Source organism: Camellia sinensis, chromosome 14 (assembly GCF_055761805.1).
Source record: "Camellia sinensis isolate YWXY chromosome 14, ASM5576180v1, whole genome shotgun sequence".
Taxonomy (NCBI): Eukaryota; Viridiplantae; Streptophyta; class Magnoliopsida; order Ericales; family Theaceae; genus Camellia; species Camellia sinensis.
Genome location: NC_138974.1, coordinates 55,422,083 through 55,494,171, shown reverse-complemented (window position 1 = coordinate 55,494,171; position 72,089 = coordinate 55,422,083). Strand labels below are relative to the sequence as shown.

General features: G+C 32.8%; 1 protein-coding gene, 1 non-coding gene and 1 pseudogene across 4 annotated transcripts; 1 reads left to right on the top strand and 2 right to left on the bottom strand.

Moving 5' to 3' along the window:
- Positions 1-21,146: 21,146 nt before the first annotated feature.
- On the top strand, positions 21,147-22,713 carry LOC114268763 (LOB domain-containing protein 25). The gene is made up of 2 exons (XR_014350282.1): positions 21,147-21,499; positions 22,273-22,713. It is a non-coding gene; the product is annotated as an LOB domain-containing protein 25 (transcript).
- Positions 22,121-26,005, bottom strand: LOC114268765 (calcium uniporter protein 1, mitochondrial). 2 transcript variants are annotated; one of them, XR_014350778.1, is made up of 3 exons: positions 25,484-25,997; positions 23,642-24,286; positions 22,121-22,520 (listed from the first exon to the last, which is right to left on the bottom strand). XR_014350778.1 is itself a non-coding variant. In XM_028209985.2 (2 exons), the coding sequence occupies exons 1-2, from the start codon at positions 25,871-25,873 to the stop codon at positions 23,807-23,809; spliced, it is 870 nt and encodes a 289-aa protein (XP_028065786.2). In that variant the 5' UTR covers positions 25,874-26,005; the 3' UTR covers positions 23,543-23,806. The 2 variants fall into 2 exon arrangements, 1 of the variants encoding a protein (XP_028065786.2); XM_028209985.2 differs by lacking the exon at positions 22,121-22,520 and having other exon boundaries at positions 23,543-24,286; positions 25,484-26,005.
- A 6,355-nt stretch (positions 26,006-32,360) lies between these two features.
- LOC114268776 (uncharacterized) lies at positions 32,361-56,537 on the bottom strand (annotated as a pseudogene). The gene is made up of 8 exons (XR_014350281.1): positions 56,427-56,537; positions 47,907-47,995; positions 47,663-47,801; positions 42,533-42,607; positions 42,218-42,339; positions 42,061-42,136; positions 33,274-33,333; positions 32,361-32,614 (listed from the first exon to the last, which is right to left on the bottom strand). The product of XR_014350281.1 is annotated as an uncharacterized LOC114268776 (transcript).
- Between the last annotated feature and the right edge of the window lie 15,552 nt (positions 56,538-72,089).

Here is a 72,089-nt window from a genome sequence, read left to right as displayed (position 1 = left end):
AATTCAATACCCATTTTTTTACTTCAATTTTATGTTTTTCATTAAAAAAACAAAATTTGATCAAAATCCTTGGCACGAAATGGGCATAGATAAATCTCACTAATAATTATTTTCCACCATGTAAACTTGTAAACAAACACATAAATCTCACTAAAACCAAAACCAAAACCAAACCAATAACAGAGAAAGAGAATCACACAGGAAAAAAATAAAATTAAAAATAAATAAATTTATGGAGTGATAGGATATTATCTTCCAACAATTTAGACCTCGCATTGCCTAACCCGTTAACTTCTCCGCCAGTGCCTGCGAAGTTTAGGAGTTGGGATAATTAATCAAATTATCCTTTAAATAAAACTTAAAAATTGATTAAAAAAATTGATTACAAATTGATAGATAAATATAAAAAAATAGATAATTATATTATTAAATCATAATTCAAATTCAGATATTGTCATATTTTTTTGATATCTATATCAAAATTCTTATCTTATTTATTTTTGTATGGTTTCTATTAATTTTTTTTTCAAGTTATTTAAGATGGAGTTGTGGATTTCTATTTTTTTTAATTTAATTTATCTATAGTTTTTATTTGTTTTTAATTATTATTATTTAAGTAAGTTATTATGTGAGTTAGATATGTGATAGACATGTGAGTTTTATTTATTTAAAGTATAATGGCGTGAGATATTTTCAAATTAGATTTGTTTAAATAGATTTTAAAGATTTTTAAAATTTAAAATTGGATATTGAGAGGCAAAAGAAAGATTTTAACTGAATAAATAAAAATCATATTTATTAATTTTATCTATTTGTATATCTGATTTTTAATTTTTTTTTTAGGTTATGTTATAATATAATATATAAGATATAGATAAATACCCACAATTCTCATGAAAAATATTATCTGATTTTTTGAGGGAGAGAAAATGAAGGCAAGTTTTAATATTTTCTTTTGGAAATCGATGAGAAAAATTACAATTGAGAGATTATGAAACATTTTTGTTATTTTTCCATTTGAAATCCATAAATTAAGGGATAATTATTATTTCTAAAATAATTAAATAGGCATAGGAGAAGTTGAAAAGGAAGGATAATTATTATTTCCAAAATAATTAAATAGGTATGGGAGAAGTTGAAAATGGTGTGTATGGAAGAAGTCAAAAAGGGTTGGGAGAAGTTAATAAGTGCTTAGTTTTTTTTTTTTTTTTTAAATCAAAAAATTAGGAAATTAAGATTGAGGTATTGGAGCTCCCACAAGGCTTGTGAGTTAGAAACTCATTTTTCCTTATATAATACGAGCATATCACCTGTTCTATGTACGGATTGTGTTTACAATTATCTATTTATGTGAATTGCGATTTTTAAATGTCTTTTTTTTTTAAAATGTCTTTGTTTTTTCCTTTTTTATATTATATTAAAGTTTATTATTTTGATAATAATCATGTGTTAGACTTTTCAAGAAATTAAATGTCTTTTTTTTATTTATTATATTATATTAAAGTTTAATATTTTGATAATAATTATATGTGTTGGATTTTTCAAGAATTTTTTTTATGCTTGTTTTTAATGCATTAAAGTGTTATTATGAAGGATAATAATCATATGTGTTGGGACTTTTCAAGGAATTCATATGTGTTGGGTTTCAAAAAAAAAAATTTATACTTGTTCTTAATGCATTAAATTGTTATTATGAGGGTAAAACTTGGGGGTTGGGAGAAGTTAATAAATGCTAAGGTTTTTTTGTTTTTTTAAATCAAAAAATTAGAAAATTTAGATTGGAAGATTGGAGCTCCCACAAGGCTTGGGGTTAAAAACCCCTTTTGATTAATATATAGTATAGATAGATAGATAGATAGATATAGATATTTATGTATGTTTTAGATATGTGTTGGAACTTTTCAAGGAATACATATATGTTGGATTTCAAAGAATTTTTTTTATACTTGTTCTTAATGTATTAAAGTGTTATTATGAGGGTAAGACTTGGGAGTTGAGAGAAGTTAATAAATGCTAAGTTTTTTTTTTTAAATCAAAAAATCAGGAAATTTAGATTGGGAGAATGGAGCTCCCACAAAATTTGGGGTTAAAAACCCCTTTTGCTTAATATATAGTATAGACTAGTAGTAACCCGTGCTACGCACGGCATGTAAAAAGTTAATAATATATTTTTATACAAAATAATATAAATAGTTAGATTTTTGTATGCAAATTATGAAAACAAAGAAGATTGAAATTTATAATTTAAGTCTCACAATTTTATCACAATTTATTTATTATTTTTTAATTTGTCACAAATTTAATCGTGTAACTTTCAACCTCCCTTTCTAGAATTGCAAATTTAAGTGGGCTCAACCCAAGCAACTTGAGTCGAGTTTAAATTTTTATAAAGATTGAACTATATAGTTTTTAATTAAGTGAGAATCTATGCAGAAATTCAAAATTTTAAATTAAATTTGAGTAGACTTGGGCAGAAATACCAAATAATAACCTAAGCAACCAAAACAAAATTATATAAATATATAAATTATTTTCTAATTTATTTTTTAAAATAAAAAATAAAATTAATTAAAAATCTAATATTAATGAACAAAAGAAAAAGCAATATACTTAAGATTTCCAATAGAATTTTTCTTGAAAATATTTAAAAAATACACCTTTTAGAAAGAGATCATCACTTTTGGGAAGTTCCATATTAGCTCACTTTTCGTTTCTTTTTTTTAAATCTTTTTATCCTTTTTGGGTCACATTATATTTCTACTTTTCTACATATTTTTTCGTAAAAAGTACAAAAATATACTAAATTATCTTTTTTTGGTCATATTAGATCTCCATTTTTCTATACATATTTTTGAAAAAAGTAAAAAAGTATACTTATTTAGAACTTCCCAAACTACCACTAAGTTGATATTAAAAAAATTTACTTTTTATAATGGCATAAATAATTTAAATATGATTTTTTCGAAATTATTTTTAATTTAAAAATTACAATAAAATATTAAATAGAATAAAACAAATTTCTTACAACATAAAAGTATTTGAATAAAAAAAGGTAAGAAATTAAAAATTTAAATATGATATTTTCACTTAATCTAAAAATAATTCTAGATAAATAATAAATTGTCACCTATAACTCTCTTTCTTTCTTTTTTTAAATAAAAAAGTTTAACGAACGATCACTTTTAATAAATAAATAAATAAAAAAATTCAATGTTTCTTCCTAATTTATTTTAGCAAAACTAACTTTTTAACAATTTGAGTAAAAAATATCTTAATTCTTTATTTAATTTTCTTTAATTGACAATTGAAATTAAAAAAAAAAAATCTAACAAAATCCACCATGTTTGGTAAATACTAAAAAAGTTATGTTTTGTTCTTTTGTGAAAAAAAAAAATTATATTAAAAATATTATTGTTCAATTCCTTATAGTTTAGAAAGATATAATTTTTTTTTATAAAATTTAAAAGAAAAAAAAGAAAAAAAATAGTGTGTTTGGTTTGAGTTTTTTGGATTAAGTTTTTTGGTTTTTCTGTTTTTTCTTTTTTGTTTTTAGTGAATATGTTTAAAATTTTAAACATTTTTTTTACTTTTTTAGATGCACCTTACTTAGATGTATCTAAAAAGTAAAAAATTTGTGAAAAAATATTTTAAAAAATTAATAAATACATAAAAATATAAAAAATGTACTGAATTTTTTTTTTTTGTATTTTTGGTATTTAGTGAATTTTTAAAAGGTTTTTTTCAAAATTTTTTTTTTTAGGTATATTTATGTTAGGTATGTCTAAAAAGTAAACAAAAAAATTGCTTAAAATATTAAAAAAAATCAGTAAAAACAAAAAAATACGAAAGACAAAAAAGTAGAATTTTCTGAAAAGTGTTTTTGAAAAAATGGAGCCAAGCAAAGTGTAGCGATTAATAATTTGAACACATGTATTTAAAAAAAATTATATTTAGACCAATAATATTATAACATATGTGAATATTGATTTCATTCTAATTTTAGTAATATATTATGAAGAAGAATTTAAATTTGAAATTTTATTTAATAATTTAACAAAGGATGCAAAATTTAAAGAATGAATATTGATCTCATTCCAATTATAGTAACATAATTTAAGTAGGAATCCAAATTTGAAATTTTCTTTTAAGAATATAAAATTAATTTATAAACCAATCATATTGTGACACGTATACACAAAAAATTAAACAAAATAAAAAAAAATGAGAAAAAAAAATTACAACTTTCAACCTTAACGACATGATAATATTTTGCAACTATAATAGTATATAGAATGTTTTCCATATTTACTTCCCCTCAAATTTGAATTTTGAAATGAATCGGTATACTTTCTATTTTTTATTTTATATATTTATTTTAATTAATTAATTAATTTATTATTATTATTATTTATTTATTTATTTGCTTAAATGAGAGCTATAGAGGATTTTTTTTAATTATTTAAAATCAAAAAATTAGAAATTTTATTTTGAGATATTGAAATTCTTACAAAAATTGTTACTAGAAATCCCCTTTTACTTATATAATAGATAGATAGATAGATTTAATAAGAATTTATATTTGTTTTAGATATTTTTTTAATATGTAAATTATTTTTTTAAAGATTTTTTTATAAAAATAATTTAACATTCCCATCACTAACTATAGTGTATGTGAGAAGTTGAAAAGGGTATAGGAGTAGGTATGAGAGAAGTCAAAAAGGTTTGCGGGTTGGAAGAAGTCGATAAATGCTGAGATTTTTTTTTTAAATAAAAAATTTAAAAAATTAAGATTGGGATATTAGAGCTCCCACAAGGTTTGTAGGTTAAAAGCCTCATTTTCCTTATATAATACTAGCATATTACCCGTGCTATGCACGGATTGTGTTTACAATCAATACTATATATTAAGCAAAATGGGGTTTTTAACCCCAAGGCCTGTGGGAGCTCCAATCTCCAATCTCCTAATCTTAATTTTCTAATTTTTTGATTTAAAAAAAAAAATTCAGCATTTATTGACTTCTCCCAACCCAACCTCAACATTTATTGACTTCTCCCAACCCACAATCTCTTTTGACTTCTCTCATAAATATTGCAACACTCTTTTCAATTTCTCCCATATACTATGGTTACACACAAAATTAAAAAAAAAAGAAAAGAATTTAACTATAGATCTCAAAAAGATATAACATCTAAATTTGAATTATGATTTAATAATATAATTATGTATTTTTTATGTATATTTATCAAAATTTTAAATCACTTAATGAGAAAAATTAATCAATTTTTCAAAATTATTGATTTTTAATTTACAAAATAAATTAAAAAAAACTATTGACTAATTTATTTGTTTAATAACAAAAATATTTCATAATCTCTCCCTTCTAATCTCTCTCACAAATTTTCAAAAAAAAATATTAAAACTTGTATTCATTTTCTGTTCTCAAAAAAATCAGATAATATTTTTTATTAAAGTTGTAGATATCTACCTATATTTTATATATTATATTATAACATAATAAAAAAACTATAAAACTAAAAAAAAATCTTTAAAGTTTATCTAAATAAACTTTAAATCAATAAAACTCACATGTCTATCACATATCTAACTCACATCATAACTTACCTAAATAATAATAATTAAAAACAAATGAAAAACACAGATAAATTAAATTTTAAAAAAAAGATACCCACAACTCCATCTTAAATAGATTGAAAAAAAAAAATACCCTATAGAAACCACACAAAAATAAAAATAAAAAAAAAAAAAGATATATCTATCTATCTATCTATACTATATATTAAGCAAAATGGGATTTTTAACCCCAAGCCTTGTGGGAGCTCCAATCTCTCAATCTAAATTTTCAGATGTTTTGATTTAAAAAAAAAAACCTTAGCATTTATTAACTTCTCCCAACCCCCAAGTCTTATCCTCATAATAACACTTTAATGTATTAAGAACAAGCATAAAAAAAAATTCTTTAAAATTCAACACATATGAATTCCTTAAAAAGTCTCACCATATATGATTATTATCCCTCATAATAACACTTTAATGCATTAAGAACAAACACAAAAAAAATTTCTTGAAAAGTCCAACACATATGATTATTATCAAAATATTAAAATTTAATATAATATAATAAAAAAAAGAAGATATTTAATTCTTTGAAAAGTCCAACACATATGATTATTGTCAAAATATTAAATTTTAATATAATATATGATTATTATCAAAATATTAAACTTTAATATAATATAATAAAAAAAAGAAGACATTTAATTCCTTGAAAAGTCCAACACATATGATTATTGTCAAAATATTAAATTTTAATATAATATATGATTATTATCAAAATATTAAACTTTAATATAATATAATAAAAAAAAAGAAGTTATTTAATTCCTTGAAAAGTCGAACACATCTATACTATATATTAAGCAAAAGAGGATTTTTAAACCCCAAGGCTTGTAAGATCTCTAACATCCCAATTAAATTTTTTATTTTTAAAAAAAACTTAGCATTTATTGATTTGGTCAAAATCTCCTGATCAACATTTATTAACTTATTTCAATCCACATGTCTTTCCACTTGCCTACATTTGTTGATTTGGTTAAAATTCCCTGACCAGCATTTAAAATCCCTTCATACAAATAATTATAGATATAACTTGTGCATAGTTATTGCAAAACATTTTTTAACTTCTCTCATACACTATGGTTAGTGATAAAAAAAGTTAAATTATTTTTATAAAAAATCTTTAAAACATAATTTATATATTAAAAAAATCTAAAACAAAAATAAATATCTATAATTATCCCATCTATCTATCTATATCTATACTATATATTAAGCAAAAGGGGGTTTTTAACCCCAAGGCCTGTGGGAGCTCCAATCTCCTAATCCTAATTTTCTAATTTTTTGATTTTAAAAAAAAAAAACCTCAGTATTTATTGACTTCTCCTAACCCACAATCTCTTTTGACTTCTCTCATAATTATTGCAACACCCTTTTAAATTTCTCCCATATACTATGGTTACACATAAAAATAAAAAATAAAAAGATAAGAATTTAGCTATAGATCTCAAAAAGATATAACATCTAAATTTGAATTATGATTTAATAATATAATTATGTATTTTTTTTATGTATATATATCAAAATTTTAAATAACTTAATAGGACAAATTAATCAAAATTTTAAAATTATTGATTTTTAATTTACAAAATAGATTAAAAAAAACTATTGACTGATTTGTTTATTTAATAACAAAAATATTTCATAATTTCTCCCTCCTAATCCTTCTCACAAATTTTCAAAAAAAAATATTAAAACTTGCATTCATTTTTTCTTCCCCAAAAAATCAGATAATATTTTCTATTAAAGTTGTAGATATCTACCTATATTTTATATATTATATTATAACATAACCAAAAAAATTAAAAAACTAAAAAAAAAATCAATAAAACTCACATGTCTATCACATGTCTAACTCACATCATAACTTACCTAAATAATAATAATTAAAAACAAATGGAAATCGCAGATAAATTAAATTTAAAAAAAAAAAGATACCCACAACTCCATCTTAAATAAATTGAAAAAAAAAATACCCGAATAGAAACCACACAAAAATAAAAATAAAAAGAAAAAGATATATCTATCTATCTATCTATCTATATGTTAAGTAAAATGGAGTTTTTAACCCCCAAGACCTATGGGAGCTTCAATATCCCAATCTGAATTTTTTAAATTTTTTATTTTAAAAAAAAAAACTCAGCATTTATTGATTTGGTCAAAATTCGCTGATTGGTATTTATTAACTTTTTTCAATTCACATATCTTTCCACATGCCTGCAATTATTGATTTGGTCAAAATCTCCTGATCAGTATTTAAAATCCCCTCATGCAAATAATTATAGATACAATTCGTGTGTAGTTACTGCAATGTGCCTGTTTGGTGCAGCTTAAAAGCTGCTTATTTCAACTTTCAGCTTAATTTAAGCTATTTTGATGTGTTTGGTTTAGCTTATAGCTTATAACTTTTTGGAAGTCAGAAATCAACTTATTCTTTAAGTGGGGTAGAAGATGCTTAATTTATAAGTCAGAAATATGCTTATGTTCATAGTTATAAGCTATAACCTGTTTAGGCATAAGCTATAAGTACTTTCCCACAGCTCTACCAAACAGGGCCAATATCTTTTTCAACTTTTCCCATACATTATGGTTAGTGATAAGAAAAAAATCTTAAAAAACATAATTTATATATTAAAAAAAATCTTAAAAAAATATAAATATCTATAATTATCCCGTGCATAGCATGGGTGATAGGCTAGTTATATATTAAACAAAAAGGGATTTTTAACCTCCAAGGCCTGTAGGAGCTCTAATATCCCAATCTGAATTTTCTAAATTTTTTATTTAAAAAAAAACTCAGTATTTATTGATTTGGTCAAAATCTCCTGATCAGTATTCATTAACTTTTTTCAATCCACATGCTTACAATTATTGATTTGGTTAAAATCTCTTGATCAGTATTTAAAATCTCCTCATACAAATAATTATAGATACAATCCGTGTATAGTTACTACAGTACCATTTTCAACTTCTCCCATACACTATGGTTAGTAATAAGATTGTTAAATTATTTTTAATTTTTTTTTTAAAAAACATAATTTATATATTAAAAAAAATCTAAAAAAAATATCAATATCTATCCTCTGATTAGCATTTATTAACTTTGTTCAATTCACATGTCTTTCCACATGCATGCAATTATTGATTTGGTTAAAATCTCTTGATCAGTATTTAAAATCCCCTCATACAAATAATTATAGATACAATCCGTGTATAGTTACTGCAGTATCCTTTTCAACTTCTCCGATACACTATGGTTAGTGATAAAATTGTTAAATTATTTTTATAAAAAATCTTAAAAAACATAATTTATATATTAAAAAAAATCTAAAACAAATATAAATATCTATAATTATCCCGTGCATAGCATGGGTGATAGGCTAGTTATCTATATATGTGAATTGTGATTTTTAAATGTTTTTTTTTTAAATGTCTTCTTTTTTTCCTTTGTTATATTATATTAAAGTTTAATATTTTGATAATAATCATATGTGTTGGACTTTTCAAGGAATCAAATGTCTTTTTTTTTTATTATATTATATTAAAGTTTAACATTTTGATAATAATCATATGTGTTGAACTTTTCAAGAATTTTTTTTTATACTTGTTCTTAATACATTAAAATATTATTATGAGGGATAATAATCATATGTGTTGAGACCTTTCAGGGAAGTCATATGTATTGGATTTCAAAGAATTTTTTTTTATGCTTGTTCTTAATGTATTAAAGTGTTATTATGAGAGTAAGACTTGGGAGTTGGGAGAAGTTAATAAATGTTAAGATTTTTTTTTTTAAAATCAAAAAATCAAAAAATTTAGATTAGGAGATTGGAGCTCCCACAAGCCTTGGGGTTAAAAACCCCTTTTGCTTAATATATAGTACTAGCCTATCACCCGTGCTATGCACATGATAATTATAGATATTTATATTTGTTTTAGATTTTTTTTTAATATATAAATTATGTTTTTTAAGATTTTTTATAAAAATAATTTAACAATCTTATCACTAACCATAGTGTATGAGAGAAGTTGAAAATGGTGTTGTAGTAACTATACACAGTTTGTATCTATACTTATTTGTTTGAGAGGATTTTAAATATTGATCAAGGGATTTTGACCAAATCAATAAATGTAGGCATGTGGAAAGACATGTGGATTGAAAAAAGTTAATAAATGTTGATCAGGAAATTTTGAAAAAATCAATAAATGCTGTGTTTTTTTTTTTAATAAAAAATTTAAGAAATTCGGATTGGGATTATTTAGATCCATTAAACAAATTACAATCATATTTTTCTTTTTGTAAGTTAACTTCAATCATATTAAAAAATCAAATTATAAACAAAAGAAGATAACTTCAATCATACAAATCGCAATTTTTTAATGCTATCCAACTATAATGACATTTTTCTCATAATAAAAAAAATTATTGAAAAAAATAACCATTAAAATAGTAAATAAAAAAGATTATTTAGAACTATTGAAAAAACTACAATCACATTTTTCTTTTTGTGAGTGTTTATATTTATCAAACTTCAATCATATTAAAAAATAAAATTATAAACAAAAGGAGATAACTTCAATCATACAAATCACAATTTTTTTAATGCTATCTAATCATCATCAATAATTAAAAAAACACAATAATTTATTTTTCAAAAAACATAGTGAGTTAAAAAAGATCAATTATAATTTTTTTGGGTCAAAATACAATCTAATTATCATCAATAATTGGTACATTATGCGATCCTAATGAGTACAATCCATTTTTTTTTTAAAAAACACAGTGAGTTAAAAATCAAATCACAAATTAAGTGAATTGAGGGTTAAAAAAACACAATATTTTTTTTCAAAAAACACGGTGAGTTAAAAATATCAATTACAATTTTTTTTTCAAAATACAATATAATCATTATCAATAATTGGTACTTTAAAAATCAAATCAGAAAAAAATCAAATCAAATCACAAATATTTTTATGCTATCTAACTACAATCATATTTTTTTTCATAAATAATTGTAAAGAAAAACTATTAAAACAGTAAATAAAAGATTAAATCACATTAAAAAAAAAAAGAACCATTGAACAAATTACAATCACATCACATTTTTCCCATAATAAAAAAAATAAATAAATGAAAAAAAGAATCATTGACTAACTACAATTACAGTAAAAAAAAAAGAACCATTAAACTAACTACAATCACATTTTTTTCTTTGTGAGTGTTTATGTTTATCTAACTTCAATCATATTAAAAATAAAATTAAAATAGTAAATAAAAAGGTTAAATAACATTAAAAAAAATATCATTGAACTAACTACAACAATCATATTAAAGAAAAGAGCCATTGAACAAACTACAATCACATCACATTACAATCACATTTTTTTCTTTGTGAGTGTTTATGTTTATTCAACTTCAATCATATTAAAAATAAAATTAAAATAGTAAATAAAAAGATTAAATAACATTAAAAAAAAACCATTGAACTAACTACAACAATCATATTAAAAAAAAAGAGCCATTGAACAAACTACAATCACATCACATTTTTCCTATAATAAAATAAATAAATGAAAAAAAAGAACTATTAAACTAACTACAATCACATTAAAAAAAAAGAATCATTTAACTAATTATAATCACATTTTTCTCTTTGTGAGGGTTTATATTTATCTAACTTCAATCATATTAAAAAATCAAATTATAATTTTTTATTCACTAGACAAATCACAAATATTTTTATGCGCTATCTAACTACAATATTAAAACAGTAAACAAAAGGAAAAGTCAAGAAGGAGAAAACAAAAAGAAGACTTATTGTTCGCATACGTGGTCACTGCAGTTGGAAGTGTAAAAGTGAGAAATCAAGCAAGAGAAAACAAAAAGGAGACTCATTGTTTGAAATAGGTATGTGAAAAGTTAAAAAGAGTGTGTGAATTGGAGAAATTAAAAAGACTTGGAAGAATTTAATAAGTTCTAAGTTTTTTTTTTCAAAAAAAATCAAAAAAATTAAGAAATTAAGGTTCAGATATTGTAACTCCCACAAAACTTGTGGGTTAGACATAGATATAAATAAATAGATAGATATAGATATAGATATTTATATTTGTTTTAAATTTTTTTTAATATACAAATTATTTGTTTTGGAAAAGGTACTTCAGTAATTATGAGAGAAATCAAAAAATTTTGTGGGTTGAGAGAAGTTAATAAATGCTGTGGTTAATTTAAAAAAAAAACAAAAAATTAGAAAATTAGGATTGGCATATTGGAGCTCCCACATGCCTTGGGAGCTATAAACCCCCTTTTGCTTAATATATAGTATAAATAGATATAGATATAGATATTTATATTTGTTTTAAATTTTTTTTAATATACAAATTATTTGTTTTGGAAAAGGTACTGCAGCAATTATGAGAGAAATCAAAAAGTCTTGTGGGTTGAGAGAAGTTAATAAATGTTGTGGTTAATTTTTTTTAAAAAAAAACAAAAAATTAGAAAATTAGGATTGGCATATTGGAGCTCCCACAGGCCTTGGGAGCTGGAAACCCCCTTTTGCTTAATATATAGTACTAGCCTATCACCCGTTCTATGCACGGGATAATTATAGATATTTATATTTGTTTTAGATTTTTTTTAATATATAAATTATGTTTTTTAAGATTTTTTATAAAAATAATTTAACAATGTTATCACTAATCATAGTGTATGGGAAAAGTTGAAAATGGTGTTGTAGTAACTATACACAATTTGTATCTATACTTATTTGTTTGAGAGGATTTTAAATGTTGATTAAGGGATTTTGACCAAATCAATAAATGCAGGCATGTGGAAAGACATGTAGATTGAAAAAAATTAATAAATGTTGATCAAGAAATTTTGACAAAATCAATAAATGCTGTGTTTTTTTTTTTAATAAAAAATTTAAAAAATTCAGATTGGGATTATTTAGAGCCATTGAACAAATTACAATCACATTTTTCTTTTTGTGAGTTAACTTCAATTATATTAAAAAATCAAATTATAAACAAAAGGAGATAACTTCAATCATACAAATCACAATTTTTTTAATACTATCTAACTACAATGACATTTTTCTCATAATAAAAAAAATAATTGAAAAAAATAACCATTAAAATAGTAAATAAAAAAAATTATTTAGAACTATTGAAAAAACTACAATCACATTTTTCTTTTTGTGAGTGTTTATATTTATCTAACTTTCATCATATTAAAAAATAAAATTATAAACAAAAGGAGATAACTTCAATCATATAAATCACAATTTTTTTAATGCTATCTAATCATCATCAATAATTAAAAAACACAATAATTTATTTTTCAAAAAACATAGTGAGTTAAAAAGATCAATTACAATTTTTTTTGGGTCAAAATACAATCTAATTATCATCAATAATTGGTACATTATGTGACCTTAATGAGTACAATCTATTTTGTTTTTCAAAAAATACAGTGAGTTAAAAATCAAATCACAAATTAAGTGAATTGATGGTTAAAAAAACACAATATTTTTTTTCAAAAAACACGGTGAGTTAAAAATATCAATTACAATTTTTTTTTTCAAAATACAATATAATCATTATCAATAATTGGTACTTTAAAAATCAAATCAGAAAAAAATCAAATCAAATCACAAATATTTTTATGCTATCTAACTACAATCATATTTTTTTCATAAATAATTGTAAATAAAAACTATTAAAACAGTAAATAAAAGATTAAATCACATTAAAAAAAAAGAACCATTGAACAAACTACAATCACATCACATTTTTTTCATAATAAAAAAAATAAATAAATGAAAAAAAGAACCATTGACTACAATCACATTAAAAAAAAAAAAAACTATTGAACTAACTACAATCACATTTTTCTCTTTGTGAGTGTTTATGTTTATCTAATTTCAATCATATTAAAAATAAAATTAAAATAGTAAATAAAAAGATTAAATAACATTAAAAAAATACCATTGAACTAACTATAACAATCATATTAAAAAAAAGAGCCATTGAACAAATTACAATCACATCACATTACAATCACATTTTTTTCTTTGTGAGTATTTATGTTTATTTAACTTCAATCATATTAAAAATAAAATTAAAATAGTAAATAAAAAGATTAAATAACATTAAAAAAAAACCATTGAACTAACTACAACAATCATATTTAAAAAAAAAAGAGCCATTGAACAAATTACAATCACATCACATTTTTCTCATAATAAAATAAATAAACGAAAAAAAAGAACTATTAAACTAAGTACAATCACATTATAAAAAAAAAAGAATCATTTAACTAATTATAATTACATTTTTCTCTTTGTGAGAGATTATATTTATCTAACTTCAATCATATTAAAAAATCAAATTATAATTTTTTATTCGCTAGACAAATCACAAATATTTTTATGCGCTATCTAACTACAATATTAAAACAGTAAACAAAAGGAAAAGCCAAGAAGGAGAAAACAAAAAGAAGACTTACTGTTCGCATACGTGGTCACTGCAGTTGGAAGTGTAAAAGTGAGAAATCAAGCAGGAGAAAACAAAAAGGAGACTCACTGTTTGCAATAGGTATGTGAAAAGTTAAAAAGAGTATGTGAATTAGAGAAATAAAAAAGATTTGGAAGAATTTAATAAGTTCTAAGTTTTTTTAAAAAAAAAATTAAAAAAATTAAGAAATTAAGGTTCAGATATTAGAACTCCCACAAAACTTGTGGGTTGGACATAGATATAAATAAATAGATAGATATAGATATAGATATTTATATTTGTTTTAAATTTTTTTAATATACAAATTATTTGTTTTGGAAAAGGTACTGCAGTAATTATGAGAGAAATCAAAAAATTTTGTGGGTTGAGAGAAGCTAATAAATGCTGTGGTTAATTTTAAAAAAATAAAACAAAAAATTAGAAAATTAGGATTGGCATATTGGAGCTCCCACAGGCCTTGGGGGCTAGAAACCCCCTTTTGCTTAATATATAGTACTAGCATATTATCCGTGCTATGCACGGATTGTGTTTATAATTATCTATATATGTGAATTGTGATTTTTAAATATTTTTTTTAAATGTCTTCTTTTTTTTCTTTTTTATATTATATTAAAGGTTAATATTTTGATAATAATCATATGTGTTGGACTTTTCAAAGAATTAAATGTCTTTTTTTTTAATTATATTATATTAAAGTTTAACATTATGATAATAATAATATGTGTTTAACTTTTCAAGAATTTTTTTTATACTTGTTCTTAATACATTAAAGTGTTATTATGAGGGATAATAATTATATGTGTTGGGACTTTTTAAGAAATTCATATGTATTAGATTTCAAATAATTTTTTTTTATACTTGTTCTTAATGCATTAAAGTGTTATTATGAGAATAATACTTGGGAGTTGGGAGAAGTTAATAAATGTTAAGATTTTTTTTTTTAAATCAAAAAATCAAAAAATTTAGATTAGGAGATTGGAGCTCCCACAAGGCTTGCGGTTAAAATCTCCCTTTTGCTTAATATATAGTAAGTATAGATAGATAGATAGATAGATATATCTTTTTATTTTTATTTTTATTTTTGTGTGGTTTCTATTCGGGTATTTTTTTTTTCAATTTATTTAAGATGGAGTTGTGGGTATCTTTTTTTTATTTGTGGTTTCCATTTGTTTTTAATTATTATTATTTAGGTAAGTTATGATGTGAGTTAAATATGTGATAGACATGTGAGTTTTATTGATTTAAAATTTATTTAGATAAACTTTAAAGATTTTTTTTTTTTTAGTTTTTTAGTTTTTTTTGTTATGTTATAATATAATATATAAAATATAGGTAGATATCTACAACTTTTATAAAAAAATTATCTGATTTTTTGGGAAAGAAAAAAGAAATGCAAGTTTTAATATTTTTTTTGGAAAATTTGTGAGAGAGATTAGGAGGGAGATATTATGAAATATTTTTGTTATTAAATAAATAAATCAGTCAATAGTTTTTTTTAATCTATTTTGTAAATTAAAAATCAATAATTTTGGAAAATTGATTAATTTGTAAAATTTTGATAGATATACATAAAAAAAATACATAATTATATTATTAAATCATAATTCAAATTTAGATGTTATATCTTTTTGAGGTCTGTAGCTAAATTCTTATCTTTTTATTTATATTTTTGTGTGTAACCATAGTATATGCGAGAAATTGAAAAGGGTGTTGTAATAATTATGAGATAAGTCAAAAGGGATTGTGGGTTGGGAGAAGTCAATAAATACTGAGGTTGGGTTGGAGAAGTCAATAAATGCTGAGGTTTTTTTTTTAAATCAAAAAATTAAAAAATTAGGATTAGAAGATTGGAGCTCCCACATGCGTTGGGGTTAAAAACTTCCTTTTGCTTAATATATAGTACTAGCATATCACCCGTCCTATGCACGGATTGTGTTTACAATTATCTATATATGCGAATTGTGATTTTAAAATTTTTTTTTAAATGTCTTCTTTTTTTTTCATTTTTTATATTATATTAAAGTTTAATATTTTGATAATAATAATATGTGTTGGAATTTTCAAGAAATTAAATGTCTTTTTTTTATTATATTATATTAAAGTTTAATATTTTGATAATAATCATATGTGTTGGACTTTTCAAGAAATTTTTTTATACTTGTTCTTAATGCATTAAAGTGTTGTTATGAGAGATAATAATCATATGTGTTGGAACTTTTCAAGGAATTCATATGTGTTGGATTTCAAAGAATTTTTTTTTATACTTGTTCTTAATGCATTAAAGTATTATTATGAGGGTAAGACTTGGGAGTTGGGAGAAGTTAATAAATGCTAAGATTTTTTTTTTAAAATCAAAAAATCAGGAAATTTAGATTGGGAGATTGGAGCTCCCACAAGGCTTGGGGTTAAAAATTCCATTTTGTTTAATATATAGTATAGATAGATGTGTTGAACTTTTCAAAGAATTAAATGTTTTTTTTATTATATTATATTAAAGTTTAATATTTTGATAATAATCATATGTGTTGGACCATTGAAGAAATTTTTTTTATACTTGTTGTTAATGCATTAAAGTGTTATTATGAGGGATGATAATCATATGTGTTGGGACTTTTCAAGGAATTCATATGTATTAGATTTCAAATTTTTTTTTTATACTTGTTCTTAATGCATTAAAGTGTTATTATGAGAGTAAGACTTGGGAGTTGGGAGAAGTTAATAAATGATAAGATTTTTTTTTTAAAATCAAAAAATCAGGAAATTTAGATTAGGAGATTGGAGCTCTCACAAGACTTGGGGTTAAAAACCCCCTTTTGCTTAATATATAGTATAGATAGATACTAGCCTATCACCCGTGCTATGCATGGGATAATTATAGATATTTATATTTGTTTTAATTTTTTTTAATGTATAATTTATGTTTTTTAAGATTTTTTATAAAAATAATTTAACAATCTTATCACTAATCATGGTGTACATGAGAAATTAAAAAGGCTACTGCAGTAACTTTGCACGGACAGTATCTATAATTATTTGTATGAGGGGATTTTAAATGCTAATCAGAGATTTTGACCAAATCAATAAAGGCAGGTATATGGATTGGAAAAAGTTAATAGATGCTGATCAGAGAATTTTAACCAAATTAATAAATGCTGAAGTTTTTTTTTTTAAATTAAAAATTTAGAAAATTAAGATTGAGATATTGGAGCTTGCTTGGGGTTTAGAAACCCCATTTTCCTTAATATATTTACAATTATCAATATATGTGAATTGCGATTTTTAAATGTCTTCTTTTTTTCTTTTTTTATATTATATTAAAGTTTAATATTTTGATGATAATCATATGTGTTGGACTTTTCAAGGAATTAAATGTCTTTTTTTTTATTATATTATATTAAAGTTTAATATTTTGATAATAATCATGTGTTTAATTTTTCAAGAATTTTTTTTTATGCTTGTTCGTAATGCATTAAAGTGTTATTATGAGAGATAATAATCATATGTGTTGGGACTTTTCAAGAAATTCATATGTGTTGGATTTCAAAGAATTTTTTTTATGCTTGTTCTTAATGCATTAAAGCGTTATTATGAGGGTAAGACTTGAGGGTTGGGAGAAATTAATAAATGCTAAGGTTTTTTTTTTTAAAATCAAAAAATCAAGAAATTTAGATTGAAAGATTGGAGTTTCTACAAGGCTTGGGGTTAAAAAACCCCTTTTGCTTAATATATAGTATAGATAGATAGATATAGATATAGATAAATAGATAGATATAGATTTAATCTTTTTGATTATTTCAAAATTTTTTTAAAAAATTTGTTTATTTTAGTAAGATTGTTTTAGTCACGAGAGTCTCGTACATTGAATCACGTTCAAACTTTGAAATAACGAGAGTCTCGTACGTTGAATTATCTCCGTAATTTTTTATAAAATTGAGAAGAATTGAATAGATTTGAAATAAAATATATATTTTTTAATGAATAGTGTAGTACAAATTCAAAGAGGTTGGAAAATATTTTGATGCTGGGAAAGAAATTGAGAGAGACGACATTTCTAGAGCATATCTTTAGTTGCCAATAAATACCAAGGAATTGTAAGTAAGAGGAATAAGACTCATAATCAGTAGTGTTGTTGAACAATGGCAATATCTATAACAACAATGATTTATCCCACTAAAAATATCACCACTAATAGCACTAATGCATTAAAAAAGTAAAAAAAAAAAAAAAAAACACAACTCCAAGACCAAAACATCACATCATTAATGACGGGACCCACTGCCACCTAATTAGTGGGAGCACTAATTAGTGCTCCCAAGCATTTTTCTTTCACGCCTTGTGCTGCTGGCAAGTTTCTTCGAAGAAGATGCACAAACAGCTGATCAGATATTTTGGCCAAATCAATAAATGTTGAGATTTTTTTTAAAAACAAAAAATAAAAAATAAAAAATATAGAAAATTTAGATTGAAATATTGAAGTTCCCACAGGCCTTGAGAGTTAAAAACTCTCTTTTGCTTAATATATAATATAGATAGATATATAGATATAGATAGATAGGGGTCCTTTGGGAAGTAAGTCAACTTTTAACTTTTTACTCATTTTGGGTCATATCACCTCTTACATTTTTTATCTATAAAAAGATAAAATAAACTAAAAAAATAAAAAAAAATTAATTTTTTACCAACTTTTCAAAATACCACATATTATTGTTGGAGAAGTAATCATCATGATCAAGATTTGCGCTGATTGAATCTTTAAAATGGACGCTTTTAGAGGTCTTGGAAAAAGTATGCATTTGAAGCATCATAATGAAAGTGTCTCTATTCTTCATTCAACAACGCTGCATATCCCCAGTGGGGGTCGCGCCCCCAGTGACGTGGCGCGCCCCCACTGACTGAAAACTTAAAAAAAAAAAAAAAATAGTTTTTTTTTTTTTTGCACCAATCCGGGGCCGACACCTCACTGGGGGTCGACCCCCAGTGGGGGTATGAAGCATAAATCATTGTTCATTTTAGGTTTATATAGCTTAAAGTTGTGAAATATTTTAATAGTAGAAAAATATCTAAGATCCTTTTTTTTTCGACCTCCTTTGACCCCCTCCCTCTCTCTCATTGGTTGAATTTTCTTTTCCTTTTTTTTTTGTTTCCCTTGTCTTCCAATCACCACCTGCCACATGTGTGTGGGGTGGTGGGGGTGGTGATTGGAGGGGTCTCCATCACTTCTCTTAATAGTATACATTTTATTGGAGGTGAGAGAGTTTTTTTTTTATTAGATTTATTTTAGGAGAGAGAAGATTGTATAAGATTTATATATATTTTAAAAATTTAGATTTAAGGTTTTGAAACATTTAAGACCTCTAAGATGAAAAGTCACTTTGATATAATATATAGCATGGATAGATTATGAGATTTAGGGAAGATATAAATATTAGGACAGAGATTTTAGAAACTTGTAATTTTGATTTTTTTTTTTAAATCTATAGTTACTTTGTTAGCCAATAATATTATTTTTAAATATTTTTAAAATTACAAAAATTAGTCATTTTAGTTTTTTTTAATCTATAATTATTTTGTTAGCCAATAGTACTATTTTTAAAATTACAAAAATTAACAATTGTGGTTTTACATTCTTTTGTAATCTATAATATTTTTCTTAAAATATATAATTACTTTGTTATGCGATGAGATTTGTGATTTTTTTTTTTTTAATGTATAGTTACTTTATTATGAGATGGCATTTAGGAAAGAGGGGAGAGATATTTTAGGAACTTGTAATTTAAAATTTTAGGTGATTATTTATTTATTTATTTTAAATCTATAATTACTTTGTTAGCCAATAGAATTATTTTTAAATATTTTTAGAATTATTTTTAAATATTTTTAAAATCACAAAAAATTAACAATTGTGGATGAGAGTTTGGAACTCTCATGAGCCTTTTCCTTATATAATATATAGATAGATATAGATATTTGTATTTGTTTTATATATTTTTTTAATATATAAATTATTATTTTTAGATTTTTTATTAAAATAATTTAATAATCTCATCATTAACTATAGTGTATGGGAGAAGTTGAAAAGAGTTCTACAATAATTATGAGATAAGTCAAAAAGACTTGTGGATTGGAAAAAGTCAATAAATGCTGAGATTGTTATTATTTTTAAATCAAAAAATTAGAAAATTAAGATTGAGATATTGGAGCTCCCACAAGGCTTGTTGGTTAAAAATCCCATTTTCCTTAATATATACTAGCATATCACCCGTGCTATGCACGAATTGTGTTTACAATTATCTATATATGTGAATTGTGATTTTTAAATGTCTTTTTTTTCTTTTTTTTAAATGTCTTCTTTTTTTTCCTTTTTTATATTATATTAAAATTTAATATTTTGATAATAATCATATGTGTTAGACTTTTCAATGAATTAAATGTCTTTTTTTATTATTATATTATATTAAAGTTTAATATTTTGATAATAATCATATGTGTTGGATTTTTCAAGAAATTTTTTTATGCATGTTCTTAATACATTAAAGTGTTATTATGAGGGATAATAATCATATGTGTTGGGATTTTTCAAGGAATTCATATGTGTTGGATTTCAAAGAATTTTTTTTATGTTTGTTCTTAATGCATTAAAGTGTTATTATGAGGGTAAGACTTAAGGGTTGGGACAAGTTAATAAATGCTAAGGATTTTTTTTTTTTTTTTAAAATCAAAAAATCCAGAAATTTAGATTGGGAGATTGGAGTTTCCATAAGACTTGGGATTAAAAACCTCCTTTTGCTTAATATATAGTATAGATATATAGATAGATAGATAGATATAGATTTAATCTTTTTGATTATTTCAAATTTAAAAAAAAAAAATTGTTTATTTTAGTAAGATTGTTTTAGTCACGAGAGTCTCGTACATTGAATCACGTTCAAACTTTGAAATAACGAGAGTCTCGTACATTGAATTGTCTCTGTAATTTTTTATGAAATTGAGAAGAATTGAATAGATTTGAAATAAAATATATATTTTTTAATGAATAGTGTAATTCAAATTCAAAGAGGTTGGAAAATACTTTGATGCTGGGAAAGAAATTGAGAGAGACGACAGTTCTAGAGCATATCTTTAGTTGCCAATAAATACCAAGGAATTGTAAGTAAGAGGAACAAGACTCATAATCAGTGGTGTTGTTGAACAATGGCAGTATCTATAATGCCTTGTGCTGCTTGCAAGTTTCTTCGAAGAAGATGCACAAACAGCTGCATTCTGTTGCCCTACTTTCCACCTTCTGAACCGGAGAAGTTCGTGGCTGTTCACAAGGTCTTCGGTGCCAGTAATGTGTGCAAAATGTTACAAGTAATGAAATCTATACTTCTGTTTGATACTGTTTTTTTCGCTTTATCCGGTTTTGTTTTTGCTTTTTGTGTTTTCGTATACAAAAAGAATGAGTTAGAAAATACCCCATTGTTTCATATCGCTTTCATTTTAATAGTTTTTGAAAATTTAACTTTTCGGTGTTTCCAACTGAACTTGGATGTCTTGAGTTAGACTCTTAGGCCTCGTTTGGGAACAGGCTAATTTAGTAACTTTTTGGCTATTTGGCTAAAAAGGTAGGTAAAAAAAACTTGTATGTTTGTGATGACTTTTTGGCTAATTACGAAAAGATGTGCAAAAAGTAGAGAGAAAAGAGAATCTTTGACTTTTTGGTATGAGTTGTTGACTTTTTGGCTAATTTAGTAACTTTTTGGTTAATTGGCTAAAATAACTTCTTGCCAAACGAGGCCTTAATGTACATGAAGTAGCTACAATCAAGAATCTCGTTTGTTTCATTAGACTCTTAACACATATGAAGTAGCTACAATCAAGAATCTCATTTGTTTCATTTGTCAAGCTAATACAACAATACTTAAATCAGATAGTCTGGTGGTGCTGTGTGAACAATGCACACTTCATCATGTTGGTTCAAATAGCAGAATCTTTCGTTTTAAATGGAGTCCGTGTCCGTCATATTAAAAATAGTCTATCACATTGTTTTAACTAATCGCATAGTGATGACATTGTCATCATTTCATACATTATTGTTAATTATTTTTATATGTGCCCTTAGTGACCTACTATATCTCAAACAGGAGGTTCCAGTGGATGACAGAGAAGACGCTGTGACCAGTATGGTTTATGAAGCCAAGGCAAGGCTGAGGGACCCTGTGTATGGTTGTGTTGCCTTTGTATCATCTCTGCAGAGCCAGGTGTTCCAGTTGCAATCTGAGTTAAATGCAGCTCTAGCAGAAGCCATGGCTCTAAGAGCCCAACTGTCGGAGGTCTTCTCCACAGTGATCTGTTCCCAAGCTTCTCCATCATCGACATCCATGGCCAAGGCCTGCCAAGATTATTGCCATGATCAGCAGCTCACTGAGGGTACCAATCACAATCACAATCACATTCATGTTGACACATCTAATGTCATGCCGCTCAAAAGTTGCTATTCATTGCAGTGTGCAACAATGTCACACGCAGGATCCACAACGTTCAATGGCGTGGTTCCTGCATGTGAATGGGATCCACAACAATGAATGTCAAGTGGATCCAAACTGTTGTTAACTCATTTCTCCCACTCAATTCCTGCCCCTCTTCCCTCTTGTTTGTGCCCCTCTTGGTACTGCTGTAACAGAGGTCATTTATTGTCATTGTCTTTGTTTTTTGCTACATTGCTTGACGAGCATCACAGTGGACAAGTCAAAAATGTTGGATGAATTGTATTGTATGACAAGAAGTGATAAAAGTAAAATTCAATGTTATATGTCAAGTGTTTATTAATTTAAAGAGTAACTACTTCAATGAATTGTAAAGGTAAAACCCATATATATAATAATATAAATATAATTTATTTAGTGAAACTCTGTGTGTCTTCAATGGAGCGAAAAAAAAGTGACGTCGTTCCCTAATGCAAGTAATGGCCAACACTAATTCATTGTCAAAGAACAGATTTCACCATTTTGCTGTGTCAAGATCTCAATTATTGTCTTGCATATGAAACCCAAAAGGAGAAATAGACAACCTCCAACATACACAAAACCAAATCATCAGTAAAAGAGCTATCAGCTCATGAACGAACTCATGCATGTTAGGGTTCACTCTTTTGACACTAACCCAATTTCTAAAAAGTACTTAAAATAAAAACTTGAAGAAAGTCAGATGCAGATCGTTACGTTGTGTTTGATTGGAGGATTTAGAAAATGATTTGGAAAGGGAAAGAAAAAAGATAGATGAAATGATAATAAAATATACTTATATTTCACCCAGTTTCATACGCATTCTCTTTTCATTTCTAAATCCCTCCCCAAATCTTCCAACCAAACATGACATTAACGATTAAGAAATTCATCAGGCTGCAATCATATGTTAGATAACTGAAATTTCATAAAATCATTAACACACACACACAAAAAAGAGGCAGTTTCTAGTTACAAAATTCGACCATAACAGCCAATAAATGGTTACCTCAATACAGCAATCAGCGTTACCATCGACTGGCTTTCCACAAGAGAATCAATGTCAAAGCCAACAAATAGTTCGAAAATATGTATCCCCTGACTCGGTAAAAATACGAGGGCCTGGATGGCGAGGAATACATCGAAAAAATTAAAAAATAAAATGTGTTGATGCCTAATGAAAAGCATCTTCATGTTCCATTTCAACCCCTATCCTTTGTTTGACAAAGCCAGGGGAATCCAGGGGACATTTGCATTTCCTCTGTAACTCCATGAACCTTTCGGCATCAAAATCATGCTTCTTGATCAGCTTCTTCTGCCTCGATAGAAAAAGCCTCTTGAGTAGGTCTTCATAAGTTGGGTCTCTTGAAGTAAACAGAAAATAGGCATAACCTATGACTATACCAGTGGCTGTGGCAAAAAATGCAATTGGCTCCATAACGTCCCAGGAGAATTCCCAGAATGTTAGGCGAAAGAAGAGCCCGACTTGTGCAACAGCTAACCCAAGCCCTGACCAGAGGATTCGCCAGACCTGTTTATGTGCAACAATGTCGATTTCTTCCTTCTTTTCTTGCAGCTGCCTTAGTTCTTCCCTGCTGGGGTCGTCTTCAGATGTTAGAGCAAGGGGCACAGCTTTTCTAACCAGATCAACCACCTGAATATATATAGAGGGAAATGGAGAAACAGAGATCAGTTTGAGTAATAATGTCAAATATGTATGGCTTCTAAAGAGCAGTAGCTGCAATGTATTGGGAAAAAAACAATTTATGACTCTTTATCTCACTTGAACTGCCAAGACATATCTTGCCAGTAACTGAAGACCATTTATCTCATTTTGGAATAACCAATAATACAAATGCTTCATGGAAATGGATTCTCCCCAATTTTGCAGGGTGATATTATTCAGTACTTCCGGAGTATGAACACGTGTATGGACTCGTGGTGCTCCATAAGGTTTTTATTGATAAAGAGACAAAAGGGCCCACGATTTATGTTGGAAATGTGGGAACAACATGGGCTAACTAATTGGTAATTGATTTGGAGTATGGACACGTGATGCTCCGGGAGTATTGAATAATTTTCCAATTTTGCATCTAACTGAATGGTGATGTTGGGTTCAGTGGGCCCATCTTGAAACTTATTTTCATAATTAAACCGTTCATTTTATAAGACTTACCTTCATGCCAAAAAAAATTCAAATTGTTCAAATATCGAATCATCAGATTACATTCATATTAAAAAAAAAAATGATAATTTTGAAAATATAGTGTATTTCTTCATAAAAATGTTAGAGATCTACAAATTCTACCAAAGGCCTTGTATTGTATAGGATCCACATAAATCCACATTGTATGAGTCCCATATGCAGATAGAACTGCATATAAATTTTAGTAGAATTGTGTAGGATCCACATAAATTCACATTGTATGGGTCCCATATGCAAATAGAAATTTTAGTAGAATTTTTGAGATGTCTAACATTTCTAAATACTCATTTTTAGATTAAGATAAAAAGTGTTTTAAAAGATGTAAAAATGTAAAAAGTTTTTATAAAATTCATAAAAGTGTTCCGAATATGGTGAAAACTGCCTCGTAATCTATCATGATTTGGTAATGCACAAAGATTTAACCAACAAATTGCCATTCCAATACACACAATATTTCTATACGTGTCTAGAGAGAGAGGCCCATGGATCCTCTGTCCTAAAAAATTCTTACCCCCGTTTCAAATCACTCAAATATATCTTGAGATTTGTGAATTTAGTATTCTCATATGATTCAATAGTGATTTAAAACAGGACAGGAATTTTGAAGGACAGAGGATCCTTGCTGGAGAGAGAGTGGGTAGCTACCTTATCGGGATGAAGATAGACTTTATCTCTGAAAAGCAGAACAACACCAGCCTGATCAAGAACACGCGCAAACGTGGCCGCCTCATCTTCAGATTTGGAAACACCCATACTATGGCAGGCTCGGAGAAGCTCCGAATACCCAATCACCTCCTTCCCTTGCATTGTTCCTAACTTCTTCTTCAACTCCTCCACATTCACCAATCTCATCAGTTTCTTTGCCTCCTCAAACGTTATGCTTTCTCCTCCACCACCACCACCACCGCTAGAACTCACCTGAGACGAAAATGCCGCCACCAACCTCAACCCTAACGGCGACTTCGGCTTGTACCGCACACCCCATGACACACCAGTCTGTTTCAATAAAATAAACGACCATGATCTCCTCCACATCCTCCTCCTCCTCCTCTCCCAACACCATCAAATTTAATTTTCTCTCACTATACCATACCATATATATAGACAGTTTTTTACTATTTGCGTTGGAGAGTGGAGAGAGAGAGAGTTGGGAGTTTGGTATGGTATAGTGTGGGCCGACAAAAGGGGTGCGGACCGAGACAGCGAGCTTGCACCGGACGCGGTTTGTTTGACCTTGCCGTAGCTCGCCATCTGTGCCTACACGCGTGTACTCAAACTACGATCAATTATCCAGTCTTACGAGAATTTTAAGATGGATTTAGAGATTTTATAGTATTCTCTTGTAGAACTTCGTCTTCAGTCGTTTTTGATACTCCCTTCGTCCCATAATATTAGTCCCTTATTTCATTTTTCATTTTCCCAAAATATTAGTCCCTCTTCAAAAATCAAGTACAAAAATAATATAAATTTTCTATTTTGCCCTTCTTTTAAATTCATAAATAATATAAAAAGTACAATTATGACATTGATATTCTCAAAAAAGTGTACTATCAAAGAGTAATTTTGGAAAACCAACTTTTTAAAAGTACAATAATTATACTATCAAAAAAAGTTGGATTCCCCAAAAGGAACCATTATTTTAGGACGGAGGGAGTAATTTGAATCGTTTAGAGTTTGTTGAGCAAATTAATTATACTAAAAAATTAAATTAATTGAATATCTGCAGTTTTATAACAAAAGCATCTGATAAATTTTTAAAAATAATTAGGACCTAATTATGAAATTACAAATATTCAATTAACTTGATTTTTATATGAATAACATTCTTGACAAATCCTATAATAGGACGACCTCCCACAATGGGACATACCAGCATCCCAGGTCTTTTTAATATAGACTACAAGTTATTAATTAGTCCAGAAACAACGTCACGTAACGTTTTATATATATTAGAATTGATAGAAGAGGTGAAATTTACGATTTTATATTGAGTGATTGAAAAACATAAGAAAAAATAAAAATTTATGATTTGCCAAGGATATGACCAGGTGCTTTTCCAAGACCAACTAATAATTTTGGGTGACCCTCTAATTTAGAAATGATTATGTAATTATAAAGTCCAAACAAAATATATACATATATAAAGAAAGTACAATATTATTGATTGGATATTGTGACCGTCTATTGACGCATTTTAATAATAAAATAGTAAAGTCTTATATGTTCAAGATTAAAATTTTAATACAAAACAGAATTATTATAAATGGTATTGAAACCAAGTCATTCACATGACCATGGGGCTCTGGACTGACCACGAACTAATCTTGATATTCTAATTGGTTATGAATTTTAAAAGTAGAGTTATTTGTGACAATTTTATCTTATATTTGTATGAGTGATCTTCAACATATAAGTTGCTACTAGTTTGTTCTCAACAACTTGGGTTATGAATGATCTTACATCGGTCAATATGTGATGCGAGCGGATCCTCTAGAGTTAATTCTCTAGAGTAATTTCCTAAAGTAGTTAATCGAACGGCTCAGAATCAAACTCACCAAAACGACGTCGTTTTGGTGAGTATTTTGAAAAAAAAAAATAAAAAAAAATCAGATTTTTTGAAGCTTTTTTGCAGATCAACAATGGCTTCCATTTATCATCATCATCACAACCCAACAACCCAAATCAGATTAATTAGAGACACAGAGAGAGAAAAAGTATTTTGAAAAAAAAAAAAAAAAATCAGATTTTTTGAAGCTTTTTTTGCAGATCAACAATGGGATGCGGAAGTTTCGAGCTCCGATGCACTCCATTGGGATTGATTTTCTGGCTTTGGTTTTACAACCTTGGCTCTGTAGCCATTAATGCGCTTTGAAGCTTTAGGAATTGGAAATGCAGAGAGTGCTGGGACTGTAGCGATGACGAACCCTTTGCTTTCTCTCTCTACTCTCTCTCTCTTCTTCTTCTCTCTCTGTGTCTCTGGTTCTGCGTTCGTCACTTTTTCTCTCTCTGTGTCTCTAGTTAATCTGATTTGGGTTGTTGGGTTGTGATGATGATAATAAATGGAAGCCATTGTTGATCTGCAAAAAAGCTTCAAAAAATCTGATTTTTTTTTTTTTTTTTTTTTTTCAAAATACTCACCAAAACGACGTCGTTTTGGTGAGTTTGATTCTGAGCCGTTCGATCGACTACTTTAGGAGATCACTCTAGAGAATTAACTCTAGAGGATCCGCTCGCATATGTGATGGGACTTACTATTGGTTTGGAAAAATTTAATAGGAAAATAAATTATAAAAATACAAGATGTATCATTTAATTTTTAGTATTTTGTGTTAAATGGGATTGTGAAAACCCATCTTTTAATTATTCTTTAAAGAAAATTTATTAATTAATTTTGTCTACAGTCTATCTGAATTATACATTAGTGTAAAAGTTAGTTTTAAATTGACTCAAATCAATCACTAACAAGACATTATTAAGAATAATAATTTTGTGGGTGTTCAATATTTGTTGTTTATAAATTATTTTAATTATGATTCAATATAATAACTATTCTTACTAAATACCTTAGTTAAAAATCTTAGTGCGTCAATTTTCAGAAACCCACACAAAAAAAAAAAAAAAAATAATAATAATACAAACAAACAAACCATGGGCAAACAACCCATAGTTCCTACCAATCCCACCATCCTTTATAAAATTTAGGGAAGAACTTATAAAAATTAGAGAAAGTTTGCTCTTAGAAATTGGAGAAAGGGAATGGAATGTTTTTGAGGAAATAAAATAATGGAAAGAATGAGAGGGAGAGAGAGATGTCTTCAATATTTATATGCATGCAAGCCTTCCTTGTGCATGCAAGCATCCGGTGAGAAAGAAAAAAAAAAAAAAAAAAAGAAGAGAGAAATCCCCAAAGCCACCAAGCTTGGTGTTAGGAGAGGAAGAAGAGTAGGAGATTAAAGAAGCCAAAATTCTCAACCATTTTGTCACTCTATTACTAAGTAAGAAAACCCTCTCAACCCTCTCATTTTGTTTTTATATAATTGAAATTTTTCAGATTACGTACATTTGATATATTATCTGAAACTGTATTGAGAATAATCTGTCTTGAATCTGCCAGCATGTTACCCGAATTTTTAGACAATTTTATACTCAGAATTTCGAGATGATTTCTTCTATAAAGTTGTTGATAATGATGTCTAGTTTATCTAGAAATTTTTGGAAACAATTTTTGAGCTTTCTACAAATTTATACAAATTTTTAACTAAATCTGAAACTGTGTTGAGAATAATCTGTCTTGAATCTGCCAGCATGTTACCCGAATTTTTAGACAATTTTATACTCAGAATTTCGAGATGATTTCTTCTATAAAGTTGTTGATAATGATGTCTAGTTTATCTAGAAATTTTTGGAAATAATTTTTGAGCTTTCTACGAATTTATACAAAATTTTAACTAAATCTGAAACTGTGTTGAGAATAATCTGTCTTGAATCTGCCAGCATGTTACCCGAATTTTTAGATAATTTTATACTCAGAATTTCGAGATGATTTCTTCTACAAAGTTGTTGATAATGATGTCTAGTTTATTCAGAAATTTTTGGAAACAATTTTCGAGCGTTCTACAAATTTATACAAATTTCTAACTGAATCTGAAACTGTGAGACAGATTTTACCATGTATTTGAAAATTTATTTAAAATTCTATACTAAGCCAAATCTGGTAATTTCTGACTAGAAGATGAAATTTGAGAAGTCTAGTTTCATAATAAATCCTTAGATTATGGGTTTGATCTATAAATTTAAGCATGGAATTAAAATAAGGAAATGTGACAAATCTGTGTCATAAACACCCTTGGAATTTGTTTAGAATTATTTATAAGTTATTTTTGGGAAAAGCTTTCTGAAAAATAACCATAACATGTTTATTGAGTATCCTGTAGATTGATATGAATTTTAGAGTTGTATAAGTAATGTATTTATAATTTTATTTGCAAGATATATACTCTGAAAATTTTCTGGACAGAATAAAATCACCACTTTAATATTATGCTAGTCTAATTTTGTAAATCAAAAATTTGTGCATGTGTGTGTTTAGGGTTTAATTCTTGTATCTAAGTTATTATTTCATACCATGGTTTAAATAAATTGTTTATTTAAATTCTGTACTTTTATTTAGTATTGTGTGACACATGCAATATTTTATGATTGGGAATTTTAATGAGTTGTATAACATTACTTGTGATTAAAAATTTGGAGTTATTTGTGATTAATATCAAAATTAACTGAAATGATTAACGACATATACAAAGTTAACAATTGACGGTTAATACCAGTTGTTCGGGGTGAGTCTTGGTTTAAAGACTGTACGGAATTAAGAGTTGACGGTTAACACCGGTTGTTCAGGGTGAGCCCTGGTTTTGAGAATTCTCACGTAAATTGTGTTGCGAAACTCTAAGATGGCACGGGACTTATTTGAACCCTTTTCGGTATTCGGTTTTGGAATAAGGGTGGATGTGCAGGTGGCACACAGGGAGGTTGCTTACCCCTGGCAGGCCGTTTCCTTGGGGCAGACCACGGATGCCACTACTTGGGTATATAACTCCGGACGTGGGCATCCCTGGTAGTTACGGTTGGTAACACTTAAATATTTGACCAAGGGAGGGTTTCAAATTAACCGTTGCCATGCTTAGTGGTTGGTGAGTTAAATCTCTTTGGTGAGATTTCGAGTGTCACCTAAATTATTAAAATTATTGAAACTATTCTAATGGTTGTAATTTCTGTGTATAATTATATTGTTATCTCATGTTTAGAATATTATTATTTGTCTCTTAAAAAGAATGGTAGGTTGGTTACGTTTTCTTACTGTGTTGCAAAACTCATGGCATATATTTTGTTGCCCTGGCGTTTCATGCCAGATTATGTTGAAGAAGGGACTGAGGCTGAAATTGGAGCTGCTGCCAATATCGAACCTTGGTTGACTTAGAGTTAATATTTTGTCAGAATAAAATCCTGTTATCCCTTGTATTAGGATTTAACTATGTTGTGACGTTGTGTGTGAACTTGTAGTTTTATTTTGTCGTTGGACTTTGGCTTTGTAAGAACTTAAAAGTTCCTAATTAGTAGTTAAAACTTTATCTAGCAAGTTATTGTTATTTAAATCTTATGATGTAAAAAAAAAAAAAAAAAAAAAAATTTGGAGCGTCACAGGGATAATCATCCATTGGAAATAAAAAAAATCTAAATCCCCTAAGCTAGATTCACATAAATGTCACCGTCATACTTTTTGTGGAAAAACTATGTGTATTTAACATTTTCTTTCTCTCTCTCAGTATTCAATTCTACCATTTCCTATCTTCCCAATCATCTATAATTCTACTATTGTCTTCTCAATCATCCAAATAAGTCATGATAGTGCTTTCTCACTATTTCTTTTCTATTCATATTGGATCATTTTCTCTTCATATACTTCATATTGAATCAACTTACATCCTCAATACTAAAATAGATCATGTTGACATACCATTATTGAGATAACAATAATGCTACATTTATAATCTTTCTATACTACATTTCAAATTCTATCTTATATAACAAAAACATAACCATGAATGCATTAGTCTCATATGAGATGTCATTTTGAAATATGATATAAAAAGATAATAAATGTGTCATTATTATTAAAATAAAGAGTCCCCTCTCACAGAAGCAACAACAGTCCCTTCTCTCTTTCTCTCTCTCCATTTTATTGTTTTCCATGCCAAAATGTATAAACAATTATTCAATGGAATAAACAAAAAATTGTTATCCATAAAAACAGTAGATGGCTTTGCTTTAGTTGTGTTGAATATAATTATTTGTTGATTATATATTATTGAATAAAAATTGGAGAATTTAACATGTTTGTTGACTAAAAATTCCACCCCATCCATGCACTTCAACAACCTATATCATCATCTTATATATAATGCACAACTGGGGGGAAAATGATAGGGTTATAGCATCAATGCACCACTAGGTACTTCTAAAGAAAGAATCAGAATTTTTATTATTCTTTCTCTACAATTATCATAGCAAGACACGTCAACAAATGACATAATCCAACAGCCCAAGTTTAAAATTAGGCCTCGTTTGGAAATTATATATTTTAGTAAAAAAGTCAAGAAGTTACTATAAGTTGTCACATCACTCTCTACTTTTCTGTACATCTTTTCAACAAAATTTTTTTTTAGTAAAATAGCATGTTTCCAAACAAGATATGACGATAGAATACCATTTTTTATTTTAAACTACACACTCCAAACAATGAGTTTTTACTTCAACTTCAAATTTGGACCCTTAAATCACTACAACAAGATCACCGCAAAGAAAAGAATGACAGAAAAATCCTGATCCAGAAGAAACGGTAGAAATCCAGATAGTGAGAGAACTTCATTGTCCATGCATTTCTTTCATTGATCATTTTCTATTCTATTCAAAACAATTTGTTGGTATTCTTGTAACCAGATGAAGACCCAGAAAACCACTAAAACAGAAATATACAACTACAAGATGTACACTGGGCGAAATTCACGTAGCTCCTTCAATAAAGCCAACTGAAGTGATGTGCATGTATAGAAGCATCACAAGGACCATGGTCAATCACTGACTGTGACTGTGTCTCGCCTTAGAGAGAGTTTTGATCATACCTTTGGCAATTTTCCAAAACCAAAACAAATTCATCACTGCCAACACAGGAGGCACTGCAAGCAAGCTGTAGAAGGCCAAGGGAAACATTTGCTTGACCTAAGAAAATAACAGAAACAGAACAAAAGACAACAACCTCATTTCAGAGAGAGTGAGATTATATTAAGCCCTCTGCGAACTATATTTGGGAATTGCTATAAACCAATGTTTCTTGTATGGTGACATCTAAACACAAACCTCTTTTCGACCTCTGAGAAGAAAGGTCTGAATAAGATTTTTTTTTCCCCCTCTCTTTCAAAAATTCACATTCTTAAAATGAAGTGAGACACAGAAATACTAGGGGACTAATGTTTTGTAGTCATTCCCGCATAAGTCAATAGTGCATAAAAGATTTCCCCCATGCCTTCTCTAGTTGCCAAGGGAAGAGTTCAGAAAGAAAAAAAAAAAATTGATATCTCACAAGATCTTCGAATATTATACAAGAGCTTTCTTAATTCTTGAAAATCAGATAGGTCATGAAGTGACATGATTTAATTAGTTCTAGAATATCTCGGTACAATGTAACTCTGACTGATTCATGTGATTCCAAACTACGATTTTGCATCAACTTTACTCAGGCAATAAAGATTTACTTGAAGGTCAGGGTCTCATGACTTAAATATATTAGAGATATGTTGAAATATCATAATTAAACTAGTAAAATCTTGTTCTTAATTGCCTCATTTTCATTCAATTTAATCAAGGACCAACAAATTCACCTGATCAAAATGGGTAAGCAAATGGTAACAGCAGAAGATGAACAGAAGAATCCTTGAAACCTGAAAGCACCAAAAGTTTACGAGCCACAAACATATCTGGTAACATATAAGCAAAGTAACTAGCATGAAATTCCCAAATCGTTGATCAACTTGATCTATATGTTTACCCAAAAAACAATAGTATTTGTATGATAGACCACTAGAAATTCAAAAGAAATTTAGGAGATTGCTAGTTGAACGTTTAACAATTGTTCTAAAGAGAGACCAACTCATCACATCACGTTTCTGTGTCCTCGAGAATATCAAAGAAGGAAAAGAAAATGCATGACCCCAAAATGATATGAGAGATAAGGAACAATCATATATTCATTTAAGGCCATCGGCGCATGTATGAAACATGTTAGGAGTAAAAACTATGGGGAAGGCTAATGTAGGACAGCGCTGCAAGGGCTGTTTTGGGGCTGTGAAAGTATCCGTGAACAGTGTTTTTGGGCTGTTAAAGTGCAGAAAATAAAATACGGAAAGAAGGAGAAGAAGAAGATAAGTCTAGGAATCACTCTTAGAATTTCTTAGATATTACACCTAGGGTTTGATTGTATCACACAATCCATAAGGAAACTTTAAAAGCTCTAAAATTCTGTAAAATATCATGTCTATTAAATTATAAGTATTGCATAACTTCATGTAGAACCAGAAGACTTCCTTAACCAACTATAAAAAAAAAAAAAAACTATTATAATATCTTTGACTTCCAAAACTAATCTAAGACTAAATAAGAAACAAAAACAAAGACTAATTAGATAATTTGACCAACAAGACAACTCATGGGCAACCCACACAACACATATTCGGAAATTATGCAAATTACCAAGATACACCTAAGCTTAAAATCCTAAAAAACATAAATATAATCATAAAATAAGACTCTAATAATACTATAAACATAGTTATATAAGATTCCTACCAATTTCTCTTTGATATTATGCCAACATCCAAATATCATTATTTCTTTCAATTTAACATTCCTTGAACTTTTTATACTCCGCATCAAAGGCATATGCAAAATATGCATATGCAAAATATGCATAATGGATGCTATCTTCCTAAGGAATCTCTAACCTCGATTGTAGAAGTTTTGAGTGGTGTGCATCAAATTTGTTCTCATTTTCATATTGAAAAGTATCTAAATTGATGTGTACAAACTTAATAAATCAGTATAGGGATCTTCCATCGCACACCAAAAGGCCAAGAGAGGGATTCATTCCTAAACATGTATCCTCTTTCCTCTTCCCATTCTTCATTCCCAGTTTGTTTAATTCCATACCCTCCTTGAATTATGCACTACAAGTACAAACATTAAGGGTCTGTTTGATAACGTTTACGTTTTTAGTTTATATTTATAAAAATTTTATAAGCTGATTTTTATTTATTTTTAGAAAAACATAAACTACAAACGCGTTTGGTAATTGACAAAATGTTTAAAAAAATTTAAAAATATAAAAAAGAGTGAGAAATAGCAAGTTGTGGCAAGTGGCGGCGGAAGACGGTAGTGGAAAGTGGTGACGGTGGGTGGTGGGTAGCGGGTGGGTGGTGGTGGGTGGGTGGGTGACAGTGGCGGGTGATGGGTGGTAGCGAGTGGGTGGTTGTGGTGGTGGCAGGTGGGTAGCGGATGGCGGGTGGTGGCGGGTGGGTAGTGGTGACGGGTGGTGGTGGTGGGTGGGTGGGTGACGGTGGTGAGTGGTGGGTGGTAGCGAGTGGGTGGTGGTGGTGGTGGATGTGATGGGTGGTGGGTGGTGGTGGCAGGTAGGTGGCAGATAGTGGGTGGTGGCAGGTAGGTGGTGGTGGCGGGTAGGTGGCGGGTGGTGATGGTAGGTGGGTGGGTGGGTGACGGTGGCGGGTGGTGGGTGGTAACGAGTGGGTGGTGGTGGTGGTGGCGGGTGGTGGTGGCAGGTGGGTGGTGAGTGGCAGGTAAGTGGCGGGTGGTGGTGGTAGTGGGTGACGGTAGCGGGTGGTGGTGGTGGTGGCAGGTGGGTGGCAGGTGGATGGTGGGTGATGGTGGTGGTGGTGGTGGTGGTGGTAATGGTGGGTGGTGGTGACGGGTGGATGGCAGGTGGGTGGTGATGGTAGGTGGTTGTTGGTGGCGGGTGGTGGATGGTGGTGACAGGTGGGTGGTGAGTGGTGGTGGCAGGTACGTGGCGGGCGATGGATGGTAGTGGCGGGTGGATGGCAGGTGGGTGGTGGTGGTGGCGAAGGGTGGGTGGTGGTGGCAAGTGGGTGGTGGGTGGTGGGCGGTAGGTAGGTGGTGGTGGCGGGTGATGGGTGGTGGGTGGTGGTGGCGGGTGGGTGGTGGCAGGTGGTGGGTGGTGGTTGCGGAAGACAATGGTGGAAAATGGTGGCGGGTGGTGGCTAGTGTTGGGTGGTAAAAAAAAAAAAAAACTCAAAACTCAAAACGGAAACACATTTTTTGAGTTTACATTCTTTTGGCCAAATTTATAAACTGAAACCACTGATTTATAAATCAAAAATTTACCAAATAAGTTTTTATTTGAGTTTTTAAAATTTTTGTAAATATAAACAGAAAACTGAAAACGTAACTGTTACCAAACGGCACCTAAGGGTTCATTTGGTTCATGATTTTGTTTCCAAAATTTTTGAAAGCATAAGGCAAAAGCAGGTTTTTGTTTTAAATTTTTTGAAAATTGTTCTCATAACAAAATAGAGAACAAGGGGGGCCTACCTTTCTCATAACAGAATAGGAAAAATGAGGAAAATTCTATGGCAATATATATTATACACAATAGGCTAGCATCCATAAAAGATATGGAACTTCCATAGCAATTGAGGATAATCTTTTCAATATGGGTAACATCATTCTATATACTATTAAAAACAACGCCCAATTAGTACACATTAATGTGTGTTTGGGAGGGAAAAGATTAGGTACACACCTAACCTTTGGCATAGTGCATAAAGGGGTTGTCCCGAGACTTGAACCCATAACCTCAAGGTTATTAGGCTAAGGTTTTACCATTGAACCAATGGTCACCCCTATTCTATATTAACTATTAGTAAATCAAATTCAACCCGCTCTGTTAGGACCCTTTGTTGTCAAATTCCATGGATCAAAACCGAGGTTGTAACAGGATCTAGTTTTCCAGATTTTTCAATTTTGGTCTCCCCGCTCGAGCAGGGAAAGTGACGCTCGAGCGGGGATTGCAAGCTCACAGCATCTCTGCTTCGCCTGAAAAAGTACTGGATGGTGTGATTTGACGCTCGAGCGTGGAAACTTCCGCTCGAGCGTGAAGCCTATATGAATCACACAATTTTGAAGTCTTCGCTCAAGCGGGAATTACCACGCTCGAACGGACCGCGCGAACACAGATTCTTGGATTTCTATAAGGAATTGGTTTTCTTCTAAAATTAGGATTACTTTGGATTTCTATAAGTAGTTGGTTTTCTCCCAAAACTTGGACAAGTCCTCCAGATCTTCTTTTTAGATTCTAAGGTTTATATCTGAGAATATTTTGCTAGTTTTCTTTGATGTTTTCATTGAGTATTTAACTCATGGTTTAAAAAGCATACATCAAGGATTTGTTTGTTTATTCTACACAAAAGAGAAAGTTGTTCTTCGGTAGATTCTGAAGAATTCGAGCCTGAAGCTTTGGTGGATTCCGGAGTGGCTCATCGTCAAGACAATTCCGATGTGAAGACAGGGTTGGAAGAGGCACATAGAGGTTGGTTCAATTCGAGCGCGGATTCGCTAGGTAATTGAGAGTATATCTGTGTAATTCCTTTATATCTTCTTAGTGGATTGTTTTGTGGCTGTTGCTCGTGGTTTTTTTTATCACAATTGGAGGTGTCCAATTATGGTTTTTTCACGTAAAATCGTTGTGTCGATTTGTCTTGATTGTTTGATAGGGATTGTTATATATTGCTTAAAATTGATACATAATCGCAAATCAATATTTAGGGGATTTCTAGATTTTTCAATTGGTATCAGAGCAGGTCGTTCTATTTTTTTTAAAAAAAATATATCTTTTAGAATGAGATCTTGTTTGATTTGTGATAATGGATTCAATTCATGAGGGAAATTCTATGGTTCGACCACCCCTACTTGACGGATTCAATTATTCTTTTTGGAAAGCTCAGATGAGATCATTTTTAAAATCTATAGATGAAAAAGTTTGGTAATCTGTCATGAATGGGTGGGCCGAACCAACAATTACCGTTGATGGAGTAACTTTCCCCAAACCAATTGAAAAGTGAGACACAATGATTACCAAAATAGTAGCTGGAATAGTAAAGCTATCAATTCTCTCTTTTGCGCTGTCACACCTGAAGAGTTTAGTCGTATTTGTAATTGTGAACTTGGGATATCTTACAAACTATTCATGAGAGCACTTCTTATGTTAAACGCTCAAAACTTCAAAGGCTCACTTCTAGTTTCGAAAACCTTTCAATGAAAGATAGTGAAACCTTTGATGAATTTTATGCGAAGTTGAGTGACATTGTAACTTTCAGCTTCAATTTAGGTGAAAAAATACCAGAATCCAAAGTTGTGGGAAAAATTTTGAGATCCTTGCCCGATCGGTTCCAACCAAAAGTTATGGCTATTGAGGAGGCTCAAGATGTTGACAACCTCAAGCTGGATCAGTTGGTTGGAAATTTCCAAACTTATGAGGCATATAGGAACTTCAAAAAGAAACAAAAAGATATTGCTTTTAGTAGTGCTCATAGAGTTGGAGAAGATTCTGATGAGAATTATGAGATAGATTCCAAGATTACGACTGCTTTTGTTAAACAATTTAAAAAATCATTTTTGAAAAAGAATTCTAATCTTTTGGAATCTACTCATACTCATAAATCTAAAGGTAAAGATAAACTCAAAATTAATTCTATAGCCAAGAAGGAGAAAGGAAAGATACAAGGGAACTCTGAAAGAGTCCAATGCTACGAATGCCAAGGATATGGCCACTTTGCTTCAGAATGCCCCGCTCGTTTGAAGAAGAATAAAGCCCTCGCCATTACTTGGGATGATGAATCAGAATCTGATGAAGATGAAAGTGACAACGAAGATCAAGGTGAAGAGGGACATAAACAATTCCTTGCTTTCATGGTGGCTTCTGAAACTGAAGGACAAACAAAGTATCCGAAGAGCCCGGTTGAGAATACCACTGATGATGAATCCTCGGGAAGTGATGATGAAGAGCTTGAGCAAGCTTATGAAAAATTGTATAAGGAATCTCTTAAGTTATCCAAATTGAATGACAAACTCACTATGAAACTCACAGCATGTGAAAGTGAGAATGTCAAACTAAAGGAGGAGATTTCCGAGGCTAGGATTGATGTCATTAAGATAACTAATGATCGACAAGCTCTTTGTGCAAAACTCTTGACTTGTGAGACAGAGAGGAACGAGCTACAACAAATCTATGCAACATATGAAGAAAAAATTGAAACTCTCGAGATGTCTCAAGTTGCTTTGGAAGAACTAATGATCAAGAAAGAGGAAGAACTCAAGTGTGCCATGGTTACCATTGGTCTTTAGAACAAAAAATCAAAGACTTTGGATGATATCATTGGATCTCAACAAATCTGTTCTGACAAGAGTGGCATTGGCTTTGGTGGTAAGAAAGAGCAAAAACAGAGTGCATCAACATCTCATGATACAAGAACTCAAGGAAAGGGAGAACAAAAAATTCAACATAAGGATGGACTTTTCAAACTTCCTAGAGTTGGTAAGGTAAAAAAAAAGAAGGTACACTATGTTTTTATATGTCATCATTGTGGAATGCATGGTCATATTCGCCCTTATTGTTATAAGTTGCATGGGAGAGTGTCTTTCCTAGACCTAAAAATTGGAAGTTGGAAGCCAAGTCGAGACGGGTTCCCATTGCAGGGGAAATGAACCACAACGTCAAGACACCATCTAAGAACCGCAATTCTCACAACTTTGTTTGTACTAAAGCAGTTTGGGTAAGAAAACTTGACTTGTGTTAATTTGTTTTGTCATTTTAGTTTTTGGGTTTCTGTGTGTTTTTTTTGTCATTACATGTGTGCTTGTTCATTTTTTTGTCTTGCTTTATTTTTGAAAAAAAAATTCCAAAAAGATTTTCTTAGTATGGTTTTGCAAGTTTGAAATTTTTGAGTGGTCCTTGGTGCATATTGGAATTGATGAGAATATCCATTACATGTTAATATATGTGTGCTTTCTATGGTCATTACTCATTTTGGAGTGTGTATTTTTTGATTAGTATATCTCATTTTGTACACAGTCTTGGATTAGCAAATTCTGGAGTCTTTCGCCTTAGTATTTTTTTTTTTCTATGGACTTCTGGCACTGTATCTTTTGCTTTTCTAGAGGAATTGACCTATACTAGCATATCATGGGTGATGTTGAGTCTCTTAACCATCTTCCATCTTTTTGCATCTCCACGGCTTTCCCCTCTATTCTTTGTAGTCCAGCCATGAGGAAAAAGCTACCTCAGAGTCACCAACCAGGCCATCCTTGTTATATCCATGCTTCTCTGGTTCAGTTTCTATACTCTTGAGCGTGTCAGCCGCTAATAAGTGTGAAAAAGAAAAAGAAAAAGAAAAAGAAAAAATATGCAAAAGAAAGAAAAAATGTGCAAAAGAAAGAAAAAATTCATTGATTAAGGGGAAGCCTCCGCCTTTACTCACCAAATAACCCTTGATTCCTAGTGGTTTGACTTTCCTTTGTTGTGCTTAGATTCTCTTGTTAGAGGTTCAACTTTCAGATCACTACTAGGATTGAATCTAGTGTTTGTCGAACTCCAAGAGTCACACACACACTTTTATCAGGGGATCTATGCTTTTCACATAATGCATCACTTTCTTTCATAAGAAATCTTCTACAGACTGTGCACATTGTGTTTACTAGTAATTGTGCTTCTTGGATAGTCTTGTGTGTTTTAAGGTACTAATCTAAAATTTCTTGTTTGCTCCACCATATTATTTTTGTCGTTTTCTTCTTGTTCATTGTTTTCAGTGTTTGTGGTTGCTTTTAGTAAGGGGGAGTTTGGTTCTTCTTGATTTGGGTTGGTAAGGGAGTTTGGTTTTCATTGCAAGAGTTTGTTAGCATGAACACTTTGTTTTGTTTGGTAACGGAGATTGGCTATTGTTGTTTTGCATGTTGCTATGCTCTGTTTGCTTATTATTTCCTTATTGCATGCTATAGTTGTTTGAGCTTCATTTGTCAATTCGTGACAAAAAAGGGGGGTGGTACAGTTTTTGGTATATCTTGTTGGTGTACATGGTACTGGTACATGGTACAGTTATTTTTACTACAGTCCATCCTTCTTTGGTACAGTTAGATTGTCATATGTTTTGGATGGATAATATATTTGGATAATGTTTTGTTTATGGATGGACTTATCTTTTGTTATTTAATCCAGTTCCACATATTTTTAGTTGGCTTGTGTGTGGTTGTTTTCTTTCAGGATAATTGTTCAAGAGCATGGATTTGAGATTTGGTTGTGAATGTTGGTTCATAGTTGGTGGCGTTGATTTTGTGATTTTGTTAGGAAAAACTGTTTTAGAATGGTTTTGTCCGGGATTTGACAAAGGGGGAGATTGTTAGGACCCTTTGTTATCAAATTCCATGGATCAAAACCGAGGTTGTAACAGGATCTAGTTTTCCAGATTTTCCAATTTTGGTCTCCCCGCTCGAGCGGGGAAAGTGACACTCGAGCGAGGATCGCAAGCTCACAGCACCTCTACTTCGCCTGAAAAAGTACTGGATGGTGTGATTCGACGCTCGAGCGTGGAAACTTCCGCCCGAGCGTGAAGCCTATATGAATCACACAATTTTGAAGCCTCCGCTCGAGCGGGAATTACCATGCTCGAGTGGACCGCGTGAACATAGATTCTTGGATTTCTATAAGGAATTGGTTTTCTTCCAAAACTAGGATTACTTTGGATTTCTATAAGTAGTTAGTTTTCTCCTAAAACTTAGACAAGTCTTCCAGATCTTCTTTTTGGATTCTAAGGTTTATATCTGGGAATATTTTGCTAGTTTTCTTTGATGTTTTCATTGAGTATTCAACTCATGGTTTAAGAAGCATACGTCAAAGGTTTGTTTGTTTATTCTACACAAAAGAGAAAGTTGTTCTTCGGTGGATTCTGAAGAATTCGAGCCTGAAGCTTTGGTGGATTCCGGAGTGGCTCATTGTCAAGACAATTCCGATGTGAAGACGGGGTTGGAAGAGGCACATAGAGGTTGGTTTAATTCGGGCATGGATTCGCTAGGTAATTGAGAGTATACCTATGTAATTCCTTTATATCTTCTTAGTGGATTGTTTTGTGGCTGTTGCCCGTAGTTTTTTTATCACAATTGGAGGTGTCCAATTGTGGTTTTTCCACGTAAAATCGTTGTGTCAATTTGTCTTGATTGTTTGATAAGGATTGTTATATATTGCTTAAAATTGATACATAATCACAAATCAACATCTAGGGGATTTCTAGATTTTTCACACTCTTTCGCAACTACTTTGAAGTATTAGAGAATGATTTTATTATGTTAAAATGCCTCCACTCTTTTTTTTTTCTTTTTCTTTTTTATCCATTTATGATAAAAGGGTGGACATGTGTGGGAACATGTTCTGCCTAAACTAAGCATAATTCAAACTTTCCCAAACCCTATCGCTGGCCAGCAAAATCTCAATTTCCATATGTTTGCATTTCAATATGCACATCAGTAGACTAGTCTTCTGTATATAGCAAAAACAACTGCAAAGGACCAAGATATTAAGGTTTGGCAGACATTACCAACCACCCAAAAAATAAGGCAACACCGTTGCAGAAGTAAAGTTTTGAATTCTTCTAACCAGCGACATCCAAGTACCTGCATATGTATTAACAGTGATGAGCCAAGGTTAAGCACCAAGAATATGAAAATCAAGAAATTTCTGGATGCTAAATTTACCATCTTAAATTAACAAAGGGAGTTGTGCTCTCGGTAAAGAGAACCATTAGTATGTAAAACTGTCCTTGACCATGTACAAGGGAGAGGAAGATTGAGAACATTAATAGTCCATGGTGCAAGACCTGACAGAAAAAATGAGATGATTTATAAACCGGATAGTTACGAATATCCGTATTTCAAAAATAAGGACACCAAACCCCCAGACATTTTAAATCACCTAGGATATGATGTTTACAAGCTTACAACAATAGATGAAGTCACAGGATTTCCTAAAACAATATTTTGGTGACAAACAACATGAATGTCTATACTTACGTACACCATACCACCTAAAGCTGGATAATTCCAAAGAATCATCGCCAAGTCTGACAGAAAATAACCAATGGATATCTGTATACACATTTGAAAAAAAGAATCAAATAAAGAAAATTCCACGAGTGTAGACGTCCCCGAACGCCCCGGGAGGAACGAGCTCCCGTTCTGTTCATTTGGGGTCACTACAGCTCAAGGACTCTCAAATTTGTCACGGTTCTAAATCTGAACCAAAGAGTCCAAATCTGGCAAATCATTTTGAGAAACAGATTTTTGAAAAGAAGTGCCAAACATGGACTGCTTTGCCAGACACAGAGTCGCCACCTAAATGTTTTTTAATGGGAAATTTAGGAAACTCTGACTCGGTGCCAAAGGCCACGTGTCCGTCATCACCAAAGTTGCCTTGGCTCGGGAACTTGGGTACGATTGGGGAAGGTCACTTCGTGAGCACCCCCGCTCGCCCGATCAAAGATCGGCCTCTACTAACCATGATATCTATTTTTGAAAACTTTGTATGTCCTTCTTCCGGTTATTAGCCTAGGTTACTATGTGATGCACACAGCATATAAGTATAGACTGGGTCGCCTGAATTGGAACAAAACATTTCATGTTTGTTTTTGAAAGATGGTTTGCTACTCGCAAGTAGGCTTGAAATGCAGATTTTGCCACCCTCAGGTGGGCTTAGAAAAGATGGTTTTGCCACTATCTGGTGGGCTTAAAACAAACAGTTGATGATTTATTCCAATCCAAGTAACCCAACCTTCATCCACAGGCATTCAGGCAGTTATATCACATAAGCAAATAGCCTCATGGTAAGCATGCTATTCATGGCAGCACTCACACGCATGCAAGGATGCTAAAGCATAAAAACTCACCGAGTACTCCAAGTCAAAACAGAAACTACATTAGAAATCATGCATGATCCTAAGTATACAGAAATGCCTAATGCAACACATGCAAGAATGCAAATTATAGCAGGCTCGGCTATTCTAAACATGGCATATGGAATGCTACAGCTAACATGTATTCAACTCGGAAATTGAAATACAAATGCAGTTAGTATGATGCGCCGAACCTGGTGCATGCAAAACAGATGAATGGTGCAAACATGATGTCATACTGTATGCTAATTGAAATATGCCCTAATCTAACCATCATAAGCGAATAAATAAAAGGGAGAAAGACGTGGGGTTGGAAGACATACAACACACACACGCACACTTATTACAATTATGCCCTCGCGCAGAGGGTCCGAATAAATATACAGTCCCGAATAAAAGAATATTACAGTCCAAATAATACAGTCCAAATAATATACAAATTCCTAATTAATTAATCAAATTAACTAAGAAAGCTGTAAAACTGGCGTGCAAGCTAGGGACTGCCTTGCTTCTGATGAATGATGCATGTCTGGGCTGCCTTGCGCGGAAATCCACTGGGATGCCCCAATTAGCCTCTGTTTACACCTTTTCTTGAAATGCGCGCCAAACTCCAAAAAGTTGCTGATTCTTCATTTTGCTGCAACAGAGAGCAGGAAAGGGGCATGGCAATGTATTTTCACAGATATATACATGCCTCGATCCTCGTGTCACCAATCACGCATATCGATGCATGATGGCAGAGGAGTCGAAATGTGCAACTCAATATAGAATGAATGCACGTATAAACACAACAAGAACCTAACTCCATCATGGATGATTCGGAGTGTCGGTGACTAGGGAATTGAGACACGTTCCGTCACTCGGAGTACGAAACGCACCTCGTTTCCCGTGCCCGGGCTAACTCCTATCCCGAACACGATGCAATATGCATGACATGCATGAAATGCAACTAAGATACAATCCTAACATACACAATGTTATGGAATGGCATACACGCTGCACGAGGTAATACACAACCGAGCATACACAATGCTATGGATGAAATGGCATACGTAATGCAATAATGGGCTTACACCAACATGAGAGAGCCTCAGCCACACTCACATAGGAGGCCATCAGATGAAAACAAGACAACTCGAAATGCGTGCACGCGTGCACGCAAACTGAGGACCGACCCTCAGGCACCGAAATGCCACTCTAATGAGACATGGCAAAGACATGGAATATGACATGCAAACATGCAAAAATTAGTAGCAAGATGAAGGGGAAAACAGCCCCGAAATAAGGCGAAATGACACCCGATGCATGGAATCTCTCCCGAAACATGAATTTTGGCGCATGAAATGGCCTATAGCTATGCAATGCATGCAAAATTTGAACATGAGATGAAAAGACAGAAGCAAGACAGCCCCTAGACAAGCATTTTTACAGTTTAAATCATGGCCAAAAAGTGAGCACAAGTTGGGCTAAATTAGCATACAAAAGTGGCTCCGCAAGGGAGGCAATGAAGCAAGTGGTAGATGCAAAGCCCAAACAGAAAAAGACCCTTCTACAACACTGAAGAGGGACCAAAAATATGACTACTTACAGTTTATGTAAGCCCCAAAAACAGCATAGAAACATACTCAAAATGCCATACAAGATAGGGCCCAAAAGAGGTTATAACACAAAGTATACAAAGCATGCCTCAAACATGAAAAGACTCTTAATGAAACATAACAAGGGGGTCAAAATATGGCCACTTTCAGTTCGGACCAAGGTCCAAAAACAGAAGAAAAATAGGCTAAAAAATCATGCAAAATGAGGCAAAAACATGGATTTCAAAGCAAGTAGCACATGGGGTATCTAAACAGTGAAGAAGGGCTCAAAATAAGCTCACCTACAGTTTATAACATGCCCCAAAACAGATTACATATAGGCAAAAAATAACATGCAAGGTTAGGGCCTAAAGAAGAGATAAAGAAGGAGGTGCAAGATGGAGACCTCAAATGACAAAATTCCCTCAATGAAACATGAAATAGAGCTCAAATAAAGGGTACTTTCAGTTTTGGTCGGAGCTCAAAACAGCAAGCAAAATAGCTAAACAAATGTTGCAAAATTAAGCTCAAAAAGAGGGAATTGGTACTCACCCTTGAAGATCAAACTTTGATAGCTTCTTGGCTTGAGTTTGTGGCTCCTTAGGCTTTGAAGAACAGCCTCCAGCTGCTAGAATGAAGGAGGGAAGGGTGGGGCTTGGTGGTGTAGTGTAAAATGGTGTAGGGTTGAAAGTATGGAAGCTTGGAGATGGAGAGGGAGAGAGATCCAATGCAAAGGGCTTGAGGGAATTTTTTCTAACCCTTATCCCAGACCTAGCCAGCCAAGTATATACACCAAATAGGGGGAGAAAAGGAGGGAAAAAGTGGGGGGAAAACAAGCCAAGTTTCCCCCCCAAAAGGTTGTCCCCCGGATACAGATTTTTGGGGGGAAAAAAGTGCATAGCTGTAATGTACATGACCTAAGGATTATGGCCGGCCAATTATTGGAGCTGCAGGTGGCCGGCCGGCCACCTCCCATGGCCGGCCGGCCAAGGGTCAAAAGGGCCAAGTTGAATTAATGGCCGGCCACCACATAATGCTGTCCTCCCAGGTGCCCTCAACACAACCCTGTGGTTCAAAATTGCAAACTGTGAAACAGGAGAGAGAATAGGCCACTTTTAGGAAGGGTTCAAAAGGGTCAGGTGGAATTACTGGCCGGCCACTAACTTTTAGGGTCCTCCTATGTGTGTACAACACAAATATGTGGTTAGAAGTTCAAGAAAATAGTCCAAGGGTGTTCAACATTGGCTCGGAAGTGAGAAAAACGGGCGTCGGAGGGCGCCGGAGGATATGTAACTAGTTGCTGAAACAATTGCTGGCCTCCCACCCTTCTACGGCCTTCCTGGTGATGAAACAGAGGTACCTGCCAAAAATGAACGAAAACCGATGCAAAACGAATGTTTGGAGGCCAAAACGCGCAGTTCGGGGCCCCGAAAACTGCCTGTTAAGCACCGAAAGTGGCACTCGACCACGAAGTGGGTCTCTCAGACCTCAGTGTCTCTCAAAAGGGAGTAAATAAGATGCATGCCAAAAACCGGGGCAAACGGAGATGGTTAAGCGGTCCCGAATCGAGGCATACGGCCAACGGCTCCGAAAAATCGAAAACCGGGCTCCGAAATGGGCAAAATGGCCTACAGCCACAAAATGTAGCCCACGGCCACTGAGAGATGGTCTACGGGACCTCTCCCTCCCCTCAGGAAAAGAAACAGAGAAAATCGAGCCTAGTTCGCAAACCGAGGCAAAGCACAAAAAAGTCCGGAAGTCTGGAGGCAAGGCCCGCAGCCGAGACTCTGAAACTTCTAGACGAGCACAATATACAGTATCACCAAGCGCTCAACTGGTGATGTCTGAGTCTCAAGGTCGATCAAAAATGGGGTGTCTACAACGAGGAAAAACAGTGAAAAGACTATTATTGAAGTAAATTTCAGATTTCTCAATAAAAAAAATGCAACTTCATTAACATATAATTGAATCCAAAAGAAAGGTGCATACAACATATTGAATTCCTTCAAGTAAAAAATTATTGTCTATTAGGAATTGTAAGGTGTCAAACAAAATGCATTATCATGATTGCTTGTTGTCAACCACGCAGCAACAAAACTAACAAAGTGACATTGTGGAATACCAAAACTAGGTTCAACAATCGTAAATCCCTAGCAAGAAAATTGTTCAAAAATAAGAGGCTATGACATTCATGACAAGAACACTAGCAAGGAATCAGGAGAGAGAGAGAGAGAGAGAGAGAGCATGTATCATGGAGAAGTTTGACTAGATATAGTTCATTTACAGTTGTTGGTGCTGTCTAAAGTGTGGATTTCTTCTCATACTTTTAACTTCAATTATTTCACAATATATTAATTAAATTACTTTCTAGATGATTCTTTTTGCACTCATTAAACTGGGTTCCCAAAGGCATAATTGAAATCTTGTCAATATCTAAGATTTTCCGAAGATGACACAATTGCAAATGAAAATTAGGAAGGGCATCATATGCAGGTCTTGTGGGCACACATGTCTACCTTCTCTACAAGCATCTCTTAAGACTTTTATTCTGCAACCACTGACCTTGTTGGAAAAATCATCCATTTACAAGAAGAGGACATGTCAAATTAATAATCAACAAGTTATATTAAGTCTACCAAAGTAACTTCACAATTCTGCTTCATGCAATAACATACCCCCAATATGGTGTCTGATAAAGTAGAACTTCTGTGGACAATTAACTTGTTATCATAATTCTCACCAAAAAGATCTGAAAATAACAAGAGATAGACAGAAGCAACTGCCACAACAAGAGCATGAGATGTAGAGAAACCCCTAAACGACAAAAGCCATACGTATTTAAGTTGCTGAAACCACTAAAAAACAATCACAAACAACAACATTAATACAAAATGGGATTGGAGTGGAAAAGAACGTCACCTGTTGTTCCATTCAAGTTTTTCTGCATTGTTGAGCTTGGCATACCCCTTAAAGAACAATAGACTAACCACACCTGTTAGTTCGTAAACCTTCAAAAGGAAAAATTCGACCTCTTTAAATGGTATAAAGATGCTGTTAGAAATTGAGCGCCCATGTGGCATGACCCTTTGAACCTTTTGAACCTGAACCTTTTGAACATTATCCATGTAAGTTTGAATTTGAATTCAAAACTTATTTGGATAACCATTCAGGATATCTATATCTATCATATCAATAGATATGGATAGATGGATAGATAGATATTGGTTGTTATATCTGATTATATATTTTATATATAATATATTTGATATATCAGATATACGTTATGTGGTTTTTATCTATAACCATTTTCCCAAACTCTCTCTCTGACTCTCTCTCTGACTCTCTCTCATTAAATAACGATCAAGCCATTTTGCACTGTGATTTGTATGGGTGATATTCATTTTGTAATATCACTCCACTGCTGGGTTGGTTGTTCACTCCCTGGAAGCACGTCATTTACCCACGAGACCCTTCACTTCAGACTCTGCTGAACAAGGTATGACCATAATTTTTCATCCGCTGCGTTATACTTTGTTTTACATTAGTATCAGAGCGAATATAAGTATTTTCGTGCTTATTTTTATGCATTAAAATATGTGTATATTTTTATATAAATATATATACATGATATATGCATGAATATTAATAAAGGAGGAAGATGTCTTCATTTTTTATGTTCATTAAATGTTATTTTTAATGTCATAAATGTTTTTATTGTGAAAAATGGAGTTTGGCAGTACCGAAATCGGACCATAAAACACCCCAGAAGGCAGCGGGTGTGCCTCATGCTCCAGATGACGTCGTCAGCGGCGGACACGTGCTTCTACGCACTGTCATGCGCCTCCGCGCGCTCTCACGCGCCTTCACGAGCTGAGACGAGCGGCCACGCGCGCGCGCTCCGCACTTCCCACGCGCGCCCCAGGCGCTGAGACACGCGCTGAGCCGCTCTCCGAGCCGAGTCGCGCCGTTTTCCGCGCTGGCTTGGCTGGTTTGACAGCTGTGGTTAAGGGTCTGTTTGTTCTGTTTTAAATTCTGAATCGCGTTAAATGGTCATAATTAATTCATTATAGATTTGTTTTATGCGTGGTTAGTACTGTTAGACTCAGAATTAATTTTTCTATATTCTGTAAAATTTTGAAAATTTTACGAAAATAAAAAATATCTTTTCTGTGTTAATAATTCATGTTTTATGCTTTAAAATGCTTCTGGTATTGCATAAATAATTTTCTGGGGTTGAAATTTTTATTGTAGACTTCTGAAAAGTTTTACTATTTACTGGTATTATTGTTTCAGTTTATCAGTTTCTGAATTTTTTTATTTCTAATTTTAATGTGTGTTTATTAGTTATTTAAAATTCCAGAAAATTTCAGAATGATATACATTTTAATTATGGCATAATTTGAATATTACATACAGTATATTATTTTTTTAGGGTTTGTAATATGTTGTGATTAGAATAGCATGATTAATTATTTTTTATTTTAATTACGTTATTAAATGTGACATAGCATGTATTGATTGTGAATCTACATTATGATGCTATTGTATGGAATTAGAATTTTTTTATCATGCTTTTAGATATGCCATAGTCAGTGGGAGGTTATTTGGTTGAGAGAAATCTTTGTAAATTAACTCCCGAAAACTAATCTTTTGTGCATAAATTAAATTAAATTTTGGATAATTGTCACCTGTGGCGCAAGAGATGATTACGAGCATAGCGGATTTTCGATCTTGCTACTTGTGTAATATTTTTACTATTTAATTTAGATTTTTGTGGCAAATTATATTATGCTAATCAAATTAATCCCAGTGCGAATTTCTCTCTAAATTGATTTAGCTTATGGAAGTTAATTTAGTTGACCTAGACTTAGTAGAGATGTTCAAATGTGAACAATGTAATCCCATTCTTTAGATGAGCAAAAGTCTTGGAGATTTTAGGTCAGACCTTAATTGAGCCAAAGTAAGGAAACATGACTTAAAGTCGCCATGGTTTTGTTGCTTTGTTTGGCACAATAAAAACTAATGTGTGCGCTATGATTAGCGGCATTCTACGTAGTTTTGGTTGGCGAGTTTTAGAATTATGAAATTAGTAAGCTCTCAATAGATTTGTATATGATCTTGACTATTGAGCTGTGCGGATTGACTTTGTAATTTGACTTATAAATAATGTTACATCATTAGATGAAGTAACATTCAAGAGTCACGTCATCCAAGAAATGCGGGCTTAAATAAATTAGTCATTAAGTGTAAGACGAGTAGCCAGTATGAGCAGTGTTTTGCTCTCTACCCAATTATTGGGAGTGGATGGAGCAAAATTTCATGCACTATAATAGTGTGCGTTGAAATATCACATGAAGTTAAAAGATTAGCGCTTAGAAGATGAAAAATCTATTAACACTAAGTGAAAAGATTAGCGCTTAGAAGTTGCAAAATCTATTAACACTATGTGATAAGATTAGCGCTTAGTGGCTACAAAATCTATTAGCATTGCCAACTTGTCTAAGTTTGGACACTTACTGTTTCTACACTTGAGTGTGAGACATGAGGAGGGGCTTCTTTGTATGATTCCTTAGCTAGGCTAATGTTTTTGAATAATGCTTACTACCAAGTGCAAACATTGCAGCATAATAATGAAAAGGTCAAGGCCGACAAGGTTGTTATGACTCTAAGAATTGATGCATAGCTCGTGAGAGCATTGTGATGAATTAGACTCTTTAGCCTAATTCGCACTTAAGTTACTTCAGGAGCTGTCATAGTTGATAGTTTATTCTCTCCTTTTTGTGGATAGTAGAATTAATTGCAAGTAACTATGAAGCGAGAAATAGATATGGCAAAAGGAGTATCGTCATCTTTCAACTAGATGCAGTAAAGTGTATGGAGAATAAAATTGACTTGAAGGTGCAAGGGATTAACACTTACTAGTTAAATTTGCGACTTAGGTGCACTTGATATCTCCATGACATCCTTTTATGATCTAGTGAATATGAATTAGTCATGAGTCACTACCTAGTTGGGCCTAAACCTTTAAAACTTGTCTTCGAGAACTCACACATTAAGATGATTGGAATTAGTTTATGACATTGGTCATGAACCAGTGGCTTATTATACTTAATCACATTAATGAGATGATGACACGATGGTTTGAGTAGGCCTTCTCAGGCCCACTCGCTTATGACATCCTGCTTACATGTGAATGTGTAACTTTGTTTGCAATGGTTGCGCACAAGTAAGTAGGAAAGCCGTAGAAGGTCATTTGTATTGGCACATTTAGTCCACTATGATTTTTGTGACCAGATATGTGTAAGGGTATGATAGCTAAGCCTCAATCTCGACACATTTATAGATTACGATACGCATCTGAGTCAAGACTATTTGATCTCCCATAAGTCAAAAGTTTTGAGATGATTTTTGACATTACACATATGAGGTTGAGATCAATTAGATAATAGCTTTCGTGCTTTTAGTTTTGACCAAGGTGGCGAGTATCTATTTGAGTTATTTTTAAAAAACTCTGTGAAGAGAGATGGATGCTTAGAAAATTGATTATTCCTAGTACTCAACAACACAATGGTGTAGTAGAGATAAAGAATTAAATATTGTTAATGTTAGGTGGATAATGGCGCAAAATGTTTCCCAATTGGGAATTGCACTAGTTTGTTGCCTATATCCCTGTGCCCTCCATATCAGATTTTACACTCTATTTGAGTAATGGGTTAGCGGAGAGCCATCTATGGGCGATCTGTAACCGTTAAGCAGCTTATCTTTATTTTACTTCTCATAAGATTGCGAAGTTAAGTCCTAGGGTTCTATAGCGCATTATTGTATGCTGTCTTGTAAACACAAAGGGTTGTGTGGCGCATTATTGTATGAGGTCATGCAAACCCTCCGGGTCATGTGCATATAGGTAAGCAGCTTTGTGGTAGTGTAACTAAGTCACATAAAGTTTTATTAGTAAAGGTGACGCGAATAGAGTTTTTGGAACTCTATAAGATAGAGAATTCTAAGCATAGCGCTCTATGTAGCTTAGTTAAGAATGGAAAGAAATTTCCAATATCCTAGGGACAGTGGGAGCGATGTGCCTACTAATGGATTACTCCATTAGAGAAGAATACTCTACATTCTTAGTTGCGTGGTAGTGAATGTGCAAATTTTCCACGTCATCACTGGGTGATTGAGAGGGAAACATTCATGATTGCTCCGCAAGATGATAAAGAGCCTAGGATAATGCCAAAGGCTCTAGTCCCCTGTTTTTAGAAAGTGGATTAATGTTGCGCAGTTTAAGACATAGTCTTTGAGGATTAACCATTTCTATAATTTGGTTGACTTTCCATTATGACGCAAAACTGTTATAAAGTTATGCGTAATTTGGATAGTCATTGTTGAGGCATAAGGCTCGCTAGATACCGAAAAGTAGCACCATTGAGGAAAGTGTAGACCATGAGAAGACTTCCTCCTGGGAAGTGAGGTTATTTTGACTTAGGCTGTGATTGACATAAGTTCGGAACATTGATTTGTGGACATTGTGACCCAACTTTCTCGTTAGAGAATTGGATAAGTAGATCCGTAGGGATTTACCTTCTGCTTTTATGGTGAAAAGTTAGGAGCGCAAAAAGGTTGCTAGTTTCAATAAATCTTTTACAGCTTAAAACAGTTATCCAAATAATGGTTCTTAGATTTCGTCAAGCCATGATAGGCCAACGATGATCGATGAAGACCACTAAGGCATGATCAATGGTCCAAAAGAAGTTTTTCCTTACTTAGTCATTATGAGCCAGGAATTTATAAGGTTGTCACCACCTAGGGTGGGTAGTCCTCTATTTTAGATATGATGGACATAGGTGATGTAATTTATATGCTCAGATGTATGATCCTTAGGGATTGTTTTAGGAAAATTTTTGGTTTGTCTTCGATGACTTACATAAAGAATATCCTAGAATGATTCTAGATGCAAAATTGAAAACCCATTGATGTACCTATCGGTAAAAGCCAGAGCCTTAGCTATTAAGTGAATCCTCAGATTGTCTTTGGGAGAAACAGATGACCTATATTCCTTGATCTTTTCTTTGTTGTGGGAGCCTAAAGTACGCTATGTGGGCATATTCGGCATGATAAGTGTTATCTTTGGTAAATGGTCAACTGAGTTGTTTAGACATTGACCTTGCTCATTAGACTGTGGATAGAATGCTTTACTAGTAGTATATTAATTTGCTTCTTGTAAGATTCAATGCGCTAGTTGGGCGTATCAAGAATGAACGCAAATTGGTCACCAAAATATCTTTAGAGAAGTTATTGCGCAAGAGGTAGTGATCTTAAATCACTTCATGTGAGGCGCACATGGTGGATTTCGTTGTATATACTTATCGCAAGAGGTGCTGATAAGGCTTATGCTTGGAATCTAGAATTGTGATCTTGAATCACTTCATGTGAGGCGCACATGGTGGATTCCATTGTATATACTTATCGCAAGAGGTGCTGATAAGGCTTATGTTTGGAATCTAGAATTGCGCAAGCTGTGGTCAATTTTTTTAAAAAATCGATCACTTATTTTGAGATGTGGGATGTTGACACTATTATGGTTTGTGTTATAATGATTAGCAGATGATGATGTCAGCAGGCAAGATTGGCTCACTCACACGAGCAATCGCCCTTGACGCTTGGGAGCGAGCAAGGATGAGGCTAGTGGTTTATTTTTATTTGGAGCCAAGAGAGGCTTAAATAATCCACTATGTATGTCGCCTTGGTTACAACCAAGATGAGGTTGTGTTAAGGATCAAACATGGATATTAGTACCCACTTTCCATGTTGTGCCTATTATGATTAGCCAGATGCGAGATCTCATTTGGCACCTAGAAGGTGAGCAAATAAAGAATTCGAGTTAGATGCTAGAAAGTGACTAGACTAATATCTGTACGGTGTATCGAGGGTGACGTCACTCTTTTGGAAGAGTTACTCCACCGTAACATATATTCATACTATATATGCTTGGCGATTGAGTAATGAGGTGAGAGAATAGATCCTTGTTTCCTCACTGTGTGAGTCTTACGTGTCATTATTGATATGACTTTCATTTATGTACCCTTTTATGACTTTTGACTATGTCATAAGGTAAGGGGTTGATGTTCTGCTACTTTGGTATGTTGCTTGCGGTTATGTATGATTCGGCCTTAAGGGACATCACTGGGAAAGCGGTCAATCCTAAACTAAATGGCATGAGGGCAACGAAAAATCATCTAGTATTACACCACTGTTGTATATTCACTGCCGGCAACTCACATCGCTCTGTATGAGAAGCGGATTGAGTGTAAATATATTGCAAGAATTGAGAGGGTCAAACATGCTCTTTTTGAGGGATTAGAGATATTTTTTGGACCGGTGTAATTAGATGGGTCTGGGGTATTTGAGACACTATTTCTGTTCTTTTTGGGTTGATGTCTCTATGCTGGCTCATTTTGAGTTTCTAGTATAGAGATTCCACATGCAGGTGTTCTCAGCAGTTACACGGTGCAGTGGCTAGTATGAGATTGTTCATTTTTTAGGGAGATTGAGATAGAGATGTAGCAGTGTCATGCCAACTCATGTCCGAGTGGGAGATGTTAGAAATTGAGCGCCCATGTGGCATGACCCTTTGAACCTTTTGAACCTGAACCTTTTGAACATTATCCATATAAGTTTGAATTTGAATTCAAAACTTATTTGGATAACCATTCAGGATATCTATATCTATCATATCAATAGTTATGGATAGATGGATAGATAAATATTGGTTGTTATATCTGATTATATATTTTATATATAATATATTTGATATATCAGATATACGTCATATGATTTTTACCTATAACCTTTTTCCCAAACTCTCTCTCTGACTCTCTCCCATTAAACAACGATCAAGCCATTTTGCACTGTGATTTGTATGGGTGATATTCATTTTGTAATATCACTCCACTGCTGGGTTGGTTGTTCACTTCTTGGAAGCACGTGATTTACCCACGAGATCCTTCACTTCAGACTCTGCTGAACAAGGTATGACCATAATTTTTCATCCGTTGCGTTATACTTTGTTTTACAGATGCTAAAGTAAAGTAAGATGCATTAGAGTTTTAATTTTAAAAACCAATCTTTAAATTACAAATAAACATTGCAAAAGAAAAGTATGTAAAAAAAAAAAAATGGCATGCTTGATTCATAGGATGCTAGCCACAATAATTTCAAGTAAAAACAGAAATATATTTCTTAAAGTATTTCAAGGTTGTAACCTACTGAAGAGAACTGATGAATCTTTCTTCCCTGAGCTAATACATGCAGTAAAGATACTTCCTTCCAAATAGCTTATCCTAAGTTATGTTTATCTTCTTTTTTTAAGTCCAAACGAAACTAAAATTTGTTAATTGCTCTAAACTGATTTGAAGTTCAGGACACATTCAAAATAATTAAAACCTGATTTGTTTCTAAAAGATGCAAATACAAATGATAGTTTCACTTGGAAACACTTCTCAATAAGTAAAATTTTGTGACGACAAGAGAAGCATCAAGATGGGATGCAGCCCATATACAAAAAGAAGAACAAATCAATGATGGGAATCACCATTCAAATTTAATTGTTGAAAATCAACTATGGAAAAATAGCATGTTAAAAGTTAAAAGGTTATTTCGGTATCTTCAGTCTCATTTTGTGTTTTAAGAAACATGAAACAACAGAAAGACAAAAAATTCTAAAAATTTTGCATCATTCACCCTTTAAAAATTGAAGGGAGGGGCATGCAAGATGCACATCTACTTCACGCCATTAAATCTTTTCTTCATTAGTCTTTTCTCTTGGCTAGGCAATAAATGGGGACTTGAGCCCATGAGGGCCATGACATTCAAATTGAAAGACCTCAGCTAGCAACCACTTAAGCCCACTAGTATGGGGGTCTCAGTTTCTTCTCTTCTTTTATGCATTCAATTATTTCCCACCATCTCCTTGAGATAGCTTACTTGGCAAATTTCTCCTTGAGATAGCTTACTTGTCAAATTTCTCTAATTATTCTAATTGGTAATATTTACTTGTCAAATTTCTCTAATTATTCTTACTGGTAATATTCCAAGAAACCAAAAGTTATCCTTCAATTAACTAGTATATCTTAAATGAATTTTCAATCTAAATTGATATTCACGTGTTCAAGATGTTGCTTCTTTTGTTTCTGCTTCAGATATTTCAATTTTCATATTTTCCCTTCCTTCTAACTAATTAGTCTCTCATTGCACTCACAAATATGATCAATCATGATTCAGCATTCTAAGTCAAGAAGGAAATATATATATATATATATATATTTCATAAAATAGAGCACAAAATTAGGAATATGCATTCATCCATTGTGAAACTGGCAAATCAAAATACTACTACAATAATCAATAGCATACAATATGAAAACCAGATTAACCGACCACACTTACAATTTTGCACATAACAATGTCAGCAAAGACAGACAACAACCAATTAAATTCTTTGTCTGGACCAACATAACCAATACTTGTCATCAAACCAGATGGAAAGACCAAACCCATCATGCTGATTTCTCAAAACTATATCTGAAGCAAAAACACAGAAAGTTGCATTCATTAAATTAGGATACAGAGCCCAATGTTTTCAAAAACCCTTTATCAAAGTGAACAATATTTTATTATATAGCTCACCAACTACAGGGATTTTTATTTTCTATTTTTTTTCAAATAAATTCGCCCCTTAAACCCTTCAGAAGAAACAAAGACTTGTTGGAGAGAGGCCACTGTGAACCACATGACACAGCTGGAGATATTACAAAAAAGATTAAGATGGAGGTTCCAAATTTTGAAGACAAGGTTGATCCTACAGTGTTCTTAGATTGGCTTGCTTCCATTAAGGAGTATTTTGAATGGCATGATATGACGGATGAACTGTCACGACCCAAACCCGCCCCTATGGGTTTAGCACCGTAACCTGCCAGTAATCAGAGATTACCGAAGGCCTGCATAATAGTAATAACAGTAATACAGAGTACAGGGCCTGGCGGAAGCCAAAACAGTAATTAAAAGATTTCCAATGAGCTGTGACAGTCTGTATGCAAAAAGACTTTTCAATACACATGTACAATCAGTACCAAAACAATATGTACAATATATACAATCATTTAGGACAGGGACTTAATCCCTATTAGAACAGTACAGCACAACATCATTCAGTCTATACAGAACATAAACAAAGAGGGGGAAAACTAAAACACCCCAAAAGCCCTAGCTTGAAGGACTTGGAACCTCTCAGTGAGGCACGTTGGTTGGCTTGACAAAACTAGAGTTAAGCTTGACGCCCCTAGCAATGGTCCAATACCTTAACACCTACATATATATATGAGCAGTGAGCTAAACCCCAGTGAATAACATGTGCGTAAAGAGGTTAAGAATAAATGTCCTTTCAGTATTGAAAACAGTCATTTAAACAGTATATCAGTCATTCAGTTTGTGGCTCATAAATCATGCCACACAGTAATTCAGAAACTATAATAGTCATATGTGGTACACCCAATAGCAAAACAGTGCAGTAGGTCTTAACAGACTGAGCAGTCAATGATGGCCATCAGTAATGGTTCCAAACGTGGGAACCGATAGAGATCTCTGTAACAGTAGCAGTAATAGTTCGGTAACAGTATATTGCTATGGATGCCACGAATACAGTTCACAAATAGGACAAACATTCATTCAGTAAACAGTGTCATTTCGTAAAGCAGTACAGTCATTTGTTCAGAAAATAATCTCAATTGAACATATCTTTATAACATTCTTACTCACAGAGTTCTAGGCTACAGATAAGTTAGAACGCGTCCTCGGATGCCAACCCTACACAGTTACAGAGTGAACACACACTAAGTTACACAGTTGGGAAATAATAACTTAATCCCTATCTTGACTCGGTGTGGTTTTATATCAATATCCTCATTAAGATGCCTTAAACTAGGCCTAAGAATGCCTAGAATGGAATGAGGATGCAAAGATGCACTTTAAAAATATTTTCAGAATTTTCAGAAAACAGAGTTCCCGTTCGAGTGTGGGTTTCCCTGCTCGAGCAGACATGTAAACAAAAGTCTCCGCTCGAGCGTAAACTTTCACGCTCGAGCGTACTGTAAAAGTATTGGATGTATGAAAATCACGCTCAATCGACACCCACTCGAGCATGTGACACAAGTCCTCACTCGAGCGTGAAAAACCCCGCTCGAGCGGACTGTAAACACAACAAAAGCACTGGATATACGAATTTTCCGCTCGAGCGCCACTTACCCCGCTCAAGCAGAAGTCCAAAATCTGGAATTACTAGATTTGAACCTCAAGCTCAAAATCAAGTTTTAATGCATTAAATTCGATCCTGTTGGGCCAATTTTCTGGAAAACACTTTTAAACTCATAATATAACATGATTCAAAGCTCAATTTGTAAAATCAAGGCCCAAAGGTGAGTCAATTAAACACAATTTCAACAATAATTCAAGAACATACTTCAAATGTAACATGCATGTGTTCAATCAAATCCAAAGCTTCAATTACTTGCTCAAATGAGCTCAATTGCCTCAAAAACAAGATGAATTCATGGACTAAGCTCAAGATATGAACATGCATGTGGAATTTCTTTGAAAACAACCTCAAACTTCAAAATATATACATGCATGCATGATTTAGCTCTCAATTCAACATTGTAAACCAATTCTAGACTTAGATGGCTAAATTACCATGAGCCATGCAAGAATTAACTTAAATTCACAACAAGAAGGTAAATGTTCTACCTTAGGTCTAGAATGCAAGATATATAAGCTCAAATTGCACAATTAGCCTTCAATTCTTCTAGTTTCCAAGTCAATTCTCAAATGAAACTAAGTTTCTCCTCTCTCACTCTTTCTCCCGGTTTGGTCTCTCAAGGACGAACAAGAATGAGATGCAAGACTAAGGTTTCAACAATATTGGTGAAGTGGCCCACTAGATGGCATTTTAGTAAATAAAGCCAACTTATGTAATTTATCAATATTTAATCTAATTTAATCATACCAAATCACATTCCAATTAAATATACCATAAAATCATATAAATCTTAATTAGCATAAAACATCAATCAATTTAATAATTCAGTCAATCAGTCAGTTAACATGCTTAATCATGGATTAGCACTAATCAGTGGTGAGGATTGTCACAGTCTCCCCTCCTTATAAAGAGTTTGGTCCTCCAAACTCGAACTACTTTTGTTCTAGAAGAAAACAGGATTCAGTGGGAACAATTCAGGATATCTCTTGACCATATCATCTTCCCTTTCCCAAGTGGCATACACGCCACCATGGTTTTGCTAGTCAACTTTCACTAATTGAATCTTTTTGTTTCTCAACTTCTTGATCCGTCTGTTCACAATCTGAATAGGTCGTTCTTCATAAGTGTAGTCATCGCTTAGCACTACACGGGTAGGCTCAATCACATGGGAGGGATCCCGAAGGTATTCCCTCAACATAGAAATATGGAACACGTTATGCATATGCTCCATTTCAGGAGGAAGCACTACTTGATATGCCACCGGATTGATTTTCTCAATAATCTCGTATGGTCCGACATATCTCAGCGCTAACTTGCCTTTAACCCCAAAACGGGTCTGGCCCTCCATCGGTGTCACTTTTACAAACACATGATCACCTACTTCATATTCTCTGTCTCGCCTTGAGACATCCGCATAACTTTTCTGTCGGGTCTGTGCGGTTTTCAGTCTCTGTTAGATTAGTTTTACTTTTTCTGTAGTTTCATATACAATCTCGGGCCCAAGCAAAGGCCCATCTGTAACTTCTGCCCAACAAATCGGAGATCGACATTTCCTGCCATACAAAGCCTCGAAAGGCGTCATTCCAATACTTGAATGAAAGCTGTTATTGTAGGCAAATTCAGCCAATGGTAGATGACTATCCCAATTTCCTTGGAAATCAAGAACACACATTCTTAGTAAATCCTCCAGAGTCTGGATGGTTCTTTCTAACTGACCATCTGTCTGAGAATGGTAGGCACTACTTAGTCTCAGTTCAGTACCCAATGCAGTTTGCAGACTTTGCCAGAATCTCGATGTAAACTTCGAGTCCCTATCAGAAACAATGGACACAGGTACTCCATGCAATCTCACAATTTTATCAATATAGAGTATAGCCAATTTGTCCGCATTATAAATTGTTTTGACAGGTAAGAAATGAGCAGATTTAGTCAATCTATCAACAATAACCTAAATTGAATCCATACCTTTCCTGGAGCGAGGTAAATCGACAATGAAATCCATAGTGATATGTTCCCATTTCCACTCCGGTATTGGTAAGGGTTGTAGTAAACCTGCAGGTCATTGATGTTCGACTTTAACTTGTTGGTAATGAAGACATTTTGACACAAAATCAGCAATCTCTTTCTTCATTCCCGGCCACCAGAAATTCAATTTCAAGTCTTGATACATTTTCGTATTTCCTGGATGGATAGACAATTTTGAATTGTGGCCCTCTTGTAGAATTGTTCTTTTTAGTTCAGGATCATTCGGTACACACAATCTTCCTTGAAATTTCAACACATTATTCTCAAATTTGAAATCCGGCCTCGGTTTAGATTCCCGTTCTTCGATGATCTTCTTCAAGAAGTCATCCTGTTGCTGTTTCTCTTTAATCTCTTCAATTAGTACCGGTTAAGCAGAAATAGCAGCTAAGGTTCCACCTTGTTCACGCAAAACAATCTCAATTTCAAGTCTCTCAAGGTCACATAGCAATTCTTTCTGCCCGGTGAGTAAACAGGCCAAATTTCCAATCGATTTCCGACTCAGTGCATCAGCAACGGTGTTAGCTTTTCCTGGATGGTACAAAATTTGCAAGTCATAGTCTTTTATCAATTCTAACCATCTCCGCTGCCTCATGCTCAGTTCTTTCTGTGTGAAGAAGTACTTCAAACTCTTGTGATCAGTATACACTTCACATGTCGCCCCATAAAGATAGTGACGCCAAATTTTCAGTGCAAACACTACTGCAGCAAGTTCTAAGTCATGGGTCGGGTAGTTCTTTTCATGCGATCTCAGTTGTCGAGAAGCATACGCAATCACTTTCCCATTCTGCATTAAAACATACCCCAAACCCTTATGAAAAGCATCACTAAATACAGTATAACGATCCGTACCTGAGGGTAAGGTGAGAATCGGTGCAGTCACTAGTCGGGTTTTCAACTCTTGAAAAGCTTATTTCCTCTGATCGGTCCAGTCAAATGATATCCTCTTCTGAGTCAGCTGTGTCAGTGGTAGAGCAATTTTGGAGAAATCTTTGACAAACCTTCTGTAATACCCAGCTAAGCCTAGAAAACTTCGAACTTCGGTAACATTTGTCGGTCTAGGCCAGTTCACTACTGCTTCAATTTTCTGTGGATCAACTGAAATTTCATCTTTACTGATTACATGCCCCAAAAACATAACATTGTCAAGCCAAAATTCACATTTAGTCAGTTTAGCATATAGTTTCTGTTCTCTTAGGGTCTGTAGGGCAATTCTGAAATAATGTTCATGTTCCTCCATGCTTTTGGAATAAATTAAAATGTCATCTATAAATACAACAATAAAGTCATTGAGGAATGGTTTAAAAATTTTGTTCATAAGGTCCATAAATGCAGCAGGTGCAATGGTAACTCCGAAAGGCATGACTAAGAATTCATAATGTCCATACCTCGTTCGAAATGCAGTCTTTTCAATGTCCCCTGTCTTGACTTTCAACTGGTGGTATCCAGATCTAAGGTCAATTTTGGAGAACACTTGGGCACCCTGTAACTGATCAAATAAATCATCAATGTGAGGCAATAAATATTTATTTTTCACGGTTACCTTGTTCAGTTCACGGTAGTCAATGCAGAGTCTCAGTGAGCCGTATTTCTTCTTTACAAATAAAACTAGTGCGCCCCACGGTGAAGTACTGGGCCTAATGAACTTCTTATCTAACAGTTCTTGCAATTGAACTTTCAACTCCTCCAATTCAGTCGGTGCCATTCTGTAAGGAGCTTTAGATACTGGCTGTGTACCCGGAATCACATCAATGGTGAACTCAATCTCCCTATCAATCAAATCCCCTGGCAAATCATTTGGAAAAACATTTGAGAATTCTCTAACTATAGGAATACTGTTCACTTCAGTTTTATCATTAGTAGGTACAGTCAATACAGAACACAGATACCCTTACACCCCTTCTTAATCAATTTAAAAGCTTTCATGGATGAAATCAGGTATGGGGGAGGTACTACTCATACTCCGTTAAACACAAATTCAGGCAGTCCGGGTGGACGAAAAACAACTTGTTTTGTTACACAATCTATGGTAGCATGGTATTTTGTTAACCAGTCCATTCCCAATATCACATCAAAGTGATCAATATTCAGAGGCAATAAATCAATATACAGATGGACATCCCCAACAATAATTTCACATGCAGGATACATATAAGCACAAGTCATGGATCCTTCAACAGGTGAAGATACAGCTAACAGATAGTTCATGGGTTCCAATGGTCTATTCAATTTTCGCGAAAAAACATGCGATACATATGAATGTGTAGATCCCGAATCAATCAAAACATACGCATTTTGAGCACAAATTGAGAGCATACCTGATACGACGATCTCGGTATTTTGTACATCTCCCAGTACGAGTGCGAACACTCAGCCTTGCCTCATAGGCTCTTTCCCAGTAGCTTTGGGGTTGGGTTTCGGTGGAGCAGTTGATGCTGCGGCGCTTGGTGCAGCTTTACTATTGCCCTGAGGAGTGGAAGGGCAATCTTTGACCATGTGGCCCACCTTGCCACACCTGTAACAAGCACCTGAAAGTTTATAACAAACCCCTTTGTGTTTCTTACCACATTCAGAACAGGGCAGTATGGAACCACTTCCCTGACTGGAACTGGTTGTTGACCCCGTATTCTGCTTCTTATTCGATGAATTGTTTCTGCCTTTCTTGAATTTAAAACCCCGTCTTTTACCACACCACTTGGTCGATGGTGTGTCAATCTGTTTCAATGCCTCGATGTTTGACTCAGCCATGATTGCTCGGTCAAGAACATCTACATACTTCAACAGTTTCAAAACATTAATTCTGTCAAGAATTTCTACATTAAGGCTGCCTTCAAACTTCCTAGCCTTCTTGTAGTCAGTGTCCACCATGTGTGGTGCATATCGGGCAAGTTCAATAAACTTTGACTCATACTCAGCCACAGACATGGTACCTCGTTTCAGTTGTTCAAATTCAGTCACCTTCCTGTCCCTGACACACTGTGGGAAATATTTCTCAAAGAAGGCTCCCTTAAACTGAGCCCAAGTCATAACGGTGTCGGTGTCACGGACTAGCATCCACCACCTTCTGGCCTCTTCTTGTAAGGTGAATGTAGCCAGTAGCACTTTGTGTGCTTCAGAACACGGAAAGACTTCAAATAACTTTTCTGTTTCAAGCACCCACGCTTTGGCCTTTAAGGGTTCAAGGCCTCCCTGAAAGGATGACGGTTTTATCTTACTAAACTTCTGTGTTAGAGCAATGATGTCATCATTAACATTTTGTTCCGACTGTACAGGAAGAGGTGGGGGCTGTTGGTTCTGTTGTTGTAGCCTTAAGGCCTCAGTCAACATTTCCACTGTTCTCTCTAGCCTTGCCATTTTGGCCTCAGATGATTCAGATTCATCAGTAGTTCTTGCGTTATCCATTTCACTATAGACAATTATGGCAATTATAAACACAGGTAGTTGCATACTTAAACACATTAGCACATTAGCACAGATATTCATGTCTTGGTCACACACACTTATCAATGTTCATGCAATGCCCTATTTACTTTTCTAGGACATCCTATAGCTCATTTGGACACGTGTGTGCGGTATAACTCGTGGTTTAGTATCGCTCTGATACCACTCTGTCACGACCCAAACCCGTCCCTATAGGTTTAGCACCGTAACCGGCCAGTAATCCGAGATTACCAAAGGCCTGCTTAACAGTAATAACAGTAATACAGAGTATAGAGGCTGGCGGAAGCCAAAACAGTAATTAAAAGATGTCCAATGAGCTGTGACAGTCTGTATGCGAAAAGACTTTTCAACACACATGTGCAATCAGTACCAAAACAATATGTACAATATATACAATTATTCAGGATAGGGACTTAATCCCTATTAGAACAGTACAGTACAATATCATTCAGTTTATACAGAACATAAACAAAGAGGGGGAAAACTAAAACACCCCAAAAGCCCTAGCTTGAAGGACTTGGAACCTCTCAGTGAGGCACGTTGGTTGGCTTGACAAAACTGGAGTTAAGCTTGACGCCCCTAACAACGGTCCAGTGCCTGAACACCTACATATATATATGAGCAGTGAGCTAAAGCCTAGTGAATAACATATGCGTAAAGAGGTTAAGAATGAATGTCCTTTCAGTATTGAAAACAGTCATTTAAACAGTATATCAGTCATTCAGTTTGTGGCTCATAAATCATGCCACACAATAATTCAGAAACTATAATAGTCATATGTGGTACACCCAATAGCAAAACAGTACAGTAGGTCTTAACAGACCGAGCAGTCAATGATGGCCATCAGTAATGGTTCCAAACGTGGGAACTGACAGAGATCTCTGTAACAGTGGCAGTAACAGTTCAGTAACAGTATATTGCTATGGATGCCACGAATACAGTTCACAAATAGGACAAACATTCATTCAGTAAACAGTGTCATTTCGTAAAGCAGTACAGTCATTTGTTCAGAAAATAATCTCAATTGAACATATCTTTACAACATTGTTACTCACAGAGTTCTGGGCTACAGATAAGCTAGTACGTGTCCTCGGATGCCAACCCTACACAGTTACAGAGTGAACACACACTAAGCTACATAGTTGGGAAATAATAATTTAATCCCTATCTTGACTCGGTGTGGTTCTACATCAATATCCTCATTAAGATGCCTTAAACTAGGCCTAAGAATGCCTAGAATGGAATGAGGATACAAAGATGCACTTTAAAAATATTTTCAGAATTTTCAGAAAACAGAGTTCCCGCTTGAGCGTGGGTTTCCCTGCTCGAGCGCACATGCAAACAAAAGTCTCCGCTCGAGCATAAACTTTCACACTCGAGCGTACTGTAAAAGTACTGAATGTGTGAAAATCACGCTCGATTGGCGCTCGACGCCCGCTCGAGCGTGAAAAACCCCGTTTGAGCCGACTGTAAACACAACAAAAGTGCTGGATACACGAATTTCCCGCTCGAGAGCCATTTACCCCGCTCGAGCGGGAGTCCAAAATCTGGAATTTCCAAATTTGAACCTCAAGCTCAAAATCAAGTTTTAATGCATCAAATTCGATCCTTTTGGGCCAATTTTCTAGAAAACACTTTAAAACTCATAATATAACATGATTCAAAGCTCAATTTGTAAAATCAAGGCCCAAAGGTGAGTCAATTAAACACAATTTCAACAATAATTCAAGAACATACTTCAAATGTAACATGCATGTGTTCAGTCAAATCCAAAGTTTCAATTACTTGCTCAAATGAGCTCAATTGCCTCAAAAACAAGATGAATTCATGGACTAAGCTCAAGATATGAACATGCATGTGGAATTTCTTTGAAAACAACCTCAAACTTCAAAATATATACATGCATGCATGATCTAGCTCTCAATTCAACATTGTAAACCAATTCTAGACTTAGATGGCTAAATTACCATGAGCCATGCAAGAATTAACTTAAATTCACAACAAGAAGGTAAATGTTCTACCTTAGGTCTAGAATGCAAGATATACAAGCTCAAATTGCACAATTAGCCTTCAATTCTTCTAGTTTCCAAGCCAATTCTCAAATGAAGCTAAGTTTCTCCTCTCTCACTCTTTCTCTCGGTTTGGTCTCTCAAGGATGAACAAGAATGAGATGCAAGACTAAGCTTTCAACAATATTGGTGAAGTGGCCCACTAGATGACATTTTAGTAAATAAAGCCAACTTGTATAATTTATCAATATTTAATCTAATTTAATTATACCAAATCACATTCCAATTAAATATACCATAAAATCATATAAATCTTAATTAGCACAAAACATCAATCAATTTAATAATTCAATCAATCAGTCAGTTAACATGCTTAATCATGGATTAGCACTAATCAGTGGTGAGAGTTGTCACATGAACGAAAAGTAAAATTTGCTAAGATGAAACTTATGGGATTGGCAAAAGTATGGTGGACTGGTGTGGAAGGAGATATCAGAAGAATAGGGCAACCACCAATAGGCACATGGCAAAAGATGAAAGCCAAACTTCGAGAGAAATACATGCCATCGAATTATCACGAAAAGTTATGTGACCAACGTGTTACTCTAAAACAGGGCAGCTTGTCAGTAGCAGCATATATGCAGAGATTTGATGAACTTAAGACTAGAAGTCAAATTGTGGAAGATCCACGTCACGCCCTTGCTCGATTTAAGTCTGGTTTGAGGACTGATATACAACGAGAATTGCTTCGTCAACCCTTATACAATATGGAGCATGTATTCCAAGTGACACTTGATATAGAAGAATACTTAAGTTACTCAATTACTAAGAAATTTGGGTCTCAAGCAAGGGAGATAACATTTATAAGGTTCACTGATGCAAATAAAAGCACAAAAACAGCACCTTTGCAGCCACTAAATCGACCAAACATATCCAAAGCCTCTTCTTCTAGTGTTATTGATCATAGAAATCAAGGTACTGTGACTGTGAAGCCAAGTGGGAGGGATAAAAACACTACTTGTTTTAAGTGTGGTGAGTCTGGGCACATGGCTTATCAATGTCCAAGGAAGAATACCCTCCATATTGCAATTGAAGAGGACATGAAGCAACTGCCAGAATATGACCAATCACAGGAATATGTCAACGATGGAGATGCGTTCAATTATGGAGAGGGCAGATTTGATGATTTAGGGGAAGATGAGTAGGAAACCTCCTTTCTTAATGTTGTTAGGTGTATTCTAGCAGCCCCAAAGGTGGAGCAAGAAGATTGGCGATGAACATCAATATTTCAAATGCTGGTCCGCTGTGGAAATCAACCAAAAAAACTTGTTATTGATAATGGAAGATGCATGAATGTTGTCTCTGCATCAACAGTTGAAAGACTTAAGCTTCCAATTGAGCCATATCCTCATCCTTACAAGGTAGATTGACAACACGTCTATTCCGGTAACTCAACAATGCCTTGTTTCTTTTGCTTCGCTTAATTATAGTGATTCTATTTTATGTGATGTACTTCCTATGAATGTGACTCACATCCTTCTTGGTCGACCATGGCTTTACGATCACGTTGTACAACACAATGGACGAGAAAATACATACACTTTCTCACTTAGAAAGAAGACAATTGTCTTACATCCTATGACTACAGCAGAGATGAGAAGATATGAAACTCCAAAGCCAAAGCGTATTGCTAAAAGTCAAACTAAACCTCTCCACGTACTTTCTAAAAGGCAATTCGTAGTGGAAAGCAAAGAATCAAAGCTTGTCTATGCTGTAGTGGTTAAAGAACTGAATCAACCAGCAACTAGTCTTGAAACAAAAAGGCCTTTTGAGGTTAAGAAGTTGTTATATAAATTTGCTGATATAGCACCAGAAGAGCTTCCTAATGAGCTTCCTCCCATGCATAATGTCCACTACGTAATAGATCTTATACCTGGGTCTCAATTGCCTAATCTTCCAGCTTATCGGATGAATCCTAGTGAACATACTGAGCTAAAAAGGCACGTAGATGAGCTGTTGTCCAAAGGATTTATTCACGAAAGTTTGAGTCCTTGTGTTGTTCCTGCCTTGCTCACACTAAAGAAAAATGGCACGTGGTGCATGTGTGTCGATAGTCAAGCTATCAACAAAATAACCATCAAATATCGGTTTCCAATTCCTCGACTTGATGATATGTTGGACATGATAGCTGGTTCTACTATTTTTTCAAAGATAGACTTGAGGAATGGTTACCATCAAATACGAATAAGGCCTGGAGATAAGTGGAAAACTGCTTTCATGACAAATGATGGTCTCTATGAGTGGCTAGCTATGCCATTTGGTCCTTCCAATGCTCCTAATACATTCATGCGTTTCATGACACAGGTACTTAGACTTTTTACTAATCACTTCCTTGTGGTCTATTTTGATGATATACTAATCTATAGCAAGACCAAAGAGGAACACATCTTCCATCTCCAACAGGTTATGAGAGTTCTTCGCCAAGAGAAACTCTATGTAAATTTGAAGAAGTGCTCCTTTATGAGTCCAAGAATTGTGTTTTTGGGCTTTGTTATCTCTTCCAAGGGTGAAGCAGCTGATCCGAACAAAGTCAAAGCTATTATAGAGTGGCTGATTCCTACCACCATACAAGAAGTTCGTAGTTTCCATGGATTGGCAACATTCTATAGGCGCTTTATTCAAAATTTCAGCACAATAATGGCACCAATTTCTAATTTCATAAAGAAGGGAGAGTTTCTTTGGACCAGTGCAACGACTAAAGCATTCGAAGAGATAAAGAAAAAAATGACTGAAGCTCCTGTTTTATGCCTTTCGGACTTCTCTAAGGTGTTTGAAGTGACTTGTGACGCCTCAAATGTGGGAATTGGGGGTATACTCAGTCAAGAAGGCCATCCAATTGCTTATTTTAGTGAGAAACTTAATGAAGCACAACAAAAGTACTCTACTTATGACAAGGAATTCTATGTTGTGATTCAAGCACTCCGTTACTGGCGTTACTATCTCATATCCAAGGAGTTTGTGTTGTATTCTGACCATGAAGCTCTCAAGTACATTAACTCCCAAAAGAAGTTGAATCATCGACATGGAAAGTGGGTCTCCTTCTTGCAAGAATACACTTTCGTCGTCAAACACAAAGCTGGGACAGAAAATAAGGCAACTGATGCGCTTAGTCGTGTGATGCTAACTCTCAACTCTATGTTCATCCAAGTTGTGGGCTTTGATTCGCTCAAGAAAGACTACTCGTCTTGCAAAGATTTCAGCATAATCTACACTGATTTAGCGGCTGGACAACATGCTAAATATCCAGAATTCTTTTTACATGATGGATATCTTTTTTAGGGAACTTGTCTTTATTTGCCTAATACATCTCTATGCGAAGAGGTGATTCGAGAATTGCATTCTGGAGGAGCAGCAGGTCATTTTGGCAGAGATAAGACAATTCCAATGGTTAAAGATTGTTATTATTGGCCAAGTCTTAAGCGGGACATTGCTAAAGTTGTTTCTCGATGTCGTACCTATCAACTTTCTAAAGGACGAAAGAAAAATACTGGTCTATACACTCCATTACTAGTACCACATAAGCCATGGCAAGACCTAAGCATGGACTTCATCCTAGGGCTGCCACGAACCCTTAGAGGATATGATTCCATTTTTGTGGTGGTGGACGGCTACTCAAAAATGGCTCACTTTGCCCCTTGTTCAAAGACTTCTGATGCTCTCCATATTGCTAAAATCTTCTTCAAAGTTCTTTTTTCCATTCCTAAACTGATAGTCAAACAGAGGTTGTTAATCGAAGTTTAGGTGACCTTCTTCGTTGCCTTATAGGTGATCATGTTAGTAGTTGGGATCAAATTCTTTCTATGGCTGAATTCGATATAACAGTTCAGTTAATCGGACCACTGGTCGCAGCCCCTTTGAGACTGTGACAGGTTTACTTCCTCGTTAACCGATTGATTTGGTTCCTTTACCCGTTGAGGCACATCCTAGTGTTGAAGCAGATGCTTTTGCTAAGCATATTCATGTGATACATAATAAGGTGCGAAGAAAGATTTTACTCAACAATGAGAGTTATAAAACACATGCTGATTTGAAAAGAAAGTTTGCAGAATTTAAAAAAGGGGGACATGGTTATGGTCCACATCAGATCTGAGCAATATCCTAAGGGTGCATACAAGAAACTCCATTCAAGAAGTTCTGGTCCATACAAAGTTCTCAAGAAAATTAGTTCTAATGCCTATGTACTTGATTTGCCAGACAATGTAGGCATAAGTAATGTCTTCAACATTGAGGATCTTACATTATACCAAGGTCACGATGATGATGATCCTAATGATGGTGATGCTACTCGACTTCCACCCGCCCACGTTTGAAGGAAGACATTGAAGATATTATTGATCATCAACTTGTTTCCACTACAGGTGGTGACTATCAAAAATCAAATATGGAAAGGGCGTCCACTGTCGGATTGTACATGGATCAATGATGAGGAATTCCAACGCCTAGACCATGACTTATATGAACGATTCCATGCTTTTAACTCGCTAGGGTCGAGTTTTTTTCAGCCGGGGAGAGATGATGGTGGCAAGGGGGCTTTTCCCATATTAAGCCAATTTACTATCTTAATTATCAAACTAGGCCTAGTTTGGACGAAATTTCCAAACTAGGCTAAAGCGCTATTACAAATCATGCTTTCACTGTTTGGAGTTGAAAATGTGATGAATAGTGAATGCGTGGTTACAAACCACACTTTTAATTAATAAAGTGTGGTTACAAACTACGCTTTTAACATAAGTTTGTTTTCCGAAGAAAACGTGGTTCCAAACCACGCTTTCACTGTACATATTGTTTAATTTTTTTTCTGAATGTAAAAGCATGTTTCGAATTAACGTTTTCAGCACAAAACTCTACCTTCATTCTCTCTCTCTCTCTCTCTCTCTCTCTCTCTTACATATATAATTTTTAATAAAATTGAAACTAATATTATTTTAATATAAATTTTTAATATATAATTTATAATATATATAAATTTTATTTTATAAAACTGAGACTAATATTAAATATATATAATAATAATTTATAATAGCAAATAATAATCAATTATATAATTTTGTAAATATAAATCATTTTTATATAATTTTAGAAATAATTTTTTACAAATTAAATTGAAACAACCATACATACGTATGTATATAACCTGTTCAAAAGTTAAAATGATAATTATTTTTTATTTCTTAACCAAATTAATTTTTAATTTTTTTAAAAAAAATTAAAAATCAAACCATACATAGCCTAAAGATCTTTTGATAAGTCATTTTTTACGTTAGTAACATATTTAATTATTTGTTAATTTTACGACATTTTTACCATCTGAGGCATGTTTGGTAACCATTTCGTTTTCAGTTTTCAATTTATATTTACAAAAATTAAAAAAACTATCATAAAAACTTGTTTGATAATTTTTTTAGTTTATAAATGGTTGTCTCAATTTGTAAATTTGAGAAAAAAATGTAAATTCAAAAAATGAGTTCACATTGGTTTTTAAACAAAAATTTAAAAATTTTACTAACAATATTTTTTTTCACAAAATTTTTTTTCAATTAATTTTTTTTCAAATAAATTCAAAAAATGAGTTTATGTTGGTTTGTAAATAATTTTTTTTTTCAAAAAAACTCATTTTTTGAATTTACGTTTTTTCCTCAAATTTACAAATTGAAACAACCATTTATAAACTAAAAAAATTATCAAACAAGTTTTTATGATAGTTTTTTTAATTTTTGTAAATATAAATTGAAAACTGAAAACGAAATGGTTACTAAACATGCCTCAGATGGTAAAAATGTCGTAAAATTAACAAATAATTAAATAAGTTACCAACGTAAAAAATGACTTATTAAAAGATTTTTAGGTTATGCATGGTTTGATTTTTAGAATTTTTTTTTAAATTAAAAATTAATTTGGTTAAGAAATAAAAAATAATTATCATTTAAGTGTAAAAAATAATTATCATTTTAACTTTTGGACATGTTATATACAAACGTATGTATGATTGTTTCGATTTAATTTGTAAAAAAATATTTCTAAAATTATATAAAAATGATTTATATTTACAAAAATTATATAATTGATTATTATTTACTATTACAAATTATTATTATATATATTTAATATTAGGCCAAGTTTGGGTAGTATGAAAAAATCCAAAAAGTCAAAAAGTTACTCAAAAAGTTAAAAAGTTAACACTATTCACCAAAAGTCAACAATTACAACTGCACAACTCTTAATCCTAATTTTTCCCTACAAACCAATTTTTACAATTTTTTATTACAC

Excerpts from the sequence above, each read along its gene's own strand:
- LOC114268765 (XM_028209985.2), bottom strand. The coding sequence starts at position 25,873 with ATGTGGAGGAGATCATGGTCGTTTATTTTATTGAAACAGACTGGTGTG. Across the intron at positions 24,287-25,483 it reads TCTATCTTCATCCCGATAAG|GTGGTTGATCTGGTTAGAAA; the intron begins GTAGCTACCCAC and ends ATATATATTCAG.